Source organism: Eulemur rufifrons, chromosome 15 (assembly GCF_041146395.1).
Source record: "Eulemur rufifrons isolate Redbay chromosome 15, OSU_ERuf_1, whole genome shotgun sequence".
Lineage (NCBI taxonomy): Eukaryota > Metazoa > Chordata > Mammalia > Primates > Lemuridae > Eulemur > Eulemur rufifrons.
The window spans coordinates 15,911,432-15,980,000 of record NC_090997.1 but is presented as its reverse complement, the minus strand read 5'-3'; the positions used below and the strand labels follow the sequence as shown (position 1 = coordinate 15,980,000).

At 38.7% G+C, this 68,569-nt stretch overlaps 1 protein-coding gene and 1 non-coding gene across 3 annotated transcripts in view; one reads left to right on the top strand and one right to left on the bottom strand.

Moving 5' to 3' along the window:
* The window catches only part of CD2AP (CD2 associated protein), a 122,892-nt gene extending 109,143 nt beyond the window's left edge, over positions 1 to 13,749 (bottom strand). For both annotated transcript variants that reach the window (XM_069487576.1, XM_069487577.1), the window contains exon 1: positions 13,306 to 13,749. In XM_069487576.1, the coding sequence (XP_069343677.1) occupies positions 13,306 to 13,309 (4 nt within the window). In that variant the 5' untranslated portion in view covers positions 13,310 to 13,749. The remainder of the gene's footprint in view (positions 1 to 13,305) is intronic.
* A 32,322-nt stretch (positions 13,750 to 46,071) lies between these two features.
* Positions 46,072 to 46,155, top strand: LOC138396189 (small nucleolar RNA SNORD45). Its single transcript, XR_011235654.1, has one exon. It is a non-coding gene; the product is annotated as a small nucleolar RNA SNORD45 (small nucleolar RNA).
* The last annotated feature ends 22,414 nt before the right edge of the window (positions 46,156 to 68,569 follow it).

Below are 68,569 nucleotides of genomic sequence, written 5' to 3'. Positions count from 1 at the left end.
AATCTTAGCACTTGGGAGGCCGAGGTGGGTGGATTGTTTGAGTTCAGGAGTTCTAGACCAGCCTGAGCAAGAGCAAGACCCTGTCTACTAAAAATAGAAAGAAATTAGCTGGACAACTAAAAATAAATATAGAAAAATTAGCCGGGCATGGTGGCACATGCCTGTAGTCACAGCTACTCGGGAGGCTGAGGCAGGAGGATTGGCTTGAGCCCAGGAGTTTGAGGTTGCTGTGAGCTAGACTGATGCCATGGCACTCTAGCCCTAGCAATAGAGCGAGACTCTGTCTCAAAAAAAAAAAAAAAAATCATGAAAATGTCTGAAGTAATCATTTAAATGTCTCCATGTTTCTAAGCATTCACCAAATACATAAAAAAAACCCAAATTCTTATAATCAGAAAATTATTAAATTCAAAGTACCAAAAAACATTATGTGACCAGGGTTGAAAGTAGAGAATCACGTTTTACTCGTCTTTGTATTCCTAACCACAAGTATACGTGCCTAATATATAGTATGTACTCAACAGCTATCTTTAACATTGAAATAAAAGAGAATATATTGCCTAAAATTTCAAATTTTTATTTTAACTTTGATTTTCAATGAATTTAGTTTTCATGTATAATAGTATAACAAGTATAATCCTACTGGAAGTCATTGTTCTAGGCACTTGGGATACATCTAAGGGAAAAAAGCTCTAGGCACTCCTAGAGTTTATATTCTAACAAGGGTGAGTCAGAACTAAACAATAAGCATAATAAGGAAATTACAAAATAAGTAACAATCTGGATGACAGAACGAATAAAAGAAAAAGTAGGGCGATAAGGAGCAACAAGAATGCCTATTCTCTGTAACCTAAATGACAACGCCCAAAGGAAGAGTTAGCTGTTTGTCCCACATTTCATAGTGGTTAAGAGTACCAGCAGCGGAATAGGATTGCCTGGGTTCAAACCTTGGCCTCGATTACTTACTATTAATACTTCTGTGCTTGTTTCCTAATCTGTGAAATGAGAGTAACAACAGTATCCAAAAATATATAGATTTGTTGTGAGAATTAAATGAGATAACTGCCTACGAAGTGCTCGTATTCACTAAATGTTAACACCTATCACAACACACTACAATCTCCCCTCTAAGTAACTAAAGTGCAACCATCATAGCCATCTTGTCCATTACTTTTTTTTTAAGAGACTAACTCAGGCTGGAGTACAGAGGGGAGATTACAGCTCACTGCAGCCTCGAATTCCTTGTCTCAAGCAATCCTCCTGCCTCAGCCTCCCAAGTAGTTGGGACTAAAAGGTCCATGCGACCATACCCAGATTATTTTTCTATTTTTTGTAGAGACAAGGTCTCACTATGTTGCCCTGACTGGTCTCAAACTCCTGACCTCAAGCAATACACCCACCTCAGCATTCCAAAGCAGTGTGATTACAGGTGTTAGCCATTGCACCTGGTCTTGTCCACCTTTGAGTGCTTCTGTTTGTGCTGATATAAACAAAGACCTCAAGGAACATTTTCCTGAATCTAAACCAAAGTATTTACTAACAAGATAGAATTATAATTATTATTAGGCTGCAAAAATATTAGTGTGACATGTGACTGATTAAAAAGAACTAAAAATGTTAGAATGTGGGAAAACTATTTAACAGTCCTACAGAACTTTTTTTCAGATAACAGATCTCACTGAAAATCCCATGAAGATTATAGACCATTTTCCCAGAACAATTCTATCACAGAGCTCCATGCAAAATTTGACACATTTAAAACTGACAGGACTGTGAAATATTTTCCCCATGTAATTTCTGGGAACTTGCTATATCCTAAAAATTATTTTTGTTTTTCTTTTCAAGTCTTTACCAACAGCATTCATTCATTTATGAACTACCACTCTTAAATCTTCATTATTTCTAAAATTAAACAAGCACTATAAGCTGAAAGAACAGCTCTCTTATTACAAGACCAAATTATACTGCCAAATAACAGCCCAAATGTGGTTCAAAAGCTTCAAATCCCATAATACACCAGTAGGTCAAAACCACATTTTATTTAGAAAACAATGAAATAAACATGAAGCCACAATCCACTAAAATGAGCAATTTTATGAGAAAATATACTTTAAGTTAATTACAATAAATCATCCATAAATATCTAATAAAATTGCATAATACTTTAAAAATATGTTCATATATACTCTCATGAGATTCACAACAAACCTACAAAATTTTACATTCTGAAACTGCACTGTTGAGCTGATAACCACCAGCCAAAGGTAATGATAGAGCACTTGAAATGTGGCTAGTCCAAACTGATTTAGATAAATTTAAAATACACATAATTCAAAGAAAAAATGTAAATTATCTCATTAACTTTTATACTAAAAATGTCAAAATAATGTACTTTCTTTAATCTATAAATAAAATAATAAAATTCACCTGTTCCTGTTTACTTTTTAAAAAGGTTACTAGAAAATTTAAAATTACATATATGTAATTCAATGACTTAATGTGCCTTGAAAATATATGTATACTTACATGTATACTTGTTTCACAACACCTACCTTAGAGATGGTATAATTTTACAGTTCAGACAACACTGGTTTTTTCTCTTTTTTTAGACAGAGTCCTGCTCTGTTGCCCTGGCTAGAATACAGCAGCATCACCATAGCTCACTGCAACCTCAAACTCATGGGCTCAAGTGATCCTCCTGCCTCAGCCTCCCACTTAGCTGGGGCATGCACCATCACAGCCAGCTAATTTTTTTCTATTTTTTTTTTTTTTTTTTGTAGAGACAGGGTCTCGCTCTTGCTCAGGCTGTTTTCAAACTCCTGGCCTCAAGTGACACTCCCACCCCGGCCTCCCAGAGTGCTAGGATTACAGGCATGAGCCACCATGCCTGTCCAACACTGTTTAAGTTATTTTAAACAAACTTTTTAAAGCTAAAAATTAAGGCTTTATGCCTAAATTTGTTTAATGTGATAAACTGGAAACACATAGAAATGTCTCTCATTTGCATTTTATGTAACTTTCCTTTTATTTATATACATAGAGTAGGTAATCAGCAGATCTACCTGACAAGATGTCTAATATCCCAAACTATTGATTCTCTACTAAAGGGACTTAAGACCAGCGTCAATGAGCCATAAAGATGGGATTAAATAGTTTATTTTTAAAAAGAAAGTTAGATCTCATCCATCAACTTGAAACAGTAATTCCATTAGGCAACATCTTGTTAGCCTGGTTTAGATGTACATATTTCAACATATTGAAAGTTTGTATTATTCCTTAGGTTGGCCCTCTCTCCCCATTTACTCCAAACTTAAGTATCATTGAATCAGACTTAGTGGATACCTAGCAGGCTCCCAATTTTCTGCTAGTCATTAAGAGAGCTAACAAATTTTTTTTAATAAAATAAAATAAGTGATGTGGTCTCTAGTATAAATGAGCTCAGGGCAAGAGAGGTCATTTATACTTGAAATGAAGGAAATAAAGTTTTTATTTCTAAACTATGAGGTTCTAATAATAAGTTCAATTGATTTTTGTAGAATATATAGTAAGTTACATAAGAATTTAGAATAATTTTATGGGAAAGGAGTTGACATTTGAAATATATCCTTCATATTTCCATTTGACACTAATTCTGAAATTTTAACAGATTTATTTTCATTATTTAATTTTTTTAAACTGCTTCCTAAAATGAGTTTGGTGAGAATGGCCAAATTAGCAGCTAAGTATTAATAAAAATGGATTCTTCATCTTGTACGGTGTACACACACACCAAAACAGCAAGGCAAAATACTCAAGAGTACAACTTGCTACAGCAGAGCAAGAATTTTTTTTTTTTTTTTTTTTTTGAGACAGAGTCTCACTTTGTTGCCCGGGCTAGAGTGAGTGCCATGGCGTCAGCCTAGCTCACAGCAACCTCAAACTCCTGGGCTCAAGGGATCCTACTGCCTCAGCCTCCCGAGTAGCTGGGACTACAGGCATGCGCCACCATGCCCGGCTAATTTTTTCTATATATATTTTTAGTTGTCCATATAATTTCTTTCTATTCTTTTAGTAGAGACAGGGTCTCGCTCTTGCTCAGGCTGGTCTCGAACTCCTGACCTTGAGCAATCCACCCGCCTCGGCCTCCCAGAGTGCTAGGATTACAGGCGTGAGCCACCGCGCCCGGCCAAGAATTTTAATTAAAGCCTAATGCAAAAATTTGATCTTAGAACACATTTCTAAATAAAAGTTGTTTCTAACGCAAGCCATGAGAAAATCCCTGTAGAACAGTATACATCTGAAAGACCAACTTTGTTTCCTAAAAACATACTCCATTTTAACCAGGACTATATGGTCTCAATTTTACAAATATAGTATACGGGCTTCTACACTTAATCTAAAATAATTTGGCTCTTGGTCATTACGATAATCATGATAAATATTCTAGGAATGACACTTTTGTAGTGAAAGTCAGTCTAGATGCTAGGTAAATTTCTGGCTGCCTCAGTTACTGGAGCACTGATGGGACACTAAGAAAGATAAGACACAATTTTAACACATTATGTAAACATACATATCTCAAAGGATCAGCTCAAGTGAAGGCCTGCTCATTTTAAAGACTCATTGCCAGGAGTAAAAGAAAAAATATCTTGGCTACTGCCAAGTAACCGCTGTATCATCGCTGGTCAAACTAATGAGAGATGAATAAATCCTATTTGCCTTGCAGTATAGGAATCTATATTCTAATCTTCCATATACTTCTATTACATTTTAACATTTCTGACATTGGAACACATCCCTTTAAAGTACTACATGCCCTCTCATTTGGACTTCTAAAGAATTCACAGGTTTTATTCCTATTAAGTATTATTCCTGCCAAAACACTAAAAGCCATCCCAGCACACTTACGTCGTCTTGAATCAATAACGGGAGAAAGGGAAAGGCAGGAGCATTTATATCAAAATCCAACAGTTGTAGGGAGTTTAAAAAAAAAGTCCATGTGATTCTAGTAATAAGCCCAATCCTTAACGTTGCTATAAACTCCTTGGGCACCAAAACTTTTCTTAGTTTTAGATAGGTCGCCAGTACCTATCACAGTATTAATCACATTCTTCACATTAAGGCAAATACTTCTTGATTAAACTCATCAGCAGCTTCTTTCCTTGATGATGTGACCTTGTGATAGAACTTTCTCTTAATGTTGGTGGCAACTGTTTGCTATTGTTACCATACTTAAAAGTATAGTCATGTGTCACTTAAGATAGGAATACAGTTTGAGAAATGAAATTGCCTAGAAGTAGAAATTCTAGGCAATTTCGTCCTTGTGCAAACGTCATAGAGCATACGTACACAAACTTAGATAATACAACCTACTACACATCTAGGTTAAATGGTATAGCCTATTGCTCCTAGGCTATAAACCTACAAAGCATGTTACTGTGCTTAATACTGTAGGCAACTGTAACACAGTGGTCAGTATCTGTATTTAAACACAGAAAAGGTATAGGAAAAATATGGTATAAAAGATAAAAATGGTACAACTGTATAGGGCACAGACAATGAACGGAGCTTGCAAGACTGGAAGTTGCTCTGGGTGAGTGAGTGATGAATGTGAAGGCCCAGGACATTACTATACATAACTGTAGAACTTATAAACACCATTCACATTTTAAAAAATTTTATACATGATGTTTATGAAAAGAAATTTTCTGTCTTCGATAATAAATTAACTTACTGTAACTTTTTTACTTTATAAGCTTTTTAAATTTTTTAACTTTTGTAATAACACTTAGCTTAAAACACAAACACATTGTACAGCTGTATAAAAATATCTTCTTTCTTTATATCCTTACTGCGTAAGTTTTTTTCTTACTTGTTAAAATTTTTTGTTTAAAAACTAACACACACACATTAGCCTAGCCCTACACAGGGTCAGGATCATTAACACCATTGTCTTCCACCTCCACATCTTGTCCCACTGGCAGAAACATGCATAGAGTTGTTCTCTCCTATAATAACAATGCCTTCTTCTGGAATACCTCCTGAAAGATGTGCAAGCTGTTTTACAGCAAAATTTTTTTTTATATAAGTAGAAGGTACACTCTAAAATAACAATTAAAAGTATAATACAGTAAATACATAAACCAGTAGCAGTTGTTTATTGTAAAGTATTATGTACTGTACATAAATGTATGTGCTACACTTTCATACAACCGGTAGTGCAGGTTTGTTTACACCAGCATAACCACAAACACATGAATCATGTGTTGCACTACTACACTGGAATGGCTATGACGTCACTAGGCAACAGAAATTTTTCAGCTCCATTATAATCTTATGGGACCCACTGCCCTATATGCAGTTCATCATTGACCAAAATGTCACTATGCGGTATATGGCTATATTTTTCTACTAGAAATCCCTAGTGATTAGATGCTACACAGTAACTCCCTTGGAATTATCTGGACATTGAAGCATCAAAAAAAAACCTGAGCTAAGTGGCACTGATAAAGTACTAAAACAGATATTAGAATTCAGGCTTCCACCTAATCAGGTTTTGCAAATGAGCTGAAAACAGAACAGGATCACAAAAGTTTAAATAAAGTATATAAAATTTAAAAGATTATAAAATGCAAGTCTACTGGAGCCAGTGGAAAGGATTGATATGGTATAAATAAGCTTTAGGAAAAAGCTTATAACACAGCCATACCGGACACTAGATCAATATCTTAGGCCACATATCAATTTAGAATAATGAATTTTTTTAAAAAAGAGTTTCTCCTTAGAATAAAAGCACCTTTAAGTATAATCAACTAGTAAATATGCTTTTGATAAATCAAATAGGGGTCAAGGAAAAGAGACAGAACATCCAGGCACCTAAAGCCTTTAGAAACAAACAAACAAACAAAAAAAAGAGATAATACCAAGTTTAGTCCAAAGGAGGAAACACGAGCCAGAAGAAAAATGTCTACCTCATTTGAGGCTAAAACCAAGGTTATGACTCAAAAATCTTAGTACAGCATCGTCCAGGTCAGAAAAGGCCTAGGAAGATAATGACTTCTATTTGCTTCATAGTGGTAATAAATGTCTCTAACGTGAACTAGTCTAAACATCTATCTAGAAAGTTGGAACCCATTCTATTAAGTGAAGTATCCCAAGAATGGAAAAATAAGCACCACATGTATTCACCAGCAAACTGGTTTCCCTGATCATCATCTAAGTGCACATTTGGGAATAACACCAATTGGGTATCGGACGGGGGGAAGGGATGGTTGTATACCTACATGATGAGTGCGATGCGCACTGCCTGGGGAATGGTCACGCTTGAAGTTCTGACTGGGGGAGATGGGGATGGGGGGAGGGGATGGGTGCATACCTACATGATGAGTGCGATGTGCACTGTCTAGGGAATGGACACGCTTGAAGCTCAGACACGGGGGGATAGGGGGGCATGGGCAATATATATAACCTGAACTTTTGTACCCCCATAATGAGCTGAAATAAAGAAAAGAAAAAAAAAAAAAAAACCATCTATCTAACGCAAACCCAAAAGAAAGCTGAGAGGACAGGGAGAACTAGCAAGGACAAGTGCACACTGTCCCCCGACCCTCCCAAAAAACAAAAACACCCAACCAAGGTCTTATTCGAGCCTAACATCACTTCAGTGAAACCAAGGGACTGACAACTAATAAGTACTCTCAAGTTATTTGTGCCTTTCTTGCCTATTATTATATTGGCAGTTATAACTGATTAGTACCCTTAAGGATTGTGTACTTGTTTCTGAAACAGAAGAGTATGCTGAGACTTTGTAATCTCCTTTGCAATGGGTTTGAAAGGAAAGGAACTCCAGTGAAAAACACAGCAGGAAAGAAAAAGCAAACTTGGCAGGCCAGGCATGGTAGCTCAGGCCTGTAATCCTAGCACTCTGGGAGGCTGAGGCAGGAGGATCCTTTGAGCTCAGGAGTTTGAGATCAGCCTGAGCAAGAGCGAGACCCCATCTCTACTAAAAAAATATATAGAAAGAAATTATCTGGACAACTATAAATATATACAGAAAAAATTAGCCGGGCATGGTGGCGCATGCCTGTAGTCCCCGCTACTCAGGAGGCTGAGGCAGTAGGATTGCTTGAGCCCAGGAGTTTGAGGTTGCTGTGAGCTAGGCTAACGCCAAGGCACTCTACCCTGGGCAAAAGAGTAAGACTCAGTCTCAAAAAAAAAAAAAAAAAAAGAAAAGAAAAGAAAAAAAGCAAACCCATCTAATCCCTACGACCAGATAAACAGACCTGGTGGTAAACTATATCCAGGGAATATCCTTGAGCATTTAAAGAGGATCCAATAACCACAGTTATTCAGGACCACTTTTATCACACTTACAGACTCTGCTACTAATATAGTCCTAAAACAGAAAAAAATATAAGGTCTATAGCTTAGGGTTCAGCATCTTGGCTTACCATAACAATTCTATCAACCAAGCTCACTTGTGCCCTGCAGACAAACACCTGCCTCGTATGTCTCGCATGAGAAATCTGGACCCTATCTAGTTTCGTTTCCCAAGGCCTACTGCCAGACCCTATTTTCTCCTTTTGCCCCCAAGATGCCAGTCTGAACCTCTACCTAGGACCTGCTACCAACCACCATCCCACTCTCACACCAAACTGGCCTGCTCCACACCTATCAGTCTACAGACTGCCATTTTGCTACACATAACCCGGACACTGACAGGCTGACTGTAGGCATATGTGGACCTCCACTCAGGTTTTCCAGGCTAGTGTTCTGCCCACCCCGCCTCATTCAGAAAGACTTACTACCTGACTGCTGAGATAATTTGGTCCCTAAATCCTGATTATGTTCAATTTCTACGGTAGTCAGATATCAAATCCTACAACTAAGCAAGTCTCAGCTCCATCACAATGATTGCCTAATTTAACTAAATTTCAATCGCATCGTGTTAGGTTTTATTTGCCCTTTCTTTTCTGAATGTAAACTCTGAAAACTTTTAGATCTTTCACAACTTGCTTCACCCGTTTACCTAGGAGACAGTTCTGCAGCTTCTGCCCTATTCTTACCCAAATCAAGAATCATTACACCTCTTTCCCTATTTTTAAGCCCTTGATAGAATAACACCACTTCTTTATATACATTAGAAAATTAAACATTTTTATCACTCAAAATGATAAATTGTTTTTTACATTTATTAATAGAAGAAATATTCCTTGACAGAGAAGGGAAGAAAATCACAGGTTTGAATAATGAATAAAAATTTATTCACTTTAACTTTACAAATAAAATTGATTAGCAATATAACATGAACCAAAAACACTGCATGTTTTATAACTTCATCTTAAATGCTTTCAAAGTCAGATTTTAGTTAACATTGACACCATTTTACTTTGTAAACCCCTCATTTAGAGACAGAAATGGCAAACTTCAGGTTCATTCCTATAGGAAAATATAAGATAATAGCAATGTAAATTTTCACTGTTAATGTGATTTTACAAAATTTAAACTATTCAAAGTTTAAAACACTTAAAAAAAATCTCGGCCGGGCGTGGTGGCTCACGCCTGTAATCCTAGCACTCTGGGAGGCCGAGGTGGGCGGATCGTTTGAGCTCAGGAGTTCGAGACCAGCCTGAGCAAGAGCGAGACCCCATCTCTACTAAAAATAGAAAGAAATTATATGGACAGCTAAAAATATATATAGAAAAAATTAGCCGGGCATGGTGGTGCATGCCTGTAGTCCCAGCTACTCGGGAGGCTGAGACAGGAGGATCGCTTGAGCTCAGGAGTTTGAGGTTGCTGTGAGCTAGGCTGACGCCACGGCACTCACTCTAGCCTGGGCAACAGAGTGAGACTCTGTCTCAAAAAAAAAAAAAAAAAAAAAAAAAAATCTCATCATGAGTGCTTTCTAATTAAGAAAGAAAATTATTAGATTTTCCAGTGATTTCAACTTTGAAACAAAAATTTCCTAATATGCCTTTTTCATGCTCTGGATTAGTTTAATTGAAGTAAATCCTGAGACTAAAAGATAAGCCATTAGCAGGCAATTTCTATTTGCAACTACTTATGAATCAAGATTTTCTCCAAACAGTGCAACAAAGTAAAATAAATCACAATATTATAGAAGTCCACGTTGTCATCTAAATCAATTGCAAATTTCTGTTAACAAAACCTCATGATTGACATTTTATATATGTGAGCTTATGAAATAAATTTAAACTTTTCACAATTTGTAATCAAAAAATATAAAATAAATTTAAACTAAAAAGTTCATGACCTTACCTAAAATTATTAAGAGTAATTCTGCCCTTTAAAATCTGCTTCCTCTTTCAAAAATAAGAATTCACATATAGTAACACTTTATGCCATTTGCTTTTTGTCTTATTTTGCTCCAAAATGCCAATCTGTATTTTTAGAATAAGAAAAACAAGTAATGCCTATCTCTCCAAAGCTCTCCTTAAATTCTTGTACACAGAATATGCCTAAAATTTCTTGATGATAGGCATCCTTCCTCATTTAACAAATGTGGACACTAAAAACATCAGTTTAACATAAAATTCAAATAAGTGTCCACTAGTATTCGTCCCACTTCAGAGTCTTTACTAAGCAACTAAACATTACTAATGATGGCCTTTCTCACAGTACACCCAATGTTGAAAAAAGTATCTACATATTTCTGAAAAGTTACATAAAATTCAATTACTTCATCAGTACAAAATCATCTCATCCCACTGGTCCTTCAAAGACAATATCTTCTAACAAAGGTCAATAATTGAGAATTGGTTTTTTTCTGAGTTGGCACAAAAATCAGGGCAATCACTTGAAAGTAACAACCACCAGCAATGACAATGTTCTTATTAACTCATTCAATCCTCCTTAAAAACTTTGAGGTTGATACTTTTATTTCATTTATACATTCAGAAACTAAATCACAAAGAAGTTAAATAACTTGCTCAGTCACACAACTGGTAGGTGGAAAAGCCAGGATTTGACCTCAGGTAGAGGACCCACCCAAAGCCAATGCTCTTAACTCTCCAGCAGTACCTCCTAAATGTAAGAACCATCACTTAATAGGTACCCAAGCTATCTCAAAGAAATTTAAGATTGTTTCACTTAATGGAAAATTAGATAAAGTATCATGTAAATATTTTAGGTTGCATCTTAAATCATAAGCAATAAAGACAGCTGACTACAAAACCAAGCAAATGAGATTTATGTTAAAGAGAAAACTCCATCTAAATGAACTTGAAAATTTTATCATTATATGGCCAATAAATTTAAAGTATATATTCATTGAGAAATTTTCACACTTTTCAAAAATTAACAGCAAATGCCCCAAGTAATAGACCTTTGAAACACATTCTGAGTAGTCAAGTTGAAATTTACCAAGACTATATGGCAACTCAAATAACCTAAACACAAGTCACAAAGAAAATGCCTCTGAACAATCAAAAGAGGTATTCCAATATCCAAGTACTGGTATTCACTTACTTTCTCAAGAGACAGCCTGATACACTAAAGTAGGGGCCTGATTTTACCACTATGCAGAATCACAAATTTGAATATGATTTCCACACTTGCAGAAAAATGAGGAAAGGGAGGGTGAAGGTGGATGCTAATCAGTTACAAGCACAACCAATAGTAAAGCAGAAAAAAAGTACTTATTTTTAATAACTTCAAAATGAAAACGAATGTTATTTAGCATTTAGATCAACATGCCTATATGCTATACAAATTTCTCATGGCATCACAGTAACTGATGGTCACAAACAATGACCCTAGGTCATCTAAAGAAATTTCATTATATTCTGCATCCTATTTAAGACAGAAAAGAACTATATATCTTAATATGATTTTCATCCAAAGCAGTTCAGGTGATTTTATAATTTGATGCTTAAAGGAATAAGCTCACAATTACCTTGCAAGCTCAACTAATCAATTAGAAAGGAATTCATTTGAAAGTTCCAAATAGCAAATATTTTATTTCACTGTTTCTGAGTTCAAGAGCACTTTGTGTATAAAAGTTACCCGAAAGTAAGAGGGAGGTGGAGAGAAACAAAATCATGAAGTCTAAGAAAACAGGATAGCTAGGCAAAGGTCTATAAACACTATGCTCAAAGCATCCCCCACAAAACAAAGTGTGGGCAGAGGGTGCCACATCAGCAGTACTCTGTATTTGTCCTGCTTCTAAATCATTTGTTAGTTTCATGAATTATTAATTTCGGTAATAAATGGTCTGTTGATAGGAAGCAGTACCAACTCTCAACTGCAAAAAGTGATAGGGTCCTCCTGATTTACTTTACAAAATGAAACTTGGGTTTACTCTTACAGAACATGCTCTACCTTATGGTGGCACAAAATTTGATTTAAGAAAAACAAAAGGTATTCTAAGTTCTCAGCTTTTACTTTTTAAAGGATTGAGAGAGTTAATGCCTAGCCCACACTGAACTTCATTATCAAAACAATTGTTACACCAAGTAACAAAACTTTTCAAACCAGGCTGCAACACATTCTGCTTTCTTTAACTCCAAACAAAACTTTAAAACACATAGCAAACAACATATAAGGCCTTGTACTTTTCTCTCCTCTAGCAAGGAAGTCTAACGCCAAACAGGAAACTGCTCCTCAAAGGGTTCAACACTGAAATCCTATCAAACCCCAACCCAGTCCTCAGGAGGAGATTGAATGTTTAAGTGCCAACACACTAGCCTAGGTAGGACCGGAGTAAATATACTTGTTTCCCTGTCCTTGAGGCATCCCTTTCGAGTTTCAGCAGGAGGGGGAAAAATGCCTTCTCTGACCCCCTCCAAATGTGTGTGTGTATACGTATGAAATATATACACACATATCTTCTTAAAAACCCAATGTATACAAAGCTTCGCAGAAAATAAAGAAGTTGAAAGTGCTACTATGTCAAGTTTTTCGGTCACCCTCCCCCATTCGACGAGAAGCGGGGAGGGAGGGAAGGAAGGGGCTGGGGAAGCAAAGGAAGATCGGGACAGATTTTAGCTAGGCAACAGGCGAGAAAAGGTGGCTGGTCGTCCCCCGCTCCCCCCACCCCCGCCATTCCCGCACCTTTTAGGTGAACAGGACAAGAGGCGGAGAAAGGAGCGGGAGAGGAAGCGCCCGCGAACCCTCTGACCAATTTCTCCGCGAGAAGAACGAGGTGGAAGGCAAGGCGAGGAGGGACGGAGGGGAGGGTGGCGAGGGTGGGGTGCTGCAGCGCCGGGGTTGACCCCTGTCGCCTCCCACCAAGGCCGAGAAGGGGAACCGACTCTCCGAGTCAGGAGGGTCCGGACGGGCGGCGAGAAGCGCCCCAGAGTCTCTTACCCATGCTGGGGGCTTCCGCGAGGAGAAGCCGACGTCCGCCGCTCCTCCTGTGGCTCGCGCGGCCGCTCCTGCGGCAGGAGGCGGGCCCCGCACTCCGCTCTTGCCCCTCCTGAGCTCAGACAGGACGAGGAGGCGCCTCCATCCGCCCGCGGCGCTCTCCGGCCAGTCCCTTCAGCGCGGCCCGTGAGGCAGAGGCGGCGGCAGCTCCTCACGCCTGGCCTCCGCCGAAGCCACGGCGGCGGGAGGGCCCTCCCCGCCTGCCCAGACGGCGGCTTTCCCACCCTTTGTCGCTCCCGCAGGGGGGGCGGGAACTGCCGGTTCACCCTGGCCCTCGGCTCCAACCCCGAGCGCCCGCCCAGCCTCGAAGCCCGCCCCTTGCCGCTCCCTCAGCGCCCGCAGTTCTAGGACGCGACGCCAAAGACTGAGGTGGAGACCGGGACAGAGGCCGGGAAGGTACGGGGAGCTGGGCCCGGGAGGAGGCAAATCTCGCGAGAACGGCCTCATTCTCCCAGCTCCGCCCCCGCCGCGCTCGGGCACTCTCCCCGACCCCCTGGCTGGTGCCAGGTGCGGTGACGTCACGGCGGGTGTCGTGCGCCGCCCGCGTCCAGGTGCAGCGAGTGGTTGAGGAAGGAATCCGGAGGAAGTGTGGCTCATCCTACCCCCGGAGGTTCGAAACAGCGGGGTCGGGCGTTTTGTCTGGTTTGTCGCCTCAGATGAATACAAAAGGTTTTTGCTGATAGGCAAAGTCAGCTTTCGGTTGTCCCACTTTCCGCAGTGGCGACACGGTGTTAACTTTCCGCAGACACGGAGCCTCTGGAAGACCTAAAAGAGAAGAGGCGACTAGAAGGAGAGCGAGCGTGCTTCTTTGCGACTTTCAAGGGAGGCCCAGCTTCTGCTGGGACCCCTCAGTTTACCTTGCGAAGTTCCTTACGGATCAGAAGCATTTGTTCTTCGTCAGGGAAAAAATCCTAGACGTCAAATAAATTGTTCTACAGGAATAAATTATTGGGTTCCTTTAGTCTCTTTCAGTTGAAGACAACTTTCTAAATCCCTTTTCTCTTTTTAAAGCATAATTCGTTATCTGATTAGAGGAGAAAAATAAGCGTTTCAATGATCTGAAATCTTCCCAGGCATTTTTCTAGCGTCCGTATGAAGGAGGGGGCATAGGATTATTGCAGTCAAACATGAACCTTAGAGTTAGAAACAAGTGTAATTAATGCAGCCAGCTTCCCTCCCCCCCCCCCGTTTAAGTAGACCCAGTTCCTGAGCAGATGTGTGTGAGCAAGATTTGTTGACCACCAAATATTGTGCCTAGTGCTTTTTCAAGAAATTATGTCATTTAATTCTCACAGTCATCCAACACTAGAACTGCCTTCCTTGTCCTTTGGAACCAGGCCGACCTGAGTTTCTGAAATTCAGCACAGCCATTTACTTTTTGTGGGACCTTGGATAAATTAACCTTGTTGAATTTCAGTTTCTTGAGTTTGTTAAAAGAAATCTTACTGTGCAGGGCAGTGTCTGGCATTTAGTAGTAACTTGTACATATTCATTCCCACTATCTCCCATAGGCCTGTTTTTACCATCTTGTAATTCTTTCATTACTTCTAGAAAAGAAGCATGTGATAATTTTATAACAATAATTGTCAAAGTCACAGGCAGTAGCCAAAAAGGAGAAAAAGAAAAAAAATTTAATATGCTCACCTAGACAAAATGTTGGCTGTGTTGTATTGAAATCATGGAACATATTGTGCCTTTTTGCAGTCAACAAATATTTACTGAGTATTATATTCATTGTCTCCTACCAAACAAACAAACAAACAAAAAGCTAAAGTACAACCCTTATCCTCAAGGAGTTTGCCTTTTAACTAGGAGGTGAGACATGAGCACAAAGTTAACAATATGAGCTAGTGAGGGTCAAATGCTTGAGAATGTGAAGGAAAATTAATTGCTATAGGCAAGCAAGCTGCAGGGAGACGGTATGAGTTGAACTAAAGCTTGGAAGAAAGGCAATAATTCAGTCCGCAGGAGTCCTAGAAGTAAGGAGTGGAGGTGGATATGCAAGCAATATTCCTGATCCTTTAAGAAATCTGTGTGGCTCAAGCAGTTCCTAAGAAAGTAGACCATTTTAAGATTTGGAAGAATGAGGCTGTTGAGAGGCAAAAGAGGATTCATGAAAGGAGACAAAGAAAAATATAAGCTATTTGAAGAGACCTGTAATCTTAAATATTTAAAGAAGAAAAGCCAATAAATAGAACTGAAGAAAGGTTAAGAAGAACAAACAGAAGGGGGTAAAAAGACCATTGGATTTGACAATAGGTCACCTTTGAAAGTATAATTTCAGAATATATGTAACAGATAAGTTTTTATCCACTAAATGATAAGAAAATGGAGCCCACGGGTAGATAAGGTGACCATATCTTCTTAACCAGAAGTCACTTCACACAATCTGACAACATGATAAAACATTTGCAATCAGTTCTGACCTACAAATTCCAAGATCTGTATTATCTCCATAATAGAACCCATAGGAAATGTTGAGAAAATTGAAGTAAAGCTAAGAAGTAATCACAGTCCGAAATTTAATGCTGTCTTCCAACAAAGCCAAAGGAAATTCTAACGGAAGAATGAAATCTAGAAATGTATGGTTAAACTGGCAAAAGTATGTAAAAATACTTTTTTACCTTTGAGTGCTAAATAAATGTTAGTTATTAACTATTCCGTGGAGCTCTTTCCATCTTATGTCTTACCTCCCCAGCTTCAGGGTATGGCGGTATATTTTATACATTTTTGTATGGCTAGCACTGGCTTCAGCTCAAAACATTCCTTTCCTCAGCAATAATTATTAGTTGGGTGAAAGAAAATCTGGTAAAAAAAAAAAAAAATCTCATAGTTACTACATATAATAAATTTAACTTCAAATTCTTTTCAGCAAAAAACAAATTGTCTTTTACTTTTGTCCTTCTTTTATTGCTACCTTTATACTGAATTAGGTTTGTTTACAAATATCTGTCCTCACCATTCTTTGTATTCCAGGACAAATGGACTAATACCACTCTAACCATTCACTTTCTTTTTTTCTGCTAAGCACTGAACATGTTGATCTGGCATCAAAGAGAACATTACAATCTCTGTGTGAATGACACAATTTCAGACCAACTTAATTTATAATAAACTGCCATCATTTCTTCCTAAAGTTTTCTTAGGAACTTATCAGAAGATACTTATGTTGAAAATATCATCTACCTTCTTTCCCTCTGGTAAAAACTATTTTAACCAAGAAGATTATGCTAAAAAAAAAAAATAAATGCTAACTAAATTAGCTCAAATCTTGCAAGCAACTAATTCTTTTTTTATTCTTTATTCTTAGTTCCAAAGTACTATGTTTCCTGTGCAGTTTTCTTATTGTTATCTTGTTGTGGTTTAGCTAATTTACCGTACACTTAATCACAAGTTACATCAATGTGTAACCTGAATTTTAAAAATAATTCTTTAGAGAACAATTGCAGGAAATAATAATCTCAATCACAATGCCTATACAGTGAGGTCACTGAAGCTGAAAAAACCTCCCTGCTCAAACTGGTGACCCATCAGCTTGTAACAAAATGCTATTACTCCACTAGCACTTTGGGAGATGCGCTCAGACATATGACCACTCTGAGCATTTTTCTCTATTGCACATTAAGAAAGAGTTTATTTCCTTATAGTATTGATGTAAAAAAGAAAAAAAAAAAAAGAAAGAATTTAAAACATGATGACTCCATCTACATGAATCACCACTTTGCCAGCTGCAAGGCCCTTTTACTGATGTTTCTTTATCCGGATGCCAGTGTGATAGAGCTGGAGTCATAGAAGCCTCATAGGCCCTCAAAGGGAGTATGTTTCAAGAAGCATTACTCTCCCAAAATATGTTATAGCTAGCTCCTTTTGAAGGGTCAGATATTTTAAGTAATCCCAAATGACAGACACATTTGCATTTTTCAAATATCAGGCAAATTATAAACATAGTATTATGTAGAGAATTTCCAGTCACAAGTACACATTCATTTAACTCAACAGACATTTACTGATCACCCATTATAAATGAGCAAGCTGCTAGTTCATAAATATAGAGATGGAAAATACAGTCTCTGCTCTTAAAAGAGGAAGTGTTGGGGAGCCTGTTGAGGGTACATTGGACTTGCCCAATATGGATGGGGAAGGGTAGTCAGACAGCCAGGACAACAGGCAGGGGTATAATCAAAAGTCCAGATGTCTTTCAGGGGGACCAGACTTGGGGGACCAGAGTCAAACAAGGAGGGCCCTATGTGCCATGAAGATGATTTACGGTTTTCTCCTAGGTGTTATAGGCAATTAATCATTTTAAGTAACTGATTTGCTTTTTCAGCTACATCTACAGTCACAGAAAAAATGCACGTGGTTTTCAAAAAATTAGGTGCAAAATATTTGGTTCAGTAAGCATTAAGTGCCCACTACCCTCAATCAATTAGTAAATATGTTTTTTACTAATAAAATAAATGTTTAAACTAATATAATATACAAGGCACTTCATATGCTGGGTACTGTGAGAGATGCAATGCAGCAAATACAGACTGCCCTCTCGTCAAATGTGATTTCCACCTAAGAAGGGTAAGATATCCTTAACTCTGCTTTAATTTATATTTAAATAAAATTTACCTCATTGCAGAGAAGCCACATTGAGAATCAACATGGCACAGACCAATAAACTGGGCACATTCTTATTTTAGTAATGCGTTTACGGTATTCTTATTTGAATATTTGCAAATTTTAAGCAGTAAATACAAGTGACCTGTCACCCAAGAATCAAGTGAAATTTATACATTTCACAAGTTACTATAGGATAGCTTTTTTGAAAACGAAAATTTTGATAATCTGTTTCCTTTATTCATGAGCTTGTATAAATTATAAAGAAGTGATTTTTTTTTTTAAATAGTAACCCAAAGGAACTTTCAACAAAGGATTATGTCTATAGCCAGTATCTTTTGAACACCATCTGACCATTTCTGCACCTGGCCTAATGGAACACTAAAAGATACTCATCAAATTGTTATATTCCTGTGCTTCTGCTCACCTAGCCATAAATTGTTTTTGAAACAAGAAATGGAAACTTTATTTCATATCCCCACTTAACTTCCTTAACTACACTGATGTCAGAGTTATATCCCATCTGACACTGAAGCTTTTAAACTGCCTGTACTGACATTTCAATGCCCAGAATTAAATGCCTGCCAAAGCAAAAGAAGCTAATAAACCAGTACGTTTCTCTCTCTTCATTCCTAAGAATTCACATTCTGTCTTGCTGGTTCCTAGTTCACGGCTCACCACTCCCACAACTGCACCACATTTTGTATGTGGCTCATAGCAGATCTCACCTTCCTTGTGAGCCCACACCCCCTCAGTCAACATCTGCCTTTTCTCACATCTACTTAAATAGCTAAGGGCTACTTCAAATAAAACAGAGTGCACTTCAACCTCCTTACCCTTGAGGCTTCTACTAATATTCCTCCACTTTATAACTAGGGAGCCTGAGTCATTCTAAATGGTCCCCTGCACACTCTGCCTACCTTCTTTACAGGACTGCTGCTGCTTTGAAATGAGCCATGCCCTCTTTTTCCCCTCAGTAGTTACACCTCTGATTTGAGGTTATAATGTTATACTTGGGCTACCTTTTTTCCCTTTTAATTTACTAGGCTATAATCCTCATTCTTTTTTCACTTCTTCCCTCCCCACCCTTTATCTCTATCTTATACCATATCTTTCCTGACTCTTTAACACTGTCCTTAGATTGTCAATCCAGTTTGCCCGGTTTAGTAAACCCTACATAGGTGGCCTCTTTGATCTCCTAACCCTCCCTCACCACCAATTTTTTTTTTTTTTTGAGACAGAGTCTCACTCTGTTGCCCAGGCTAGAGTGAGTGCCGTGGCTTCAGCCTAGCTCACAGCAACCTCAAACTCCTGAGCTCAAGCGATCCTCCTGTCTCAGCCTCCCGAGTAGCTGGGACTACAGGCATGCACCACCATGCCCGGCTAATTTTTTCTATATTTTTAGCTGTCCATATCATTTCTTTCTATTTTTAGTAGAGATGGGGTCTCGCTCTTGCTCAGGCTAGTCTCGAACTCCTGAGCTCAAACGATCCGCCCACCTCGGCCTCCCAGAGTGCTAGGATTACAGGCGTGAGCCACCGTGCCCGGCCAGCCCACCAATATATTTTTACAAAATAATCTTGGGCCTAACTGAGACCATTATAAGGTAACAAAGTAAAAGCACATAATCTCAAATGTATTTCTTAATATAAATCGGTGAAGTAGGTAATACTATTTCTAGTTTGAAAATACTGGCATCAACACCATCAATAACAGCTAACATCATCTGACCAAGTTTCAGGCACTGACCTGAACACTTCATATATCATGTGGCCCTCATTGCCACGCTATGAGTAGTAGTATTATCATCACCTTTTTAAAGAGCAGGAAACTAGGACTGGTTAATTAACTTGCTTGAGATCACGTAACTATTAAATGGCAGAACCTGTTCTTCAATTCAGGGTTAATTCCATAGCTGATGCTCCATCCTATCTTAGGTCCATTTGCTTCTTGAGCTGTGATTTCTTCATTTGTTTTTTGTTCCTTTGTTTGTTTGAGACAGGGTCTCGCTCTGTCGCCCAAGCTGGAGTGCAGTGACCTCATCATAGCTCCCTGCAACCTTGAACCCCTGGGCCTAAGCAATCCTCCCGTTTCAGCCTCCCATCTGCCTTTGCGTAAGGGGAAGGAGAAAGAAAGAAAGGGGTAGGTGGAGAGTGGAAGGAATCCTTTCTCGTGGTTTGTTATAAGAATCAACCAGGAATGGGCCTGACACAATGCTAATTTATTTTTCATCCTTCATTCATTGAGGACCTACTCTGTGCCAGATACCAGGCCAAGTGCTTGTGTAAAGGGGTGGAGAAAGGTGACAAAGGAGACACTATTCCTACCCTCATGAAGCTTATAGTCTAAGAAAGAAAGTCAAATTTCATAACACACCATAAATCATCTGCTACTTCTCAAATGCCCCCTCCTACATGACTCCTCTCTTGAATGTATTTTCTCCTTCCTCATGAAACCTATGCTTATAACTTTCCTAGTATATTTGATATATTTTCTTTTGTTATATGATTACTTTCATATAACTCATTTCCTGTTATGGGAGTGATATCCTTGAAGACCGAGACTATGTCCTACTTCCCTTTACATTCATGCCAGCTGTTGGTACAGAGGAGGCTCTCAATAATTTTATGTTAAATTCAATAGTAGAAAAAAATGCTAAATTATTTCTTTGTGTCCTCAAGATTTCAAATCAAGGAATTATTACTTTGGTGATTGGCTCAAATGCTTTTTTTTATAAATGAAGACTACTCCATTACTGTGATAAACTCCTGCTGGAGCTAATTGGCCAAGATGTGATTACCTACTATGCTTAACTAAGTCTTCCATTATCTTTTTTAGAGAAGATAGTCCCTGATAAACAATTCAGTACTAATTTTAAGTTAATTTTTATATGTCTGAATTTGCTTACATATATCATCTCAAAAAAGTTGAAGAAGTATATTCAAAATAGATACATACTATTTATTACAAGATCATAATTTTTTCTAAGAATTATCAGGTAGGAGGGAGTATTCAAATAAATGTTAATAATGTGAGAGAATTGCTGGGACAATCTTATATACCCTGTAGTCTACATCTGAGCAGCCACTCTGACAAGTGAAATCTGGGCTTCATCAGCCTTGCCCCTTTGCACATAGACACATATTTGTGTTCATACTCATATACATGTTCTGTTTCCACCGTGAAATCACCAGTTTATTCTTCAAACCTTACCTCTCACCCCTAAAAAAAAGTGCACAAAGAATGAAGAAATCCAGGCTATTACAACACTATAAGGTTGTGCTCGAAACACATTAAAATGACATGACCTGCTAATTAGGAAACTAGTCACTACCTGTGTGCAGTTTAACCTTCAACCAGTTAAAAAATGAGAACCCAGGATTCAGAGATGCACTGAATGTTTTAGAACTCAATTAAATAATTAAATAAAACCTTCACAAAATGAAAACATTGTGATCACCACACATCAGAGTGGTGTTAAAAGACCAGCAGTTTTCCAAGGCCCAGAGAAATGATCTTGGGCCAAGACAAACAGCCTTAGAGGAATTTCCATCTCTAATATATAAGTTCAGTTCACATACTGATCTCTGTTCCCCAAATGAAAGTGTTTAGTTAATGGTTCTGTCTGGATATTATTTAAAATAAAATGAAAGGGAAAGAAACTTCATGGCAGACAGTTTGTAGAGACAGGAATTGAAAGCACAAGAGGACAGCTTTATTCCACCTCAGAAAGAGGAACTCCCTAATTTAAACAAATTTAATGGAAGGGAGAAAGGTCAAAATGCTTTTATTTACTCATTCATTCATTCATTTTGAGGGGAGAATGTTTAAACCATAACTCAGGGTGAAATATTTTTAAATGTGATAAATTGAAATCAAATTTACCTGGTATAAATAAAAGCTTGACCTATTCTTAAACACATATATTACTGCACAGTCCACAATTTTATACTCTCTCTTTTTTTTTTTTTTTTTGAGATAAAGTTGACAGAGGTAGAGCACAGTGGTATCATCACAGCTCACTGCAACCTCAAACTCCTGAGCAATCCTCCTGCCTCAGCCTCCCAAGTAGCTGGGACTATAGGCGTACACCGCCACACCCGCTAATTTTTCTACTTTTTGTAGAGACAGGGCCTCACTCTTGCTCAAGCTGGTCTCAAACTGTTGGCCTCAAGCAATTCTCCTGCCTTGGCCTCCCAAAGTGCTAGAATTACTGGCATGAGCCGCCACGCCTGGCCTATACTCTTCTGATGTAAAATTTTTATTTATTAATTGCTTGTTGTAAAAAATTCAAATAATACAGAAATGTGTAAAATAAAAGATTGAAGTCCCAAAGAATCCCACGTCTCAGAATGACCATTAACAGTTTGATTTATATTTACCAGAGTTTTTATTCATGTTCTAACATGTAAATGGTTTATAATGCTCTGCAACTTACTTTTTTTACCTAACAATAGACATATTTCCATGCCAGTGTATTCTATTTCCATATCAGATAATTCCTTGAAATGGTACATTCTACCATGACCAATCCTTTATTAATAGACTTGTGAATTATTTCTGGGTTGTTTTATTTTTCGGTATCATACATACTGCCTCAGTGAACATCTTTGTGTATGTATTTTTTGCACACCTGTGGGTGTGAGATTTTTTCATAAAAGTAGAATTGCTAAATCCAAAGCCATACACGTTTACATTTTGATTAGATTTTGCCAAGCTGCCTTCCAAAAAGTTTTCACCAATTACTATTTTTTTTTTTTTTTTTTTGAGACAGAGTCTCACTCTGTTGCCCAGGCTAGAGTGAGTGCCGTGGCGTCAGCCTAGCTCACAGCAACCTCAAACTCCTGAGCTTAAGTGATCCTCCTGTCTCAGCCTCCCGAGTAGCTGGGACTACAGGCATGCACCACCATGCCCGGCTAATTTTTTCTATATATATTTTTAGCTGTCCATATAATTTCTTTCTATTCTTAGTAGAGATGGGGTCTCGCTCTTGCTCAGGCTGGTCTCGAACTCCTGAGCTCAAACGATCCGCCCACCTCGGCCTCCCAGAGTGCTAGGATTACAGGCGTGAGCCACCACGCCCGGCCATCTTTTTTTCTTTTTTTTTTTTAAGACAGAGTCTTACTCTGTTGCCTGGGCTAGAGTGCTGTAGCATCAGCCTTGCTCACAGCAACCTCAAACTCCTGGGCTCAAGCAATCCTCCTGCCTCAGCCTCCTGAATAGCTGGGACTACAGACGCTCAACACCAGGCCTGGCTAATTGTTTGTTTCTATTTTCAGTTGCTTGGCTCATTTTTTTCTCCTTTTGGTAGAGATGGGGTCTCACTCTTGATCAGGCTGGTCTCCAACTCCTGACCTCGAATAATCCTCCCTCCTTGGCCTACCAGAGTGCTAGAATTACAGGCGTGAGCCAGTGCACCGAGCTACACCAATTACTGTTTTCAATAATCTATACTGTTGTCAAACTAGATATTACCAATCTTTTGAATTTAGTCCCATAAGATAGGAGAAAGATTATAGCTCATTGTTTCAGTTTAAGAAGGTTGAGAATCTTTACATGTGTATATAGACTATTTTTATTTCTTTGCCTGAAAACTGCCAGCCTGCCAGCCCATATCCTTGGCTCATTTATCTTTTTTGTGATCCTCATTAATTTCCAAGAAGTCTTTATTCTAGGGATATTGATCACTTTCCTGAGTACCCATTTGCTCCCAGATCCATTCCTGTCTTTCCCCTGTGTATGTGTGAGGTGGAGATAGGGGCTGTGGGTGCTGACCCTGCAGACTGCTGTCCCAGTCAGTTGGCTTCCAGCTAAGTTTGATGAGAGGCACTGTTGGAAGATGGGAGGGTATGGAAGGCAGAATAATACCTTCCCCAAAGATGCCAACTTCCTAATCCCTGGAACCTGTGAACACGTTATATTACGTGGCAAAGAGGAATTGGATTACAGATGGGATTACATTTGCAAATCAGCTGACCTTAAAATATGATTACCCTGGATTTTCCAAGTGGGCCCAATATAATCACAAGGGACTTTAAAAGTGGAAGAAGGGGCCAGAAGCGGGAGGAACAGAGAGATGGTAATGTGAGAAGCACTCGACCAGCCATAACAATGGCTTTGAAGATAGAGGAAGGGGCCACAACACAAGGCAGGCAGCCTCAAGAAACTGGGAAAGCCAAGGAAGCAGATTCTCTCTTATAGCCTCCAGAAAGAAATGCAGTCCTGACATCCTGTTTTTAGCCCAACGCGGCCCATTTCAGATTTCTGATCTCTAGACATGTGAAATATTAAATTTGCGTTGTTTGAAGCCAGCTAGTATGTGGTAATTTGTTATAGCGACAATAAGACACTAATACAGAAGAAGATAAGAGGAAGGGAGAAGCTGGGACGTTTCCACCCCACCCATTCCCCTTCTTCAGGCAGCATCTCAGCAGTCACTGCACATTCCCTGTGTCTTCTGCTTCCACCAGGGAGGCTGCAGGAAGGTTTTGGCTTCCTCTGGCCCCTGGGCTCTGAGAATACCACATCTTCCCTTTTGCTTTCCAGCTTAGGGACAAAGAGGCTACCTGCTGTTGGTGACTTCCGAGGTGCTTATCATCCCCTTTTTGGCTTCTCAGCTCTCCCATCACCTCTGAAAACAATTTCTGCATTAGAATTCTCTTTGCTTAGAGTGGTCTCTCTTTTCCTGATTGGACCCTGCCTGATACAGTCTTTCAAAAGTGTTGCAAGTATGTTTTCCCAATTTGATGTTTGGTTTTTGACATTTTATGATGTTTTTATGTCATTCAGAAAGTTCAAACTTGCATGTAGTTAAACTTACCAATAGTTTTGTAATTACTTTTGAGTTTTATGTTATGATTGAAAGGCCTTTCCCCTTCAAAATTATAAAAATAGTCTATCATTTTATCTAGTTTTAAATTTTTTATTGATTAATATATAAGCACACAAGTATACATACAAGTAAGTGTGCAGCTTGCTGAATTTTCACAAACTATAAAACTTCTAGTCATGTGATTTCATTTTTTATATTTAAAGTTGTGGTATATTTGGATTTATTTTGAGTGTGCATGGAGTAAGATCGAAATTCTACTTTGTTTTCCCTTCAATGACTAGCTATTCAGAATGTCTGAGAAGAGTAATCCATATTTCTCCGATAGATGTGTAATGCTACCTTTATTATATGCTTAATTCATATAATTGATCAATTTCTGGACTCTTATCTATCTATTCCTACATTTATATTTCATTATTTCCTGGTGTTTTAACATACAATTGTGCAAAACACCCCTCCTCACCATAATTACTTATCCTCAGAATACGGAATGTTTCAAATGTTTAGAATTACAAAACGGCCTTGCCCCTGCAAGAAAGAGTGAGTCAATATCAAACTCTAGGCCAGGTAACAGAGTTAATAAATATTCTGGTTCTGGTATAATTCTTGTGTAAACAGATGTTTATCTTTCTATTGTCAGATTACCCAGGATTTGGCACACATAAATATTCAATAAGTAAGTGGTTCCCAACCATGGCTGAGCATTAAAAGTACACCAAACCCATTTTGGCTTAGTTCTAACTGGTCAAGTATTAAAATCGGAATTCATTAGAACTCATGATGAGAGCCAGATATTACCATCATACGTTGAAATTCTGACATACCAGAATAAATCTGATTTTTTTATTAAAAATTATTTCAATTGTATTTAAAATTTTAGAAGTTGAATTTGTAAGTTTGACATTAAACAGCAGGAACAATAATTTCTCAGCACTTCTGCCTGCTCCGTAGCTCCTCTGGTCATTGTTGCACATATTCTGCAGTGTTAAATACGTGTTCATTTTAACAGAAGCCAGTGGATATGCAAGATACCTTTTTAGGCTGGCCTTGCTCAGATAAGGTGCTGCTGCAATATTGCCACCAAGTTTTTAGGCTTCATTTCTTCTCCAACAGCAGTTGACTAGGGCAACGTCTCCATAGATTCAAAAGCATATGGAATTGTCTTCTCGGAGCATTCTTTTAAAATCTTTTGTTGTTTGATTAATGAGAAAAATGTGTTTGTTTCTCATTTTTTCATTTATTCTAAGTCTTTACTATGACTATATGAAGATAATTTAACATGGATATGTACTTTCGGGCTAGAGTGCAGTGGTGTCATCATAGCTCACTGAAACCTCAAACTCCTGGGCTCAAGTGACCCTCGTGCCTTAGCCTCCCAAGTAGCTGGGACTACAGGCATGTGCCACCATGCCTGTACAATTTTTCTAATTTTAGTAGAGACAGGGTCTCACTCTTGCTTAGGGTGATCTGGAACTCCTGAGCTCAAGCAACCCTCCCACCTTGGCCTCCCAATGTTAGGATTACAGGTGTGAGCCACCACGCCTGGCCTCCTCTTTCAACTTTTAGAGACTCGTGTAATAATATTGGGCCCCCCTGAATAATCTAGGCTACACTCCCTATTTTAAAATTAGTTGATTAGCAATGTTAATTCCATCTTAATTCCCGTGTAATCTACCATATTCACAGGTTCCAGCAATTAGGATGTGGACATTTTGGGAGGTCATTATTCTCCCTACCACAGCATATGTGTTTAAATATAGTGTATAGGTCAAGATTCAGTTGCAGAGAACATAATCAACCCTAGCTAGGTTAAGCAGAAAGAAATTTATTTCAACGGCCTCAGAACTGTCGGCTGAATAACTAACTAGACTTAGCTTTCAGGAGTCACTTCCAAAGAACATAGTGCAGAACTAGGCAACCAGAGAGCTGACTCTCCTGCTGTAATCAGGTGTCTAGGGAATCTAGAAGCTGTGGGTTGAGGTGTGGTCTGCAGAAGCCACATCACCTCCATACTATCAAAAAGCTGCCTCTGATAAATTAGGAACCCGGTACTGTTTAATGCATAGCTGAACCATGTGGCCTCGGCCATGATCCACACCAGCAAAATAGATGCCTCCTGCCCCGTCTCTCCTCATTTAGCTCAGTTTCAAAATCAAGTGTCATACAAGTACATCTGATTAGGGGAAACTAAATCACATCAGAAACTGTGGTTATAATGGAGTCTGGGAGATGCTATTTTTAGCTCGTTGGCCTCTGCAATACAGAATGGCATACTAGAAGGAGATTGAAAGTGGGTAGTAAGAAAATTAACTGAGATATCTGCTAGAAACACACATGGTATGTTTCTAGAAGGAAATATGAGAAACTGGTACAATGGATGCAACTGGGGAGGGGAATGGGAGTTGGGATGGGAGGACATTTTATTTTCATTGTATATCCATTGTAACTATTGAAAATCGGTAACTTGTGCATGTACTCGTTATTCTAACTGAAGAATTTTTAAAATAATACAGGGCAAAACAAAATCAAGTAGACTAAAAGTAAGACTATCTCCAATGATTCTGATACAGGTGGTACACACACTGGGATTTAGTAATCACATCAATTACTATTTGTTGAAATAAATGTGTTTTCTATTTGGTCCAGTTCAGGAAGATCACAGTTAGATGACGTAGTAATTGATAATTATTGGAATTCAGTTTTATATTATGGGTTAAAAAAATAATCTTTACTGTTACTTTACCTTGAATTTTGCTCTAACTTGTCACATTCTCACCCATATTTTAGTGTGACTAGTTAGCTAATATTATACACAAAGGCTGACTTTTGTAATAAATCCTTGCTTTCCATTAACCATCACTTGGATAAGGCTAAGCCCTTGGACTGAACTCCCACAGCCAGGAACCACAGTTCCACTGCTGACACTTGCAAAGTTACAGGCATGATGCCAAAAAGGGAACAGTTCTACAGGATAGTCTTGTAAAATCAAACCTATTAAATTGTGAAAATATTTTGAGGAGTAAATTAAATATAATTCTCAGCCTGAGAGCCTAGAAAAAGGATTTATTTAAAGAAGTGGGGACAGAAATGGGGAATTCAGAGGAAGTGCTGCTCTGGCTGGGGAAGAGAGTGAGTTGATTTATGCAGAATGTGGGTTGGTAGTTGGAGAAGGTCTTTCAAATAGCAGAGTCTGAGCAGTCAGTGGAAATGAGGAACTGAAATTTAAGAGAGGGCAAGAGCAATGCTGCTTAGCACATGCATTGAATAATTACCACACACTTATAAAACCTTTATCATATGTACAAGTCTTCTCTAAATCTGCTTAACCGCAGCCGACATGCACACTAGATGTAAGTCTCCCTCTTAGTAAAGTGAAACCTCCGAGTAGGAACTGAGTCAAAATGATAATCTGAGGCTTTCTGTCTGAGAAATGCATTTGCAATACAGCTCTAACTGCAATCGTGTTATTGATCCCTCTGAGCATATGTCACTGAATTGGCCTATGGGTTCCCAGAGGCTGACGGAGTAAGTAGAAAACAACTTATTCAGTCCCTGGGTGATCACAGTAGAGCATCTTGGTGAACATCTGCTGATTTCCCTTCTATGGCAATTGAGAGATTTCTGAAAGTGTAGAATTGTTCTTTACTACTGACTCAGTGATAGTCACAACGCTTTGTAATTGAGCCATTGATTGATCAGGAAAAGGGGTGTATAGCTTTGTGTGGAAATACTTAAAACAGGTGTTCTATGTCACACAGACACACACACACACACACTGTAGAAGAGTTGCATTTAAAAGTTAATTTTATCTTGGCGTGGATGTGGAGAGACAGGGACACTCATACACTGCTGGTGGGACTGCAAACTAGTGCAACCTCTGTGGAAAGCAATATGGAGATACCTTAAACAGATACAAGCAGACCTACCATTTGATCCCGCAATCTCGTTATTGGGCATCTACCCAAAAGAACAAAAGACATTCTATAAAAAAGACATCTGCACTCCAATGTTTATAGCAGCACAATTCACAATTGCAAAGATGTGGAAACAACCCAAGTGTCCATCAATACATGAGTGGGTTAATAAAATGTGGTATATGTATACCATGGAGTACTACTCAGCTATAAGAAATAATGGTGATATAGCACCTCTTGTATTTTCCTGGATAGAGCTGGAACCCATTCTACTAAGTGAAGTATCCCAAGAATGGAAAAATAAGCATCACGTGTACTCACCAGCAAATTGGTTTCACTGATCATCACCTAAGAGCACATTTAGGAATAACATTAATCACGTGTCGGGCAGATGTGGAGGGCGAGGGGATGGGTGTATACATACATAATGAGTGCGATGTGCACCGTCTAGGGGATGGACATTCTTGAAGCTCTGATGGGGGAGAGGGGGAACAAGGACAATATACATAACCTAAACTTTTGTACCCCCATAATATGCTGAAATTTTTAAAAAAGTTAATTTTAATCCCCTTAAACCCAGGCAGGAGGATCACTTGAGCTCACTAGTTGGAGACCAGCCTGAACAAGAGCGAGACCCTGTTTCTACTAAAAATAGAAAAATTATCGGGGTGTCGTGGTGTACCCCTGTAGTCCCAGCTACTCCAGAGGCTGAGGCAGGAGAATGGCTTGAGCCCAGGAGTTTGAGGTTTCAGTGAGCTACAATAATGCCACCGCACCCTACCCAGGGCGACAGAGCAAGACTCTGTCTCTCAAAAATAAAAAAGTTAATCACTAACTAAAACCAGGAAGACAACTCTCAGCTTCTCTCAGTAACACCAGCAGACCTGTAGAAATCTGCATATGTCCCCGTGATTCCTGAAGAATTCACTGGGTGTGGAGGAAGAAACTGCTTTACGCAGTGATCTGACCCATGACCAGAAACTTGACTCCAGCAAAGGACAAAGTTGCAGACACTGTGTCAGATGTAATCTCTACCATTTACAGGGATGAACTGTGGAAACCAGGAGAAGGGCCACTTGCCTGGGGCTGAGGAATCAGGGCCCTCAGGTGACTCAGACCTTTAATAAGAGTAACCGGAGGCATGCTGCTGTGGGACTGTGCATCCAGGTGGCTGGGGACTTTCCTGTTCCTGTACTGCCCAGTATACAAGTTTTGCATTGTCAATAAAGCCCCTTTTCAGGCCAGGATGCTGGAAAATGTGGCTGTTGGCACCAGGTATCAAATAGAATAATGCTGTTCCTGGGATGTTCACGTTACTGAGAGCCTCAATGCATCTACTCAGGATTACTTTCTGGACCTCTTCCTGAAATTCTTTGAACACAGAGATGTTCTGCCCTGTTCTGTGAGCCCTTCAGTTCTTTCTTATGGGGAAGGGGGTGGATGGAATATGTTTGATGGAGGGGAGGGGAAGAAGAGCCAGAAAGTTCATCAGGCCTATGGGATTAGAGCAATGGTTTAATTTATTATTATTTTAAGCAGTGGAGTCTCATTTTCCCAAATGAATTTTTGCACAAGTTCATATAGAAGAGCAGAGCTTGTGTTTGAATATAGAATTTTGGGATCTAGAACCCTCTTACTGGATCCCAAAAGTTGACTCTTTTAAAATTTGAAAACCATTACAATTGAGATTAATTCCCTTAAAATAGCAAGTGTTCTCCTTTAAAATGTGAAAACCTGTGCAATAATGACTGTGCCAAGCCAGAATCTATCCGTGATTTAATACACTTTGGTATGAATTAGTTTAAATCAGATTTCTATTTTTCCTAATAACTGGCTGAAATAAATGCACTAAAGAATGTGAACTTTAATGAAATAGAGGGAAATAAAATTACTTTTGAAGCATGAGGCACTGTGAGGTAGGGCAGACATAACAGAATGCCTCAGCAAGGGGTTTGAGCACCGGTTTTGGTTAGCAGAGCCAAAAGGTAGCATACTGTGACCATGAGAAGTGACTTACTTCCACTTTATGTGGCACTGAAGCCACTTATTGCCTGTGTGACCTTGGGCAAGCTCCTTGACCTCTCTGTGCCTTGGTTTCCTCATTTATAACATGGCCACAATAACAGTACATATAGTGTTCTTTTGAGAATCCAATGAGTTGACATTTTTTTCAGCCTTAGGACAGTGTCTGACACATAATAAGCACTCTGTACATGTGCAAAATAACCATTTTTGACTCAGGGTTCATAACAGCTGTAGGTATCTCTGCTTTAAAGGTTACACACACTACGTCAGTTATACAGGAGTTACCATTTCTCTGACACCAGCATGTAGTTTTTCACTTTATTCAGACATAATGTGATAAATGTTGGTCTTAGCTGAGTGAGAGAGATAGAGTAAGCCAAGTGACAGAGAAACAAACAAGTTTTGTACCTCTGAGCCCCATTAACCACAGCTCTGTAGACATTTTTAGAAATAAAAATGAAATGCTAAAAAATGTTTTAAGTTAAAATATTTTATTTTAGGTAACATAACATTTAATATTGTATTAGAAAGCTCATATATATTCCTTTATAATTGTCATATGGAGACACTTTTCCACTCTTTTCCAATTTAACAGGGGATATGTTATTAGATTACTTTTCAATTATGTAAGAAAGCTTTACTTATCAACAAATAAATTTTAGAAGGCATACCATGCTTTTCAGCAACTTTTAAGAAAAAGATGTAGGTAAAATTTAGCTGTTATGGCATTAAAATTTAATAAATGCTTTCATAAATCGGTTTTTGGAAATTTTACATTTTCCGTTAAGAGAAAATCAACTGCTCTGTTTTTGTTTGTGTTTTGTTTAGAAATGATGAGATCATAGAAGCTGTAAGCACTTCCCTGAAGATGACACATTGTGTCAATAGTCACATCCAATAAGTGAAAAGTCATAGTAGTGATAATTCTCTTGAGAGTTCTGTATTTATCTTTGATTTTTGAAGTAGTCAATACATTTGGATATGCTATTTAAGAATTTGATTTGGCTGGGCGAGGTGCCTCATGCCTGTAATCCTAGCACTTTGGGAGGCTGAGGTGGGAGGATTACTTGAGCTCAGGAGCTTGAGACCAGCCTGAGTAAGAGCGAGACTCCGTCTCTACCAAAAATCGAAAAAATTAGCCAAGCGACTAAAAATAGAAAAAAAAAATTAGCCCGGTGTGGCGGCGCACTCCTGTAGTCCCAGGTACTTGGGAGGCTGAGGCAGGATGATCACTTGAGCCCAGGAGTTGGAGGTTGCAGTGAGCTATGATCACACCACTGCACGATAGCCCAGGTAACAGAGTGAGACTCTGTCCTCCTGCCAAAAAAGAATTTGATTTGGTGACTGTCTGATGGATCTGGAGAGGATCAATCTGAGGTCAGCTTGTAAAATTATCATTTTTATGGTCCTCATTGATATCTTGTACTTTGCCACTAGTATTTCTTTTGTTTCTAGGTTTTTGACCAACAATCCATTATGAGTATAAATGTAAAAATATATGACTAACAATGATATAAAGCTGTATATTGATCAGAAACTTCTTGGTGGCTAGCAGGTCTCAGCTGAGCAATAAGCCAAGAGACAGAGTAATGAACAAACTCATCTGAGCTCCATTAACCACAGTCCTGTAAACTTTTTAATAAATAGGAGAAAAAGCAGATCCTTTAACAACTTGATTTCCTGTATTGCTGGTTGGGAAACATTTCATGATTTTGCATAGGATTGACAGGTTCTTGGCAGAGTAAAATCTTCTAAATTTTTTGAAATAAGCATGGTGAAGAGAAAATACTTCCGTCCACTCTCATTCCAGTAAATGCAATGCCTCCAAAGTTACTAAAAGGAAACTGGCATTGTGCGCCATCAAGAAGATGTAGTATAAACTGATTCTAGATGTTGTAGTTGAAATACAGTCATGGTTAAATTAATATCTCAAAGCAGTCAGCAATCCTTTGCAATCGATGAGTTGAAGACTTACCTGTCCCCTCGGTTGGAGCTTCTCAAACTGTATAGTGCATCCAAACCACCTAGGGATGTTATTAAAATGCAGATTCTGATTTAGCAATTGGGAAGGGGGCAGCTGAGATTCTGGATTTCTAACAAATTTCCAGGCTATGCTGATGCTGCTGGTCAACCCACAAAGACCTCTAAGACCCCCTCCAGAGTTGGCAAGAGAATGCTAAATAACAATGTTAACTTTTATCAATGAAGCAAAATATATGGGAAATTTATAAAGTGCCAAACTCATGCCACATATTATAGTAGTACAACCTGTCTGTTTCCTTGTTTTATTTCAGTCTCCGGACTGTTTATGTACCTGGCAGGCACGAAATGGCACCATTAACAACAACAACAAAGGCTCATGATTACCCCAAATCCATCTGTCTCCTATCTAAAAACACACCGTTCATTGAAACATTATTTGAGTTTTGTGAAGCTTGGAAAGCTGTGGTTATATATAAATAAACACCAATGAATAAAGATGGGTATAGAAACGGCAGGTGATGAGGAAAAGCTAGCAGAAGAGAATCAGAGAACATTTGCTAACTGGAAAAAATCCTGTGTAAATCCTATTTGCCTCAGGGTTCAGACTGGTCTACTCTGTTCAGAAAGTGCTCATATATTTCCTACATTTGTAAATGAAAGAACCCCATATTTACATGAAAAGGTGATATGAATAAATGAATTCAATAGGTTGTAAATTACCTCTTATTGTTGGGCTGGGAAGAGGGTTAAGGTAGATGATGGCTAAAAACCATTTTTGAACACCCAACTCTATACGAACTACATGGAACATATCATTTAATTTCCACTCAATCTCAAGAAGGGCATTATTAAAGTCTCCATTTCACAATTGATGAATCTGAGGCTTGGAGGGATTATAGAACATCAGCAGAGGCAGCCTTTCAAATCCATTTTTTATCTATCATAAGTGTTTATAAGTTAAATACATTTAAAACTATACGTTGAGTTATGTTTTGATGTTGGGTAGGTATTTTGAGTACATAGAAAAACTATAACCACTAGCCAAGTATGGTGTAGCTAGGAAAGACCAAATTGAGCACAGATGCTTTTCAAATTAATTTAAGAAGGACATTTATAAACATGGACAAATTAGAACATATATAAAGTTGTAAAATATCTTCTGCTGCTCTTCTAGAAATGAAATTGTTGGGTCAGTGATTTAGAATCTTTAGGGATGGTGCCCCAGCACCTGGATATGGTAGGAGCACTCCAGGTGATTCTGACACACAGCAGGGGTGAGAACACTGACTCAAATCACCCCTGAAAGCAAATCCTTTGCTGTTATTTTGCTTATTTGATTTGAAGACTTGTACTCTTTCCTTATTCAAAGCTACCTTGAATCTATAAGCATTTGTTAAAAAAGAGATGCAAATGGCATCATTTTCCAACAACTAGTGGGTGGTATAGTTGCAATCCCAGAACAGGTAGGCAAACAGATCAGGTCTGTATCCACCTGTTTGTGCTGCCAGCAGAAGCATCATGTGTCTGTGAGTCACAAGACCTGGCAGGCTGCTTCTTGGCATGTTAACTTAATTTCGGATCTGTAGGTGGTAAGGAAACTACAAATGAAGAGATTTAAAAAAAAAAAATTCTCTTGGAGATATATGTATTTTTTAATGCTCTTGGAAGGAAATTTTATTTGAAGTGCTATTTCTTACTGTCCATGGGAAAGTTAATACGTACTTTCAGGGATTTCTCATGGCTTCTTGTTGAGTGCCAGAATGCTATTGACACTGTTCTAGCCTCTTTTAACTTCTTAGAGCTCAGTGATTGGAAGTGACAATGGTGGTTTGACCAGAAAACTATTGCTCCAGGGAAACAAAGGAAATACATAGTCGTTTGTCAAAGTCTCCTTCATAGCCTAAAACTTAAGATACTTTGTTTACCATGTAATTTAATTTGGAAATAGTTCAATGAGTATGGTTCTTAAAGCACAAAGATCAGAAGGAGCTTTTCACTCCAGAGTTGCAGTCAATAAAACTTGGCTATGAGGACAAATTCACCTTATTTTGATGTGAACACTGAAGTGAAGGAAAAAAGTTATCGTTGATCAGCTGCCAGGTGACACTTTAATCCTTGATAGCTATACTTCAAAAAAAGGACAAATTCTTTTAATCAGTCTTGTCTTTAAATCTTTGTGCAAAAGTGGCACTGGATACTACATTTAGGGCAAGAAAACTGAGCTGGGGTAGTGAAGCCTGATGTTGCTGAATGAAGCTTGAATGCATTTCCCTTTTTAGTTTTTGATCAAGCAGTCAACTTTTTAAAGGAATTCTTTCATTTCTAGCATGAAGAAAGAAGACATCAAATACTGTTAAAATATAAAACCCCAACCTGTGCATCAGTGACTACTCTTGGCTAACATTGAAAGTTGGGGTTCTGTATATTTAGGATTTTAAATCCAGAATTCAGAAATTCTGGTCTGCAGTTTCTAGAATATAGACATCTAGTTTATAGACTACAGTTTCTAGAAAAGTGTGAATGATCAAGTAGATTGGGAAAAATAAAATGATAATTTTCCCATTGCAAGTTCCTGACCATAATGAAGGAATGGCCATACATTTAGATATAGTGCCAATTGTATTTTTAAATTAAACCCCCAAACAATTCAAGTTTTAAAGTCATTCAAACAACAAAGAAATAACTCCTAAAAAGGATATAAGCTATCAAAATCAAAATAGCAACAGGATTTTAGCTATGCTTAATTTATTTAAAAATTAAATTTGAAGTTTTGAGATTTTTCTTTTTTTTAAATTTATTAAATAATTTTTTTTTTTTTTTTTTTTTTGAGACAGGGTCTTGCTCTGTTGCCCAAGCTAGAGTTTAGTAGCATCATCATAGCTCACTGCAACCTCAAACTCTTGGGCTAAAGCAATCCTCCTGCCTCAGCCTCCTGAGTAGCTGGGACTACAGGTGTATGCCACCATGCCTGGCTGCATTTTTAAATTTTTCTAGCACAGAACTGTACAGGTCTTTCAACTCCTTTGTCTCACCTAAATATGTACTCAGTAGTGTGGTCCCACAGCAAACTCAGGAAACTTCAGGAGTCAAAGCTGTGATATTTTACATGGCAACTCTAAAAGCTCAGATTGGGGCCAGGCGGGGTGGCTCACGCCTGTAATCCTAGCATTCTGGGAGGCCAAGGTGAGGGGATCACTTGAGGGCAGGAGTTTGAAACCAGCTGAGCAAGAGCGAGACCTCTGTCTCTACTAAAAATAGAAAAAATTAGCTAGACAACTAAAAATAGAAAAAAAAAATTAGCTGGGTGTGGTGGCAACATGCCTGTAGTCCCAGCTCCTCAGGAGGCTGAGGCAGGAGAATCCCTTGAGCCCAGGAGTTTGAGGTTGCTGTGAGCTAGGCTGATGCCATGGCACTCTAGCCCAGGCAACAGAGCGAGACTCTGTCTCAAAAAATAAGTAAACAAATAGATAAAAATAAAAACTCAGTTTGATTTTATTATTTTATTGATTTGAGTCACAGCATACAGAAGGGTGACAAGAAAGTGATGTGTCCATGTGAAGGAGGACAGTGTAGCAATTTAGATGAACTGTGACACTAATTGCTCCTCCCACCCACAGGAAGAAAAGGATATTAGGTTCCTTGCATCATGGTATGGCAAAGAACCAGGATCGTGGCATAATATCCAGAATGAGAGCAGCTGTGATACCTGCCCAACTCTGTCACTGACAAGTTCAAATAATATCCTGTATACAAACCACCAACTTGATAGAACAGCTTATCATTTCCTATCATATATATTCATTTGAAATTTTGAAGATTCAATATTAAACCTGAAAAGTAATTTTTAAAAATAAAATTATCAATGACTTGCAATGTATATCAATGTTCTGTCTAAATCATTCATTCAGGCCGGGCGCGGTGGCTCACGCCTGTAATCCTAGCACTCTGGGAGGCCGAGGCGGGTGGATTGCTCAAGGTCAGGAGTTCGAGACCAGCCTGAGCGAGACCCCGTCTCTACTAAAAATAGAAAGACATTATATGGACAACTAAAAATCTATATAGAAAAAATTAGCCGGGCATAGTGGCGCATGCCTGTAGTCCCAGCTACTTGGGAGGCTGAGGCAGTAGGATCGCTTAAGCCCAGGAGTCTGAGGTTGCTGTGAGCTAAGCTGACGCCACGGCACTCACTCTAGCCTGGGCAACAAAGTGAGACTCTGTCTCAACAAAAAAAAAAAAAAAAAAAAAAAAAAAAAAAAAAAAAAAAAAAAAAAAAAAAATAAATCATTCATTCAATAAACATTTATTCGATCAACATTTATTTGTTATGTATTATATGTCAGGCAGAGTTCTAGGCTCTGGAGAGATTGCTCTGCTCTCATTATAGTTATATAGCATGTTTTTAAAAAATAAAATTTCCATTTGACTGATAATTCCTATTCACAATTTAGCTTGCCAAGATTTAAAAGAAAGAATTCATTCACAAAGCATGCCCTCTAGAATGTATGAAATGAGAATATCTCAATGTGACCTTTTCCATTTTCCGGAACAAAAATGTTAATATAAATGAGACACAGTGGTTTGAAGCTGTCGAGAAGTTTAAAGTGGCTAACCATGGTAAAATCCCCACTTCCCCAAATGGAGAATATGAATTTTCTATGTGGGGGAGCAATGCAGTCTATGTTCTCATAAAACATGTGTCTCAATCACTTAAAAATGTGGAAGCTGTTTGGAAAATGTAAGTTTGCTTTACTGGTAATGGAAGAGCATATAAATATAAGAACTGAGTCATTCAAATCTGGGCAGACGTCACATGGGCTACTCCCAGGTGGAAGAATGTTTGACACTGCACAGGAATCTTGACAGTGGTAGGCCGGAAGGCAATGAAAGAAATGGGAGGGGCGAGTGTTAGGTAGGGCAAAGTCCCTGCTAAGGAGATTAAAGATAAGGCTGGAAGAAAAGGACACTAGAAGTGACTCACTGACGAAAGAAGTTAGTTTTCAGATCTTTTTTCTCCTTTTCCAGTATTTCCAGTTTTCTTCACTTTAACCTTCCTGGACTGATCAGAATGAATGTTTTCTTCATCCTATTCATGAAACTTTTTACTTGTTCAGTAGACCCTCCATATACGTGGGTCCTACACCCATGGATTCAACAAACCGTGGGTCTAAAATATTTGAAAAAAAAATTTCACAGAGTTCCAAAAAGCAAAACTTGAATCTGCCTTGCTCCGAGTAATAGGTTGAATCCATGTGAATGAAGTGGTATGTAGCATTGTATTAGGTATTATAAGTGATCTAGAAATGATTTAAAGTATGCAGGAGGATGTGATAGGTTATATGCAAATACTCATCATTTTATATAAGGGACTCAAGCATCTTCAGATTTTGGTATCTGCAGGGGGTGAATTTTGGGGAGACACAATTAGGGCCATAACACCCATCCTAATGGCAGAGACCTGGCTGTGCTAATTAGCTCAGTCTAGGATTTCTGAATCAATGAGATCATCTCCACCGCTAAGTCAGGACCATCCCCAAAGTCTATTGGCAGCACTGGGGAGAGTGGAAGACAGGTGAAAATTAGGCTGACAGAGGGAATCAGCAGCCAGCAATGTCCACTATAGGAGAGTTGGGCTAAGTGATTCCTAAGATTCCTTCTGGCTCTAAAATGCAATGATTTGAAATCCCAGCTATTTTTTTTTTTTCCATACTAAAGTTAATTCAATACAAAGCAACAGGTGGAACTTTGATGACAGTAGACCAGAAATATAGGATGAAAAAGTTATGTTGCCAGAGAAGCCAGTAGAGCAGGATGACATTCTATTGAGTCATAGCTCTGTTATCTCTTGATAGTGGTGATGGAAAACAAGAGCATGAGCTCCTGTCAATTGTGGATGAACAAAAGAAGGAATCACGTGGCTGTATGCGGGGAAGGGAAAGATGGCTCAGCATATCCTACATTTATTTCACCGTATCGAATATGGTAAGCATTCTGCAAATGTCAAAAGGTACTGAAAAAGGCAGCTAACAGAAAAGCTCTTCAGCTTTTGACTCAGTTTTTGATTGTGTCAGGTTAGACCAGCAGAAATGGATGTTTTATAGGTTAAAATGATTACATATTGGCAAATTCATGGTTCAACCTAATATAGACCCTTCTCAGTAGGCCTTAAAGATGTGTGTTCTAAAATAAAGCAGCAAACATAAAAGATTTATGAAAGAAAATATGTCTCAGAACCTAAATTCACTTTCAGCCTGATGAGCCCCCATGGACTGCATTGATGACACAATATAAAATTATTGCACTGACTGTCTTGACTGATACAGAAAAAGCTTAATCATATTTCACATAGTCTGCTCTCTATGTCTGGAAAATACATAATAAATTTAAAAGCTTTCAAACAAATTAATAGTTTGTGGCATTTCTTAATTATCTTAGATATCTTTCCTATTTATACTAAGTAACTGAATTTCCAACTACAGATGGAAAAACATGATTTTCTGAATTTTACATAAATAGTAGAAAAATGATTTATCTCCTAACCTCTTCCTCTACCTTCTCTATCTTCTAGCTTTAATGGCACTGAAATCCCAAGACTTATTTGATGGGTCATTTGTTTTGTTTGTACCTCAGGTTAGAATTTTTAAAAAATATTGTAAGATTTGCATTACATGTCATGGATAGACCTTAATGGAAAAGAAAAATTGGCCCTAGGCTAGGTGAATACCACAAAAGTCCTATAATACGGTTTTTGATTGAGCCTTTAGTCTCATTTTCTTTCCCCCAAGCATGGAAGAGATTTAAAAATATATTTTAATAAAAATTTTTCTTCTTCACTCTACTAAAATTATTTTACTTTAACAGAAATTTTGTATTGCAGAAGTTTCTTTTTATTACTTCACATCCCTCCCTTTAAAGTTACATTTGATATATGCAGGCTTTACATGGATAATGTGTCTTATTTCAGACCATTGTAACAAGTTATCATAGACTGTGTGGCTTAAACAATCCACATTTATTTCTCATAGTTCTGGAGACTAGAAGTCTGAGGTCAGGGTGCCAGCATGGTCAGGTTCTTGGTGAGCGTCCTCTTCTTGGTTTACAGAGAGCCTGCTTCTTGCTGTGTCTGGCAGACAGAGAGGTAGCTAGCTCTCTGAACTCTTCTTCTAAGGGCACTAATCCCATCCATGAGGGCTCCACCCTTACAACATATTTACCTCTCAAAGGCCCCACTTCCAATTACATTGGGATTTGGGTTTTAACATATAAATTTTGGGTTCAGTCCTTTTCATAACAGAAAATAAGAGGTTCCCAAGAATATTTCCTATAAATTTCTGACAAGAAAAATACCACTGGCCGGGCATGGTGGCTCATGCCTGTAATCCTAGCACCCTGGGAGGCTGAGGCACGAGGATTGCTTGAGGGAAGGAGTTCAAGACCAGCCTGAGCTAGAGTGACACCCTGTCTCTACTAAAAATAGAAAAAATTAGGCCACCAACTAAAAACAGAAACAAAAAATTAGCTGGTCGTGGTGGCGAGCTCCTGTAGTCCCAGCTACTTGGGGGACTGAGGCAGGAGGATCGCTTGAGCCCAGGAGTTTCAAGTTGCTGTGAGCTAGGCTGTCGCCACAGCACTGTAGCCTGGGCAACAGAGCAAGACTCTGTCTCAAAAAAATAAAAAAGAAAAGAAAAGAAAAATATCACTCACGGCTCCTACAATGGAAACGTTATTGAGAAGACCCTCAGTAAAATGTTCCAAACTTAGATTGCTTTGCCTATTTTATATGTTCTCTAAGAACAATATAATTCTATCTGCATAGATCTGATAAACTTAAATTCCTTAGATTTTTGCAATAGAGCAAAGGTGTTAGTTGCTAATCAAAGTTTTTGGGCAGTGCTGTTGGTGGAATAATACAACATTTAATTAAAACACAAGAGAAAAAAATAAAGCACAAGAGAATTCTTTCTGTTTGATAAATTTTATTTTATTTTTATTTATTTATTTATTTATTTTTTTCTGAGACAGAGTCTCACTCTGTTGCCCGGGCTAGAGTGAGTGCCGTGGCGTCAGTCTAGCTCACAGCAACCTCAAACTCCTGGGCTTAAGCGATCCTACTGCCTCAGCCTCCCGAGTAGCTGGGACTACAGGCATGCGCCACCATGCCCGGCTAATTTTTTGTATATATATATTTTAGTTGTCCATATAATTTCTTTCTATTTTTAGTAGAGACGGGGTCTCACTCTTGCTCAGGCTGGTCTTGAACTCCTGACCTTGAGCGATCCACCCGCCTCGGCCTCCCAGAGTGCTAGGATTACAGGCGTGAGCCACCGCGCCCGGCCGTTTGATAAATTTTAAAAATGTGATTTATTTCCCTTTTCTTTTCCCTTAAGGTGATCTCTAAAAATATATATTTCTATTATTCAGTTACCAAGTTTGTTGAAGTTTAATTACTCATGTGGCTACGATTGGCAGAAGCAAAGTGCAAAAGTCATCCTTTTTCCTCCACATAAACACAAATGCTGGCCTGCCTCACAGATCACCATGGGAGGTGTTTATTTTGCAATTAAGTAAGAGTAAGGCAAATGTCGAAAGTTATTACTTAGTGCCCCTCCCACCTTCCCCCACCCAGATCTTTTTAAAGATTATTAATGTTAAGGCTGAAAGTGATTTTGGTAAGGTAAAATCTGGGCTTAAATAAATTGGTTGAAACTTAAAAGAGATAAATGGAAGTGTTTGCATTTAGGTTCGTCTATCAAATGGGTATGTGATCTGGAGATAGCTTACTCTAAAAAATCTGAAAATTTTAGTTAATCAAAAATTTAAAATTAGTCAAAGTATAATATGGCTATCTTGTACTACAGAAATAGACGTATTATGTTGAGATCATGCCAGGTAATATTTCCATCTTCTGTGAACTGGTCACATTATACTTGGGGAATCTTAATATTCAGATTTTGAAGAGAAATGTTTATAAAATGGTGTTGATGAACAGACTAAAGTACTGTGTCATGTGAGAAACAATATATGGAATTAGAGATTCTAAGGCAGAAGAAGAGAAGATTAAGGGAGAGAAAAATCACTAACATTCAGTTAGTAACCCTTTTGTGCCAGGAATTATACTAGGTACCTTCTAGAACCTTACTTAATTCTCAAAATAATCCTACACTGTAAGGATCAATCTTCATATTACCAATGGCTCTGTGTGATTGGACAGTGTGTCAAACGATTCTTAGTCAGTGACAGAGTTGTGACTCCAACTCCTGCTTGTCTGATATCAAAGCCTGTACTTTTCCTACCACACCTTTGGCCGCCATCACCTGCTTTTGGTTCATAGGTAATTATGTGTCAAGAATTGCTAGGCTGGGGGCACGGTGGCTCACACCTGTAATCCTAGCACTCTGGGAGGCCGAGGCGGGAGGATCGCTCGAGGTCAGGAGTTCGAGACCAGCCTGAGCAAGAGTGAGACCCCCGTCTCTACTAAAAATAGAAAGAAATTATCTGACCAACTAAAACTATATGCAGAAAAAATTAGCTGGGCATGGTAGCACATGTCTGTAGTCCCAGCTACTCAGGAGGCTGAGGCAGGAGGATTGCTTAAGTCCAGGAGTTTGAGGTTGCTGTGAGCTAGGTTGATGCCATGGCACTCACTCTAGCCCGGGCAACAGAGTGAGACTCTGTCTCAAAAAAAAAAAAAAAAAAGTAAAAAAAAAAAAAAAAGAGAATTGCTTCATTCAACCTTTTATTCAACACCACTGGGGCCATCTATAATAGACAAAGCACTGTGCTGAGAACTCTGCCCAAAGTGAGCTTCTGGTTTCTTAGAGAAAATAAAAATATATGGCTGAATAATTATAATACAACATGGAGCTGGGCGCTGTGGCTCACGCCTGTAATCCTAGCACTCTGGGAGGCCGAGGCGGGAGGATCACTCAAGATCAGGAGTTTGAGACCAGCCTGAGCAAGAGCAAGACCCCATCTCTACTAAAAAAGAGAAAGAAATTATCTGGGCAACTAAAAATATAAATAGAAAAAATTAGCCAGGGATGGTGACACATGCCTGTAGTCCCAGCTACTCGGGCGGCTGAGGCAGGAGGATTGCTTGAGCCCAGGAGTTTGAGGTTGCTGTGAGCTAGGCTGACGCCACGGCACTCTAGCCCAGGCAACAGAGTGAGACTCTGTCTAAAAAAAAAAAAAAAAAAAATTATAATACAACATGGAAGGCAAATAGTAACCTGAGAAACAATTAATGTGCTTTAAGGGGAGGAATTATTGCTGCTGAGAAAGAAATGTGGCATTTGAACTGGGCTTTGGAAAATAGAGCAATCTGGATGTGCTGAGATGTGTCAAGGAGGCATCCCAGCAGGAAAGAACAGCATACACGTAGGGAAATAAAATGTGTGTCCAGGAAATGTAAAATAGCTTAGTGCAGCTCTGGCATAGAGTGCAAGAAGACTAATGAGGAATAAGTGGTAGAGATAGAGCACCAGAAATGCCAGGCTAATGAGTTCTGTGACGTTCTCCAGGCAATGGGGAGCCACGATAGATTTTTTTAAAGTAGGGCAAAGATAATGGCCCCGAATGGTTTTTTGTGTAAAGAACATAGTGCAGGGCAGAAAATGAGGTGAGAGAAGGTTAGAAGGCTTTTGTGTTCCCAAGTGAGAGCTAATGAGAGCCTGAGTTGTAGTATTCTACAGCTTTCTTCTATTCCTTTTTAAGGTCTCCCAATCCTCATACACACCACCCAGTGGATGAGCTGTCACAGGGAATCTTGAACTACCCTTCTTTGCCTTTTCTCATCTCTTCTGCCTTCATCTGCTTTCACTAATCAAGAGTCTTGGCTCCCTGGCTTCTGCCTTCAACTGGGCCCATATATTTGACCTTCATCCCTACTTTTATGGTATTTGGACACTTGTTTTCTCCTGTGCACTCTGCTTTGATTCATTCCATCCTTGGATTGTTCTATCATATGAGGTAGGTTTACGATGACTCAGCCCCTACCTTGGCCCTGGAGAACAAACATATTCCCACGTGTATCAGTCAGGATTTGTGGTTGCAACATGGAAAGCAAAAAGTAACACGAGACATAGTTCATGTGCTTCAGGGGAGGAAATATTGCCGCTGAGGAAGAAATCTGGCATTTGAACTGGGCTTTGGAAAACAGAGCGAAACTAGCTAGTTTAGGCAGAAGAATAAGGTTAATGTACTAAGGATATTTGTTACCTCATAAAGTCTCCAAGGGGGCTGGAGACTCGGGCCGGGAGGCTCTGTAGCCAGGATGCCTGCCCGTGCCAGACTGGGAGGAGGGAGGGCGCACAGACGCCACAGCCTCCGCCAAAAATTCTGCACGCTCAACATCAGAAATTTTACCAAGAATGTTGTGGAAAAAGCTGGTGCTCCTGTTTCATTCTTGTGAAATGGCAGACGACAAGGGCTATTGCTTCCTGGGGTCGTTCACTTCTGAAAGGAAATCTTAACGATTATGCCTGATTGGTAAAGCCTGAGCGTCTTCAGAGACGGCTGCACCACGAAGCTTAACGCGTCCTGAGCTTCAGGGTCCCGCACGGACTCAGGCCCCTTCCAAGGCTCTGGGAGAGCTCTAGAAATGCCTGTCGTATGTTTTCGTGAAATTTGCATAAGTACTATAACTGCAACTCTGCCCTCCCTGTTACACTTACTAAATGTATACGATATTATCAACCATGAGTTGTGCAACTTAAAGAAACCTTTCTAAACTAACCGCTAAAAAAAAATTTGAACAACTATGTCAAAGGAAAGATTAAATTCTTTCTTTTATTTTTATAAGATATGCGGCAAAATCATTGTCATGTGTGTTGGCCGTCAAGGAGTATATAGTTAACATAATGAAGAAAATATACTAAAGAGCTGAATTAGGCAAATTAATTAAAAAATTACATTGCTGTTCTGGATTTGTGATATTTATGGTACTGGTTAGTTTTCTAAAATTTGTAATTTTGATTTTTTCCTCATTCAAATTGGGTACTTAATTTTATTTGTTTGTTTGTTTATTTATTTATTTATTGACACAAGGTCTTACTCTGTCACTCAGGCTAGAATACAGTGGTGTCATAGCTCACTGCAACCTCAAATTCCTGGGCTCACGCAATCTTTCCCACCTCAGCCTTCTGAGGAGCTAGGACTACAGATGCGAGCCACCACATTGGCTAATTTTTCTATTTTTTGTAGAGACCGGGTCTCACTCTTGCTCATGCTGGTCTCATACTCATGAGCTCAAGTGATCCTCTCACCTTGGCCTCCCAAAGTGTTAGGATTCCAGGTGTGAGCCACTGTGCTGGTCCAGTACTTCATTTTTTAACCTACTTTTAACTTCATAATTTTTCTTCTTCTTCTTCTTTTTTTTTTTTTTTTTAAAGAAGGCCTGGCTGTGCATAGTGGCTCATGCCTGTAATCTTAGCCCCCTGGGAGGTGGTGGCGGGAGGATTGCTTGAGGTCAGGAGTTTGAGACCAGCCTGAGCAAAAATGAGACCCTGTCTCTACCAAAAATAAAGGAAAAAAAAAAAAAAAAACCAGCCAGACATTGCGGCTCAGGCCCGTAGTCTCAGCCACCCAGGAGGCTGAGGCAGAAGGATCGCTTAGAGCCCAGGACTTCACTCTACCCAGGGCAACAGAGTGAGACTCTGTCTCAACAAAAACAAACAAGTCAACTGAGCACCCCTCCTCACAACTCCCACCCCTTCATATTAAGTTTTTTTAAAAACAATAATAGTAATACTAAAGAAGGCCTTAAAATTGTATTAGGGTCAAGACCCACAAAACTGCAATCTGCCCCTGGCTAAATCCGTGCATCCTAACTAAATAGGCTAAGAGGCCAGTCCTGGCTTCTGCCTTGAGCCAGGACTCATAATATGGGAAATTCCCCAAACATAGGAAGGATTTTTAAATATGTTCGTGGCCCAAAACATGACAAATGTCTCTTACACTGTGCTTGAGTATATGTTTGGCATTCAGGAATAGCACCTCTCTTGAAGAAATACACTTGGGTAGGTTTTGGAAAGGGAATGCAGAGACAGAAGCACATAACAGAAATATTGCGTAGACATGGTGAGAAATTGAGTTGTGCATAAGAAGAAATGACCCTGAGGATTAGCATAAGTAATTATTAGGATGGTAATACCAATGACCAGGATAGGGATCTCAGAGCTGATACAGGTTCAGGGAGAAACTAGGGAGACAGAAAGTTTGATTTGGGACATTCTACAATTTAAATTGTATAAGCCTTTGGAAAGACTAAAGTTAGCAAATATATCAGTATAAATTCACCATCTCATAGTGCAGGATGAAGGGTAGTAAAACTTACACTTATAAAATGTAACTTAGGGTCAATGATATATTGGCATGTATTACCTGAATTTACTGCTGCTGTGTAATTATACTTCAGCTCTAGAATTACACTGGGACCTTGAGAAAAAAAAGAAAGAAAGAAAGAAAGAAAAAATAATAACAACAGTCAAAAAGGATAAAATAAAATAACAGATTGATTTAGGAAAAAAATCAACAAATGTAATTGAAGGACAAGTGTAATTAAAAGGCATGTTCAGCAAAATGTCACCAGAGATCCTGCTTTGATTTTAACCTTTTTATTCTAAAGAAAATAGCAAAACTAGGGAGGATTACCAAAGCAAAATGTGGCTGGCTTACAGAAACAATTATAATAGCAACTATTTATAGGGAGCTTATTATGCTCCAAGTATTATACTAAATAGTTTATGTACACATTACTTATTCCTTAAAACAACCCAATATGATAGTATCATTATTTTTATTTTACATATGGATAAACCGAGTCTTGGCGTAGTTAAATAACCTGCCTGCTCACAGACAGTGGGCTGGACTCTAAAGCCCACGGTCTTAACCAGAGCATTATATTGCTTTGCAGCATTCAGTTATACTGCCTTCACTATTTTGCTAGAACTCACCCATGTGGAAAGAGCATTATGCAAATATATATGCTTTGTTTCACCACAACCATGGCCAGTTAAGTTTATCTTTGATAGCCTGACATCCTTACTAAGGAACAATGACCCATTCAGAGTTGCACAAAAATAAGTGACCAAGTAGATTGTATTCCTCAAATGTCTGGCTTTTGGCAACTCTATCGTTTGGGGTGTAGGGCTTTGGTAAGGGAGGAGCATGGCTTAATGTGAATTTGTGTGAAAAACAGGAAGAGAGACATTATTTGTACTCCATGGATTACATTTAGTTCTCCTTTTCCTTTCAAGTTGCAGATAAGACTTAAGCCACTGGGCTCCAGGGAAAATGGGACCAGGAAGCTATGGGCGTCCTTACAATGGTGAACTACAGGTGTGTGGTTGCAGGAGCATGATGAGGCAGTCCCACATGCTCAGTGAAAGTGGGGCAGAGAAGAAACAGATAAGGAGAGGCTACAGATTAACCGTTTCCTTTCTCTGTTTCAGTCAGTGAAAGCAACTGAACATTTCTTTTTTTTCTTTTTGAAACAGGGTCTCACTCTGTCAACCCAGGCTAGAAAGGTTAGTATCATCATATCTCACTGCAATCTCAAACTCCTGGGCTCAAGTGATCCTCCTGCCTCAGCCTCCTGAGCAGCTGGGATTACAGGTGCACATCACCACACCCAGCTGATTTTTCATAGAGACAGGGTCTCAGTCTTGCTCAGACTGATCTTGAACTGACCTCAAGCGATCCTCTCACCGCGACCTCCCAAAGTGCTAGGATTACAGGCATGAGCCACCACGTTCGGCTGCAAATGGCTATTTCTATCTATTTATAGCCCCTTTTATGTCCTACATTTTATTTATGGCAGTTATTTTTCTTAGTTATTTGCTTATTGTCTTTTTCCTAGAGCATACTTTTTTTTTTTTTTTTTTGAGACAGAGTCTTACTCTGTTGCCCAGGCTAGAGTGAGTGCCGTGGCATCAGCCTAGCTCACAGCAACCTCAAACTCCTGGGCTCAAGCGATCCTTCTGCCTTAGCCTCCCGAGTAGCTGGGACTACACGTCACCATGCCCGGCTAATTTTTTCTATATATATTTTTACCTGTCCAGCTAATTTCTTTCTATTTTTAGTAGAGACGGGGTCTTGCTCTTGCTCAGGCTGGTCTCGAACTCTAGACCTTGAGCGATCCTCCCGCCTCGGCCTCCCAGAGTGCTAGGATTACAGGCATGAGCCACCACGCCCAGCCAACCATACATTTTTAATAGGGAAAATATCACCCCCCATGGAGTGAAAATTGGTTCTTGGGTGGCAAAAAATCTTAATCTTACTATGTATAAAGCCATAGATATAGACACAGCATATGAGCAGATGTACTATATCTGTGGTATTAAGATTTCATGGTGGGGCAGTTAGGAAAAAAATGTCTAATAAGATTCCTCAGAGGGCAATAATGAAAAAATAATAGAGAAACACTATTCCAGGAGGTTCAGAAGAGCAGGACGTGCAGAATCCTTGCAGATTGTAGCCCCAGTGTCTAGCAGCGTCCCACATAGAGAAAGAGCACAATAAATATTCTGAGAAATCAACTCTTCATTTGCCTTGTTGACAACAAATCACATTCCCTCAAGTGTTATCATTATTTTAAAGGTGGATAAAGCAGACTCCTAATAACTGTTTTGTTTGTTTTTGTGGTTTTTTTTTTTTTTTTTTTTTTTTTTTCTTTTTTGAGACAGAGTCTCACTCTGTTACCCAGGCTAGAGTCCCATGGCGTCAGCCTAGCTCACAGCAACCTCAAACTCGTGGGCTCAAGGGATCCTCCTGCCTCAGCCTCCCGAGTAGCTGGGACTACAGGCATGTGCCAGCATGCCTGGCTAACTTTATATATATATATATATTTTTAGTTGTCCATATAATTTCTTTCTATTTTTAATAGAGACAGGGTCTCACTCTTGCTCAGGCTGGTCTCGAACTCCTGACCTTGAGTTATCCGCCCACCTCAGCCTCTCAGATTGCTAGGATTATAGGCGTGAGCCACTAGACCTGGCCCCTAATAACTGTTAAAGTTATTAATGTCATTATTGTAAAGGAGTTGGGAAAAGGAAATTGTGTAGAGGAAATTTTTTTTTTTTTTCTGAAGGAAATTAAGCAGGCAGGGCAGGGTACCTACATAAATAATCAAGGTTTCCACTCTGAAATAAAATTACTTCTCCATTTTTTCAGAAAGCTTCTCTGTCACAAGTAGCTAGTGCTGAGTTTAGATCTCTCCATGCAAAATTCCCAATACAGAAACTAGCATTCAACATTCAAATCAGAACTTTTTTATTATTCTCACGCTTTGCCTAAAGTCCTTGCTACATGTTGTTATATCTTCCACATGAGTCCAGACTTGAATCTGATGAGCTCAAAGCCCTGGCTGCCAAGAAGTGGGCGTGAAGTGTGCGGGAAGGGAGGTGCAACAGCTTCCAGCCATTTCCTAATATCTATTATTGGCTAGACAGGCCTAATCCCCTGTCTCTTAGCAGATTAATACTGGGTTCCTTTTAGGTCAAGGTTTGTACCACTGAAGACAATTGAGACAGTGGGGCATTTCTTGTGGTCTCTTTCTGTTTCCCCAGGGCAAGACTTCTTCCTGCAGCTTCCTCTCATCATGTAAAAGTCACAACCTCAAAGAGTTCTTCAGAAACAGAAGAAATGCCACAGTCATAATCTGGCGCTAACTGATTTCTGCTCAGCCCTGTGCTTCAAGTGTCATGGTCATACAGGGCCACTCCTTTTAATATGAGAATCTTCAAGATCATTCCCTTCTTTAGATTTGGCTCTACCCATCTCAGTGTCCTGTTCTATACACCTTTAATGGCATGAGATTCCAACATACTGGGTTAAATAGAAACACATTTTTTGCTTGTTTGTTTTTAGAGATGGGAGTCTCTTTGCTAGGTTGCCTAGGTTGATTTTGAACTCTTGGCCTCAAGCAATCCTCTCACCTTGGCCTTCCAAAGCACTGGGATTATGGGTTTGAGCTACCATGCGTGGTGGACAGAAACACTCTTAACAGTACATTATACCTAGGTGGAATGCCTACATACTAATTAGAAAAGTTTCTGAGTAAAGCAATAACAATAGTAAAGGAATAGAAAATAAATCTCTTTAGAAAAAGTAAAATTATTTGTTTATTCTGAAAGAGGCAGCTAAAGTGATTTAACGAATGTCTACAGATGAGGTATAAAAGTAGGTCCCCATACTTGGCCCATTGTAAGATGATCTAGATGTCCACAGAAATTATTACACAAGTATAAATGGCTTGGGAACATAGAAAAATATGTCCCACTGGACAATGGGAGCTTTGGGGGAGTGTTTTTTGTTTGTTTGTTTGTTTTTGAGACAGTGTCTCTCTCTGTTGCCCAGGCTGGAGAACAATGGTGTGTGTCATCATAGCTCACTGCAACCTCCAACTCCTGGGCTCAAGCGATCCTTCTGCCTCAGCCTCCTGAATAGCTGGGACTACAGGCATATGCCACTGGGCCCTGCTAAGTTTTCTAATTTTTGTAGAGACCGGGTGTCACTCTTGCTTAGGCTGGTCCTAGCCTCAAGCGACTGTCCCCACCTCAGCCTCCCAAAGTGCTAGGGTTACAGATGTGAACCACCGCACCTAGCTGGGGGAGGAGATTTTGATTGTGAAAGGAAGTGGAATTTGGAACACAGGAGTGTTGGTAGCCTTTGAGAAGAGTCCCACCCTTTCTTTTAGACTCTGGGGGAAGGAAAAGGTGATAGACACAGGGAACAGTGAGATGGAGAGTTAGCCAGAGTTTTGGTGATCATTGTTTCCTGATATGTCTCAAAAGGAATGTCCTTGAAGTCTGGCCTCAGTAGAACCTGCATTCAGAATTATTTTCCGAGTGCACGTGAATGCTCCCCTGGAGCTACTATTCCATCCTGTCCTTCATCATCCATGTTGTGAAATCAATGAACCCTTGTAGGAGTGATGGTCAGGGTTGGCACGTGGTTCCCAGGCAGTGGAGAAGAGCATGGTCTTTAGTGACCTTGCTCATACTAGCACCACACAAACTAGCCCCGCCACAGGAAGGTGACAGAGGTCATTACCTTTGAGTGGCGGCAGTGAGGAGGAACTGAGAACTTTGAGCTGGGAAAGAATTTGAAACAGCCTATGAAGTATACCTGGGAGTTCCTGTGTACTGAAAAAGTGTTACTGACTTTCAGGAGTCAAAAGAATAATGGAAGACATTTATATGGAGATTTTTTTCTTTTTTATTTCAGCATATTATGAGGGTACAAATGTTTAGGTTACATGTATTGCCCTTACCCCACTCAAGTCAGAGCTTCAAGCATGTCCATCCCCGAGACGGTGCACACTGCACCCATTAGGTGTGTATATACCCATCCCTTCCTCCCCCCCCATCTGCCTGACACCCAATGAATGTTATTACTATATGTGAACTTAAGTGTTGATCAGTTAAAACCAATTTGATGGTGAGTACATGTGGCGCTTGTTTTTCCATTCTTGGGATACTTCACTTAGTAGAATGGGTTCCAGCTCTATCTAGGATAATATAAGATGTGCTATATCACCATTGATTTTTGTGGCACTTGGGTTGTTTCCACATCTTTGCAATTGTGCTGGTATATGGAGATTTTTTAATCTAGAAAATTCAAACAGAGTGTATATTTTAAAGAAAGAGGGAAGTGAAATTATAGAAGTAGAGGCTCTTTAACAGACCCTCATTTAACCAAATCTCCAGATTAGCCAATCCTTTCCATTCTCTCAAAAATGTTCTGACAGTTGCCCATGACAGGCTGTCATGCAAATTGCTCGTGGCTAATTCATTTTCTAACTCTCTTCTACTCCCATCAGTTGAATTGTTTGCTCTAAGAGCACTTGCTATTGTCATTATACATTTTTCTTTTTTCTTTTAAAAAATAATCATACATTAAAATTGACTTTTTTATTGTACAGTTCTACAAATTATGTATAGATTAGTATAACTATCACCACAATCAAGATACAGAAAACTTCCATTACCCAAAAGTTCCTCATGCTATTCTTTTATAGTCATATTGTCCATTTATCCCCACTTAGGCAACCACTGATCTGTTCTTTAATCCTATAGTTTTGTCCTCTTGAGAATCACATAGATGAATTTGTATAGTATGTAACCTTTTGAGACTGTTTTTTTTTTCATTCAGCATAGTGCTTTTGAGATTCATCCAAGTTGCTGTGTGTTTCAATAGTTTGATCCTTCATATTGCCATGTAGCGTTTTGTTGCATGATGTGCCCCCGCTTGCTTGCCTATTCAGCCACTGAAGGATACTTTCTCTAGTTTGTGGCTACTATGAATACAGCTGCTACAAACAGTCACATACAGGCTTTTGTGTGAACATACGCTCTATTTCTCTAGAATGACCACCAAAAGTCAATTGCTGGGTCTTATAGTAAGTGTACATTTAAATTTCTGAGCAACTGCAAGATTATTTTTCAGAGTGGCTGTTCCATTTTGTATTCCCACCAGCAATGTATGAGAATTCCAGTTGTACTGCATTCTTATCAGCACCTGGTATTATCAGTAATTTTTAAAGCTACTTTAATAGGTGTGAAGTGATATCCCATCATGGTTTTAATTTTCATTTCACTAATAGCTAAAGATATTGAATATCTTTTCATGTGCTTATTTGCAATTTATGTACCTTTTTTTTTTGGTGAAGTGCCAACCTTCATTTCTTCCAATTTTTAGCAACACGTTCTTTCTTCTTTCCTTTTGAGGTTCTAATGAAACACAGGTGAAACCTTCTGTTATTATCCCACAAGTTCTCAAGGCTCAGTTCTTTTTTTTCAATCTTTTTTCTCTGTTGTTCAAATTAGATAATTTCTATTGATCTATCTTCAAGTCCACTAATTGTTTGCTCTATTTTCTCCATTCTGCTGTTGAGCTCAGCCAGTGAGGCTGCTTATTTCAGTTATTTTTTTATTTTATTTTATTTTATTTTATTTTATTTTATTTTTTTTTTTGAGACAGAGTCTCACTCTGTTGCCCGGGCTAGAGTGAGTGCCATGGCATCAGCCTAGCTCACAGCAACCTCAAACTCCTGGGCTGAAGCAATCCTCCTGCCTCAGCCTCCTAAGTAGCTGGGACTACAGGCATGCACCACCATGCCCGGCTAATTTTTTCTATATATACTTTTAGTTGGCCAGATAATTTCTTTCTATTTTTAGTAGAGACAGAGTCTCGCTCTTGCTCAGGCTGGTCTCGAACTCCTGATCTCGAGCAAGCCACCCGCCTCGGCCTCCCAGAGTGCTAGGATTACAGGTGTGAGCCACCGCACCCGGCCTAATTGTCTTTTCTTGTTCAAATTTTCAGCTGGGTGTGGTAGCTCAGGTCTGTAATCCAGCACTTTAGGAGACTGAGGCAGGAGGATCACTTGAGCCCAGGAGACTAGCCTTGGCAACATATCGAGACCCCACCTCTATAAAAAACAAAACAAACAAAAACCCCAAATTGAGATAGATTTTCCTGTTTCTTTGATATCAAGTAATTTGGAATTGAATGCTGGATATTTTGGATATTACATTATGAGATTCTGGGCCATGTTTAATTCCTATGAAGAATGTTGCTATTTTGTTTTGGCAGGCAATCAATTTGGTTATGTTCAGGCAACAATTTCCAACCCACCTACGTTGGGCTATGGTTTCAACACCAGTTCAGTACCCAAGCCTTTGCAGTGCCACTTGGACCTGCCCCATGCAAGCACTGCCCAGTGGCCAATATGATATGGGGGCAGGTAGTCTATCTGTTAAATTCTCAGTCTTATAAAAGTCATATAAGTGCTGATTAGGGTCAGATCTACATATGTGCAGCTTTGAAGTGAGCTCGGCATTCACATGTAACTTTATGGAGTTACCTTTGCAAGCAACTTCTCTTTCTCTGTACTTTCATTTCCTGCACTCCACTTTTTTTTGTTTCTCTGGCCTGAAAGCCCTATATATACCACTCTGTTGTAGACATCCACAGCTGTGCCCACCTTTGGGGCTAAGTCTTGGGAGGACTAGGGGGAAAAAAACTGGTCAACTTGATGCCACTTCAGCCAGTGGTACTTTACATTCTGGGCTTTCCACCCCTCCATCTGCCTGCCATTGTCTACTTTTCAGACAAACAGCTGCTCCATGCATTCTGTCCAGATTTTATAGCTGCATTCGTGGGAAGACTGGGAAGAGTGTGCTTACTCTTATCTGAACACAAATCTCTGTAGATTTTAGTTAAACATTACGTAAACCAACGTAATATGAGTACAGAAACAAAAGTGGTTAAAGTTCCACAATTAAAGTATGAGTCAACATTGTGCGGGTGTGTGCACAGACACACGTGGTTAAAGTTTTCTGTAGTAAATTGAATGCTTTGGAGGATCTCCATAGAGGTGAGTTGCTAAGAAAAAAAAATCCATAAAGCAAAAAACAATTTATCAAATCTATAAATAACAGTAAGAGATTAGAGGAAAGTCACTGAAATCTAGATGGATTCTGCACTTGTTCCACAACTCTGGATAAATTCTTGTTCCACTTTATAAAAGTCGCATCCACCGAGGTGGGAGGATCACTTGAAGTCAGAAGTTCAAGACCAGCCTGAGCAAGAGCGAGACTTGTCTCTACTAAAAATAGAAAGAAATTAGCTGGACAACTAAAAATATATAGAAAAAATTAGCCGGGCATGGTGGCTCACGCCTATAGTCCCAGCTACTCGGGAGGTTGAGGCAGAAGGATTGCTTGAGCCCAGGAGTTTGAGATTGCTGTGAGCTAGGCTGACGCCATGGCACTCTAGCCCAGGCAACAGAGTGAAACTCTGTCTCAAAAAAAAAAAAAAAAAAAAGTTGCATCCAGACAATCACAAATTTTGCATCCTGGGAATCTTTATTCTAGAAAGAGGACTCAGAACTCCATTCAGTGGATCCATTTTCAGTTAAATAGTCTTGGCCTTCCGTTAAAAGTTTAGCAAATGAATGTTTCATGTTTTACATGTTTGGAGGTAAAATAAGATGTTTAATGTATATGTATATATTTTAATTATTCCAGTTTAACTGCTTATTTCTGAGCTCTCTTCTGAATGGATGAGGGCTTTTATAGAATGTGTTAGAAAGTGACCCAAATATGTTGGATTGTTTGTTAGCTTGAAAGAAAGAGAGACAAACTGAGGCAGGGGAACCAGTTAGAAGTTTACTTCAATAGTCAAAATGAAGGCCTGATCTTGGGTGGTAGAGAAGAGACTAGAATGAACAGATAAAAGAGACATTAAAAAGAAAGAACTAGCTGGACTTGTGAACCTGCTGGCTATACGGAAGGATGTGATGGAGAAATTGTCAAGATGACTGAGCTGTGGGGCCTGAGTGATTGAATAGTGTCATTAACAAAAATAGGGAAGTCAGATGTGGGAAACATTTGAGGGGGCAAAGAAGTATCTGTAGAAGGCCAAGAATAAGATAAGGACTTAAGCTTTACATCTGCTAAATTACATGCAATGATCACATTTCCAAGTGAAAATGCTAAGCATGGCAAGGACAATTCTGTTTTCAACCATTTCTCCTATTGTAGAGTCTGACATTTACTGAGACTAGAGTAACAGAAAGTGGCCTTTTTCCCTGTAGCTTCAGGCTAGAAGGACAAGACACATTTTTAACATAATAAAGAACAGGACAATTGGTAGAAGGGATAAATCTTCACAAGGAAAGGTTTGCGTACCTTTTAATGTTCTGTTCTTGAGATCACATCATCTTTAGATCTCTTTTTTCAACTCTCAATCAGAAGCAGGTCTCAGACCTAAACATACAGTAGTCCTCCCTTATGCACGGGTTATGTTCCAAGACATCCAGTGGATGCCTGAAACTGAGGATAGTACTGAACGCTACACAGTCAGTCCTCTGCATCCGTGGGTTTCACATCCATGGGTTCAATCAACTGTGGATTGAAAATATTTAAAAAAAAATAAAAAATAACAATACAACAATAAAAAAAATGCAAATAAAAACAATGTAGTATAACAACCATTTATATAGCATTTACACTGAATTAGGTATTATAAGTAATCTAGAGATGATTTAAAGTATATGGGAGGATGCGTTTAAGTTATATGCAAATACTAAGATATTTTATACAAGGGACTTGAGCATATGCAGATTTTGATATCTGTTTGTGGTGGGGACGTGGAACCAATCCCCCATGGATGCCAAAAGATGACTGTGCTATGTTTTTTCCTATACATACACACCGATGATAAAGTTTATAAATTAGGTACAGAGATTAACAATAATAGCTAATAATAAAATAAAACAATTTTAACAATATACTACAATAAAAGTTATATGAATGTAGTCTTTCTCTCTCTCAAAATATCTTATTGTACTACATTCACCCCTCTTCTGATGAACAAGGGGCAGAATAGGACTGCATGGGATTTTATCACGCTACTTAGAACAGTGCACCATTTAAAACTTATAAATTGTTTATTTTGGAATTTTTCATTTAATATATTTGAACTGTGGTTGATCGTGGGTGACTGCAATTGTGGAAAGCAAAACTTTCGGTAACTGAAATCACAGAAAGCAAAACCGTGGGTAAGGGGGAATTACTGTGCACACAACCTGTCCAACTGCAGTTAGAGACATAGCTAAGGAGTGACAAGAGGAGGTAGGACTTTGAAGCTGGAATCCATAGCAGGGGCTCACTCGACACTCATTACAATCTCCTTCTACCTTGCCTTTCTCCACCTAAAATTTTGCCTTCCCAGATTCCCTTGTTGTTTAGAAATGCCAGGTGACTTAATTTGGCTAAGGAGATATAGCTTAGTAGAAATCTTTTTCCTGCTTCTTCCTGCCTGGAAAGCATATAATACTTACGATTGCAGCAACCAGAGCTAAGGAATGGAGAGGTAGATAAAATATGCCTACTTCCTTATAGTAAACCTTGAATTGCCTACCCCTAGGATTCTTATTGTTTTAGATAGACAAATCCCTATATGAATAAGCCACTCTAGTTGGGTTTCTGATTTATGCATTTGAGCACATCCCTTAACTTAAATAGGAGCTCAAAGGTTAAAAAGAACTGAGTGACTGTATGTGGGAGGGGAGGACTGACACAAGAGGACGTGAAGAAGTTTAAGGGATGCTCTCTGTTGAGATAGGGGATAGCCTTGGGGTACACTATGAGATTCCAGAGCTCAAGTCTCACATTTGTAGATAGAACAGAGGAGAAAGGTCAGAACAACAGGCTAAAGAAGCCACTCCCAAATCTCCATGGGTTAGAATGGAAGACCTGAACCTCAAGTAAAATGCTAATCGGCCATTCTCTGGGATTTTGTGCAGAACGCCTGAGCAGAGAACAGTTACACCAATTTATGGCAGACTGACCCTGAGGAAGACTTCCTCCCATGATAATGTGGCATGGTGCTTAGGTTACTCCAGTGTGTCGTTGTCGATGACAAGAAGGAAGTTGGAAAGGGCGGGTATTTATTTGGAACTCATCATCATAGTAATGATATTTATAATTACATGACGTTCAGCATAATGAATGTTACATAGTAGGCACTCAGCATTTACTGTATGTGTAAATTAATGAGAGTTAATAAGATATCAAACACTGAAAGGCAAATTCACCATCTTTTCTAAATTGCACTGTTCATTGTTTGCATATTCTCACCTGTCTCAGAGCTCCACACATACCATTCCGCCTACCTTGAACTTTCATCCTTCTTCCATATAACTATGCCCCTCTTTCACTTTTACTTTAAAATTTTTTAAAGAAAAACTCATTCTGTCCAAAGATATTTTTCTTTTCTAAATCCAGCCAACCTCAGTTATTCCAATAACCACATATAACCAGATAGTATTAATTCGTATAATGTCACTAACTTCTTTGCTAGGTTGTGAATTTCAGCAGTTTAGATGAAGCAAAAAATATTCATCTCTATTCTTTCTATGAGATTGAAAGCTGCCCAGACGGGTTGCATATCTCTTATTTCTATTCTATTTCCTCATACTCCTACTTCTGAAAATTGTAGCTATTTTTCACTCGGTAAACATTATAGACTGACTCATTGGGGAGAGCACAGTTCTTGCATTTTTATGTAACAAGACATGTAAATGACCAGCCAGATATAGTTCTCTAGTCACTAATTAAAAAAGGGAGACTAATCATCTGAGCGGTGTATTTCCAAAGAAAAACATGAAATTTAATATTGGACTTGCAACCTCATTGCAAATTTGGACTATAACCTGACTCTTTCAGAAACCCAAAGAAAGGCAGTTAACTTCTGGGTCTGGGTTCCTGTTTTATTTTATAAGAAATGAGCTGTTCTATGGATTATTTAATATATAAAACCATCTTAAACTACCCTGAGTAAGAAGGTTGGGACATGGGAAATAAGAAGCTCTTCTAAAAGGGAGAAATCTCATTAAAAACAAATATGTAAATGAAATCTCTAAAGATATATCTCATTTCTGTGTCTGTAAGACCTTACTTAAAACATTACAAAAAGTAAAAATCAGTATTCATGGTCTTGAAAGAGCTCCAATGATCTTAAGGTCATTTAGCGCAGCTGCTTAGTATCACAGAAATGTAAACCTCAACAAGTTTTGTTTCCCTTTCCGTGATGTAGTCAAATGAAGTTTGGAGTATTTTATACTCAGTTCTCAAAATGAGTTTACAGGTATTACAGCAAATCTCCCTCTAGTATTGTCATTTGGGCCTACACTAAAAAAAGTGTTACTGGTGAAACTGAGTTATACATAGTAAGGTTTTCCAACAACGAGAACCTTGTACAGAAAGTGAGATGGATTTATATCAGACTCAAATCTGCCCCGTAGGAAGCTCTAGTGTAGTTTAATAGCAATAACAAGAAGGATTTTCACTAGGCTGCCATGGTATAGACATGGAAAGAAAACTACGTGCAAAGCTAATTGGACCCAGCTATCAAACGCACAAATGATATGCTATTGGCAGAGGATAATGTTGAATTCTAGAAATAAAATCTCACCAGTGGATAATAGCAAATGATCCCTGAATGGAGGTATTTGGTTTTTATTTTACCTTGGGTTATGGTTTACCTTGATTAGTATGTGTTAAGAAGCAAACAGAGGGAAGGAAATATATTCCAGTCCTGGTTCTACTATTGATTATTTGTATAATTTCATTGATCTGTTCCCCCATTTTTTTTTTGTTTGTTTTTGTTCAAATACCTCTTAGGACTGAGATTGTAATACTAAACTGAGGGTAGTAACTAATAAAAATGGTTGCTAAGTATATAGACATATGTATTTAAATTGACAGGCAATAAACTCAATGAAGAAAGCAATTTTAGAGGCCGGGCGCGGTGGCTCACGCCTGTAATCCTAGCACTCTGGGAGGCCGAGGCGGGTGGATTGCTCAAGGTCAGGAGTTCGAGACCAGCCTGAGCGAGACCCCGTCTCTACTAAAAATAGAAAGACATTATATGGACACCTAAAAATCTATATAGAAAAAATTAGCCGGGCATAGTGGCGCATGCCTGTAGTCCCAGCTACTCGGGAGGCTGAGGCAGTAGGATCGCTTAAGCCCAGGAATTTGAGGTTGCTGTGAGCTAAGCTGACGCCACGGCACTCACTCTAGCCTGGGCAACAAAGTGAGACTCTGTCTCAACAAAAAAAAAAAAAAAAAAAAAGAAAGCAATTTTAGAATAATGAGAAATAATGAAAATGCTTCACTTTTAATATAATTTTTGCTACTTAAATTATTTTATCCACCCATATTAACATTATAATTAATTTTATTCCTTGAGCAAATGTTAGGTTATGCTGCAGGGAAGTAGTCCCAAAACAAAACGGCAGAGGGATGACATCCTAAGGGAAAATGACTATGGCAAGTTCAGAGTAGATTTATGTACATAAATAATGGAGTATTAGCTGTCAGTGCCAGCTACCAGCATTTCAGTTCCTTACTAAGAAACATGTCTATATCTTGTAATACAGCTGGACAGGTTGAAGAAGACTCTAAATTGGAGCTTACTACATCTTTATATGATAGAATGGGGTGGACTAGAGAAGCACAGGCCTTGCTTTGAAACTTCCCAGTGGTTCCAAGTTCTTAGTAAATAGTCTGATTTTCCCCACCAGGAAAGGTTGTTTCCGGGAAGGCAAGCTGGAGGGCCAATACCGTGAAATGCCTTCTTTGTTCAAGATAATTTCCAGAGGTCGAGATAAATTGGGTGGGTGTGAACATATTTACACTGTATTCCATTCCAGGGGATGACTCAGAATTCAAAAGGTTGGTGCTTCAGCCGCCCACAGCTGTTTTCCAGCCATTAGATATTTTAATCCCGATGCTATGATTAATTGCGCATCGGATACAGCACATGGAAACCCTACTGCTTCCTAATTGCCCACTGGCCATGGAGCTGGTGGCAGGGAGAAGGGGAGTCAAGAATCCCAGCTGCTTCCTCCTCCACAACACACAGAATACAAAGGAGAGAGATGAGAGCTGCAGGCAAGGGATGCTGTTTGCTTCCTCAATATGTTAGGAAAGTATTTGCCAACATCACCAGCAGGAGATACTGACGTTGAGCTCCAGTGTAGGAAGCTTCAAGCCAAATTCAGCTAACAAAATGTAAAATGTTGGCAACATTGCTAGGCTTATAATAAATAGTATGTCTAATAAATATGTGTTGGCTTATTATTGTCTTTTTGTTTTGTTTTCCTGCCTTTCATCAATTTGTTATTAACTAGGTGGATAGGATCTCTAAGAGAAGCTTATTACTGTATTGTTTAAAAATAATGTAATACCTAATTGAACAATCATTTGGACTATTTCTTGGGAAAGTTGAAGAAAGAAAGCCAAAATTATCCAGTCCTAGAGAACCCAAAGAAATTCATTTGTTTTTTAATGGCCTCTTTCCTCTTTTTTTCCCTTGCTGTGGTTCTGGGGAGGGAGAGTCAACATGGTCTCACTGTAAGTGATTGAGATTTGATATCTTGGTTAATGATTATGCATGGGGAAGGAGGGTGTGCCAGGTTCATTCAGACCCAAAGCATTTCTGGACAAGAAGCAATAATAGCAAAAGCCAAGGAGTCTGATAATTGAGGGAAATTCCTCTTCTTTAATTGGATGTAAGGTATAATTATATTTAATGTAGGAAAAACATTTTAAAAATGAATTGCTCTAGGTACCTTCCCTTTATTTCCTTTGTGGGAAACCTCAGTTTTTAAACACTAGATTGGAGAAAAAAGCCAATGTGGAGACAACTTTGGTGAAACTAGAAGTGCAGGGTTCTGAAATGTTCACCTCTGGCCTTCTACTTATTAAAAAAAAATTATTATTCCCCTCCTAGTGACTTATTGTAATACTAATTTTTCATAAGATACCATGAGGCTTAAAAAACATATTCCAATAGTTGAAGCTAAGAAGCAGAGTTTTATAAGCTCTTTTTGTTTCCTTCTTCAGGATTTTAGAAATCAAACTCATTTTTAAAGCTCCCTTCCCTAAAGTTCTAAAAATTTGAATGGGTTTTTATGGGTTTCTCACAAGCCTGGAAATGACTTGAGGTCGATAATGGTTTGGAGTTTCTTGCTAACTAGACCTCAGAGCAAGACTTTGGCCTATGCCTTTTCCCTCCCTACGTTGCTTACATTTCAGAGCAATATTTTGCTTTTTGGCATAATAAACAAACAAATAGCCATTTAAGTATTTAAAAACAATTTTGTTGGTAGCAAGAGATGGTTATATTTGGTACAAAATTAGGTACATTTTTGTATGTAATGGGATGAAACAGGTTATATCTATGGATGCTTATATTTTAATTAATCTGAAACAATTATTAAGTCAGTTTTAATCTAAGAATAGATGTAATATAATTGTGGCTTTCTCATAACCTTTGTGAAGGATATTCTTATCTCTTAAATAAAATATTATATTCTATTTGCCCCTCAAGAGTCAGGAAGGTGACACTGAAGTTAAAATCACTCACCTGTGTAGTCAGAGCTCACTGTTTGGTCTCCATAGATTTCAGAGTTATGACTCTCTACCTGCCGTTGTACTAGCCTTTTCATATGGCGTGGGTCATTTGCCAGAAATGCATAATCTAAACATGAATTTAAGAAGATTATTAAAGACAATAAAATATTCCCCCTTGCCCTTAGCAAAACTATTCATGTAGTAATAATTGAGGCTTTATATTATTTTAAAATTTATTTATTTACCACTTGAAAGAGAATAAAATTGGACCCTTACCTCACAAAAATTACCATATATTAATACAAAAATTAACTCAAAATGGATTAAAGACCTAAATGTAAAAAATAAAACTATGAAACTCTTAAAAGAAAACATAAAGAAAAAGCTTCATGACATTGGATTTGACAATGATTTCTTGCATAGGATATCAAAAGCACAGGCAACTAAAGCAAATAGTTAGATAAACTGGACTTCATCGAAATTAAAAACTTCTGTGGATCAAAGGGCATTATTAGGAGAGTGAGAAGGCAACCCAGAGAATGGGAAAGAATATATCTGGTAATGGGTTAATATCTAGAATACATAAAGAACTGTTACAACTCAACGATTTAAAAAACCCCAAATAATACAATTAAAAAGTGTCGATGGGTCAGGCCTGTAATCCTAGCACTCTGGGAAGCCAAGGCAGGAAGATTACTTGAGCTCAGGAGTTCAAGACCAACCTGAGCAAGAGTGAGACCCCATCTCTATTTAAAAAAAAAAAAAGTGAGTAAAAGACTTGAATTGACATTTCTCCAGAGAAGATATACAAATGGTCAATAGGCACAGGAAAATATGCTAATAATTAAGAAAATATAAATCAAAACTACAGCAAGATACCACTTTGTGCCCATTAAGATGACTATTATACAAAAAAAACCCCAACAAAAACAAAAAGCAAAAAAAGTGTAGAAAATAACAAGTCTTGGCAGAGCGACGGAGAAATTGGAACCCTTGTGCGTTGCTGGTGGGAATGTAAAATGGTGCCATCACTATGGAAAACAGTATAGTGGTTCCTCAAAATATTAGACATAGGATTACCATATAATCCAGCAATTCTGCTTCTGAGTATACACCCAAAAGAATTGATAGCTGACACTTGAACAGATACTTGTACACCACTGTTTATAGCAGCATTATTCACAATAGCCAAAAGGTGGAAACAACCCAAATGACTATCAGTGAATGAATGGATAAACAAAATGTCATTTATACAAAGAATAAAATATTACTCAGCTTTAAAAAGAGGTGAAATTCTGATAGATGCTATAACACAGGTGAACCTGGAAGATATTATGCTATGTGAAATAAGCCAGATACAAAAGAAAACATTTTGCATTATGCCTCTTACATGAGGTACATATAGCAGTCAAATTAATAGAGAAGGAAAGTAGAATGGTGGTCAACAGGGGCTGGGGAAGGGGGAATAAGGAGTCCTTGTTTAATGAGTAGAGTTTCAGTTTGGGGTGATGAAAAAGTTCTGGAGATGGGTAGTGGTGATTGTTGCCCAATAATGTGAAATGTACTTAATGACACTGAATTGTACACTTCAAAATGGTTGCAATAATAAATATTATAGCATGCATATTTTACCACAATAAAAAATCTGTTTGTTTATATATTCTTAATTTGTATTTTCCTAAAAGCAGATCCTATGAGACAAGGACTTGAGAGTAAGTAGTTTATTTGGTATCCCAAGAAATATTTTTGTTGAGCAGGGAAGAGAAGCAAGGACTAGAAGGCCAATGAAAGGTCTGTGTTATCAAGCCAGTTACCATTATGAACAATTGGAACTTAATCCAGGTGCAACTCTGTGACCCAGTATAAGACAAGTCTCAGAGCTATCTCCCTGTAGGGTGAAGGAGCTGTGGTATTGCTCTACCAGTTCCCATCAGTCATTTTTCAAGGACTACTCCCCGGATGTCTGTTCGTGCTCCTGAGCCTGGTGCAGCAGACTAGACTCCAGTGGAGAGCGAAAGTCTTTGTGCAAAAGGACTCTGATGCTGGCAGCTGGACATAGTAAAGTCTGAGACACTGGCATCATCTGCCTTGACAGATTTAATTCAGACTTTTTCTCTACTAATTCAAACTGGACCTACATTACATTGGAAAAGATTTCTTGATTATACAGATCCTAAACAGCATACCGTAGGACTTACTGAATGTGAAGCATGTATTAGACATCACTTCACCCACCTCCTGTGTCTGCCCACCTTCAAGCTGCCTACTATGTAGCATGCTCAGCTTCTGGCCAAGTCTTCATTTCCCAATCAGTTCTTCATCCCTTCTGGCCAAGTCTTCATTTCCCAATCAGTTCTTCATCCCTTGCTCTATTAAGAAAAGGCAGACCATAGCCTTTTTTTCTGAAGAAGGAAAACTTGGGTGAAAAATATGGGTTTTCTTCCGAGTGTAACTAAATCTCATTTAGTTATTTTTGTATGCCCAAACATTCCATATGTATCTACAGCTTTTCCTGTAAATATTAAATAACAGAAGGAGGTGGGGAGGAATGGCAGATGAGGGTGGTGGAGGACAGCCAAGAGCATAACCCCCCCGGGAATGAAAAAGTTTATAAGGTTGGCAGAGCTCTCAGGAACAGAGCTGAACTGTGGCTGTAGAGTAGTGGGAATGATCAAAGCTTTTGCTTACGTTCCAAAACTCTTCTTGTGAGACTATTCATTGTGGAATTCTTCGGAACTTTGAAGCTTTCTCTTTGGTGTTTTTACCTTTTTCCTGTTTCCTGTTGTAATTATCAGTAAAACCAAACCTAACCACACAAAGAGCCCTTGGGAAAACCATAAAAAGATTGTGTGGTTTCAAGGTAGTCATGACATCACATAAATTCTTCGGATGCATAGGGCAGTGGAGAGGACGAAAATCCTTATGGAAACACCATTGAAGTTGTAAGCTGATGGTTTCATTATGATAAAATGGGAAGAAAGAAAGGAGCCTACCACACCTTTAATGCCTGACACCCACGGGGCTACAAGTTGCCGCGGTGGCTTAGAGCTGAAGAAATCCCCACCACCTAAGAGAGTGGGAAGACAGGAAGATAGTTTCTTGGCATACCAAGTTGAAATCAAAACTTTCCCCATGGAAACGTTTTAAAATGCCATAGTTAGGTGTTTTGTTGTTGTGGTTGTTGTTGTTTGGAGGCAGTCTCACTCTGTCGCCCGGGGCTAGAGTGGCCCTGCCCTCATAACTCACTGTAACCTCAGACTCCTGGGCTCAAGCGATCCTCCTGCCTCAGCCTCCAGAGTAGCTGGGCCTAGCCACCCCATCCAGCTAGTTTTTTCTATTTTTAGTAGAGACGGGGTCTGGCTCTTGCTCAGACTCCAGAGCTCCAGCAATTCTCCCAGCTCAGCCTCCCATAGTGCTAGGATTACAGGCGTGAGCCACCGCGCCCAGCCATGATAGTTAGGTTTTAAAGTGTTGACAGGAGAGTTACAATTTAAATAGGTTTTATGATCTGAACACCTAAGGACTTAAAACTTTTCAGTTTTGGACCTAACCGATTTTTATGTCAGGAAATGCCTCAAATGTAAGATTTAGTGAGTGCAAAAGTTAACGTCAACAACCAGGGAGGAGATTTTGCATTGCACTTGCATACCTGGCTTGTATTCTTAGATGTACTTATACGTTTATAGGTGCATACATTTATACATGCCCTTCCTGAGGTAAGAATACTTAAAACTGTAGGGTACGTACCAACAGCTATCCTGTACCTGCTATGCAACCCCTTTCTTTCCTGCTTAGAGCAGGACTGCGTCTTGGCCGGCGTTGCCATCTAGTGGCAAAAATGGGAAACTGGCAAATGCGTGACTGCTTTCTTCCTCCCTCGTGGACTTGGAGAACTTGGAGTACAACAGACTTTATTTCAAATACTCAATACGCCCTGTTTAGCAAAAGCCACTGAAGACAATTTCTTTTTTTTTTTTTTTTTTGATAGATTACTCAAAGTACTGTTTATTATTTATTCTACTTAAAAGACACCCGAGTAAAGAAAGCTAGTTACCAAATAATTAGATGATGCTTTGGAGAAGAATTTCTGTGTTTTGTTTTGGAAGTACTTGCCTTCTTTTTTTTTTTTTTTTTTTTTTTTTAAGAAAATTTTTTAAACAGGTCATATATAGATCCAAAATATTTAACAGTCATCCTTATCCACAACTGTCCAATGTGCGTGAAGACAATTTCTTTCTTACAGAGATGCACAGACGCAGACAACACATACACACACAGCACACACACAGAGATGCAGAGACACACAACACACACACACACATAAACACAGGCAGATGCATAGACACACAAGCACACACATACTCAACCCTTTTTCACTTACAGCCTTTCCTCCCAACCGTTGCAAATTGTTTTTGTCTGGTCTCCCATAAGACAATTTTGTAATTTCCACTCTCTCTCCTTCTTCTTCTTGTTCTTAATTTGTGAACCCCTCTCATTCAAATCAACTAATCAGTAATTAGGCACACTGAAACCAATGTTATAAATTTTAACACTTTTGGGGGAGTAGAAAAAAATAAATCTTAACACTTTTGTGGAGCCCCAAAATTGTCTTTTAGAATCTCTAAACGGTTTAAAGGGAATTTCTTCTTAGACTTAATTAATTAGTAATTAATAACTATTTTTCCTTAATCAATAGCATTAAGGCAACATTTTAAAATCACTTTAAACATTAGTTTATATATACATATGTATTTGCTTATATTTGCCAAAAGAAAACTGGTAGAGTAAACTAAAAACTGATAAAAATGATTCCCTATAAGGCATGAGAGAGAACAGGATTGAGGGCAAAAATAGAAGACAGGAGTTTTTTTAAAAAACAGCTTTACTGAAGTATAAAGTTGACTCATTAAAAGCGTACAATTCAGTGATTTTTAGTAGGCTTAGGAAGTTTTACAACCATCACTACTATCTAATTTTAGAACATTTCCATCAGCCCAAATTTCTTCCGCCCTCATTTGGAGTAACTCCCCCGTCCCATGCCCAGCCTCAGGCAGTCCCTAATCTCCTTTCTGTCTCTAAAGATTAGCCTTTTTTGGACATTTTATAAATGGAATCATGCAATATGTGTTGTGTTCTGTGTCTGGCTTCTTTCACTCACGTGCTATATTTGAAGTTTATCTATGTTATAGCATGTATCAGTACTTTGTTTTTCTAAAATTAAATTCGAAGAGTATGGAAAGGAGAGAAAATGAGTAACCTTACAGTGGAGAAACCTGGGGGACACTATCTCAGCCATATGATCAAGGTTAACATAAACAGTGATAGGTCATATGGATAGCATGCACCCTTCACATGGTATGATAAAAATGACACTTCATCTCATTAGCTTTTTCCCCAAAACTCATAATCCCAATCTATTCATGAGAAAAACATCAGATAAATCCAATTGTTGTATCGGACATTCCTCAAAATACCTCACCAATATTTCTCAAAACTGTTAAGATCATCAAAAACCAAGAAAGTAGGAGACACTTTCATGGCCCAGAGGAACCCCAAGAGACATGGCAGCGAAACGTCCTGTGGCGTCCTGGGTGGGACACTGGATCTGAGAAAGCACATTGGTGAAAACCCAGAAAATCAGAATAAAGTATGGATGTGAGTTAATAACAAGATGTTAATATTTGTTTATTAACTGTAAGAAATGTACCATACTGACATAAGATGTTAATAACAGGGAAAATTGACATGAGATATATAGAAACTCATTATCCTGTCTTTATAATGTTCCTATAACTCTAAACTATTCTAGAATGAAAGTTTATTTTAAAAAGCCTATCTTTCCTCCATTGAACTGTGTTTTTACCTTTGTCAAAAATCAGCTGGGCATATTTGCGTAGGTCTATTTCTGAGTTCCTTTTTCTGGTCCATTGAGGTATAGACTTACGTCTATTTGCTATCTATATATCAACTTTACTGCCTGTATATAAATTAGGAAGAACTGACATCTTTACTATGTTGGGTCTTTCAATACATGAACACAGTATGTTTTGATGTCATTCCTCAGCATTTTGTAGTTTTCAGCATACAAGTCCTAGCCATATTTTGTTAGATTTACACCTAAGCATTTAGTTTTTGGGGAGTAATTATCAACGGTATTGTATTTTAAAAATTGATGTCCACATATATAATTGATTTTTGTGTGTTTATCTCATATCCTTGCTGACTTTGCTGAACTCACGTATTAGTTTAAGTAAGACTTTTTTTAAAAATAGATTTCTTGAGATTTTCTGCATAGACCCTGATGTCATCTGCAAATATGAACAGTTTTATTTCTTCCTTTCTGATCTGTATCTCTTTTATTGCCTTTTGCTCTGGCTAGCAAATGAAACTGGTGAGAGTAGACATTCTTGCCTTGTTGCCAATCATAGGCAGAAATCATTCATTCATTCATTCATTCACATAAAATATGTTAAGTGTAGTTTTTGTAGATGCTCATTATCAAATTGAAAAAATTTCCCTGTACTCCTATTATTCTGAGGGTGTTAAATTGTTGTCAAACACATTTTCTGCATCAATTTATATGGTCATGCAATTTTTCTTGCTTAGCCTGTTAATAGAGAATTATATTGATTGATTTTTCCAATGTTGATCCAGTCTTGCTTCCCTGGAATAAACTCCAATTGGGCAGGATGTATAATTCTTTTTACAGTTTTATTTGCTAACTTCTATTTGCTAATGTTTTCAGAAGGGATACTGGTTTGCAGTGTTCTTTTTTAAATACTGTTTTTGTCTTATTTTACTATCAGATAATAGTTTAATAACAGGAAATAAAATGAACTGAAAAGTATTCCTTCCTCTTCTAGTTTCTGGATGAGATGGTGCAGATTTGGTGTCAAATCTTCTTTAAGGGTTTGGTAGAATTT